Source organism: Juglans regia, chromosome 7 (genome assembly GCF_001411555.2).
Source record: "Juglans regia cultivar Chandler chromosome 7, Walnut 2.0, whole genome shotgun sequence".
Lineage (NCBI taxonomy): Eukaryota > Viridiplantae > Streptophyta > Magnoliopsida > Fagales > Juglandaceae > Juglans > Juglans regia.
The window spans coordinates 51,157,532-51,226,957 of NC_049907.1; the positions used below are offsets into that span (position 1 = coordinate 51,157,532).

Consider the following 69,426-nt stretch of genomic DNA (forward strand, 5'->3'; position numbering starts at 1 on the left):
TATATATCATCAGAGGGATCCAAATATATATGGAGACAAGTGGCCAAGTGGAATTCTATCACTCTTATATATATATTTTGACCCGCACGTAGATTTTTCTCGACATTTTGGGCAAATGACATCCTTAATTATAAGATTGTAATTACATACAGAAAATATCTAATTTAATGCTAATAAAATAAGAAATGGATGCGTATAATCTCATGATGGTATGTACACTTTAGTGGGATACTCTGAGATTCGAAGAAAAAATCTTAAGAGATTCGATCTGTGTTAATCTCCATATATACTACTCATCATGTATATATGCATAGTACCGTCAAAAAATCTGAGTGCACTCTCACACTATTATAAATCTCTAGCTCGGTCTAATTAAATGATCAAGACCATGATTTCTATAAAATGGCCACTTGTTGCATGCCTGCACCCCCATCATTTTCGTATGAATGCCATTTTCCACGTGGATATATGAATGATGTTACAGGTGTCATTAAAATATAAATTAAGGAGGCAGATAAGACAAATTCCTGGTCTCATTTTTCCAGCTTGAGGATAACTGTCCCATTTTTCCACCCTTTACTTGGGCAATATTCTAATTATTAGATTCACACTCTCGTCTACCTTATCCATGCTTTCCGTGATTGTCAAAATAGATCTGTACGTTTTTTCATGCTAACTGCAGCTAGGCCTTTGTAAAAAAACCAGTACTGTGCCTAAATAAAAAATGATTTCAAGAACTAATTAATTATTAAAAATGTCAAGTGGATCGGGCAAATCTATTTGATTTTGGCCTAGGCTAGGCCTTCTTGATAAAGGACCACATATGTCTTATAATATTATATTTAGGGGGGCCAACTTGATCCATCATATGTAGAAAATGAGATACGTTTGTGGATATATATATACATATTTATGAATTAATCTTCTTATCAATTACTATTCACTATCTCACACCCTATATCTTATAAAAAAGAAAGAAAAAATTATTAGGTGTAGAGTATGGGATGAATAGTACTAGCTGATGTATAGTGTATATATATATATATATATATATATATATATATATAATCGTGAGATACTTGCTAGCTAGCTAGCCAATATGATAACATTTGTCTCCCTTAATCCTCGACTTCTTGTATTCTACTCCTCTTATTATAAAAAGAAAGAAGATCTAAATATTACTATCTTATTTTACATAGATTTTAAATCTTAGATAATACGTATATATATAATTAATTAGAAATATTAATAGCACGAGCACACACACACACACACACACATATATATATATAACTATGATTTCTTTTTATCATTTTATAACCTGCATATTCCTCATCCATTCGTTATTTATCTTTATAATCAATAATATCTTACAAATATGAGTTCTTGCCATTTGGAGACAAAATATCCATGCATCTTCTGGTGTTAATGTGTAGCAATTTCCACATAATGATCATGGCTTTCGTAAGTAATATACATGAATTGAAGTAAGTGATCAGCTAATTTGCAGAGCATTTTATTCACAGCTATTTATACTTCACGTTATTTTATATGTATAGTCCCATGCATGCACAAAAGAAATAATTAACTTCCGGCCAATTTTAAACAATGTGTATATATATACGCACACACAAAATAACAAAATAAATTAATGCGATACATAAATAAAAAGCATACCGTTGCGTATAGAAGCACAGGGTCACGTGGTGCCAATTATCGTAGCCTACGAATAGCGACCATCAAGAAAAATTCAGAATCGAAGTACCGGATTACAACCCAACACCAAATAAATCATAAAAGAATATTATAAGGAAAACAAAGGCAATCAATAAAATAGAATAAAGGAAAATAGTATACCATTACCCCCCCTCGATCGGTAAAGTGCATGAACCCAACCTCACCTTCGCCCCTATATATACCACTCCCGACTCCTCCCTCCTTCCTCACTCGCAATTACACCCAGCGAGCGAGGGCCAGAGAAAGCCGCATTCTTCTCGATCTATTAATCATAAATACCCACATTCTTAGAAAAACTCCCCAAAAAACTTACGTAGTACTCCATTCTGAAAATCATGCCTTGCTCTACAGGTTTCTCTTCTCCTACTCTACTATCCAAATGCACTGTGTCTCCGGACCAAAAGTCCACGCTCGGAGACCTCATGCTCTCCGTCTCAGACCTCCCCATGCTCTCCGTCCACTACATCCAGAAGGGTGGCCTCTTCACCCGCCCTCCTATCCCCATTGATTCCCTTATCTCTCTCCTCAAACTGAGTCTCTCTCAAACTCTCTCTCACTTCCCGCCTCTCGCTGGTCGATTGAGGACAGACTCCGATGGCTACGTCTATATCACGTGCAACGACGCCGGGGTCGACTTTATCCATGCCACCGCTACTAGTTTGTCCGTTCGTGACCTCTTGGCTCCGACCCATGTGCCTGACTGCATTAAGGAGTTCTTCGCTTTTGACCGAACCGTGAGCTACGAAGGCCATTTCAAACCCCTATTGGCTGTGCAGGTCACGGAGCTCGCTGATGGCGTTTTCATTGGTTGCGCTGTGAACCACACGGTCACTGATGGCACGTCGTTTTGGAATTTCTTCAACACCTTCGCTGAGTTGTCTCGTGGGGTCAGGAGGATCTCGAAGCAAGCGGACTTCAGCCGTAGCTCGCCATTGATTTCGTCGGCAGTGCTGAGATTACCAGAGGGTGGTCCAAAGGTCACCTTCTCCACCAACGAGCTGTTACGTGAAAGAATTTTTAGCTTCAGCAGAGAAACACTTCTGAAGCTGAAAGCAAGGACCAACAATCGGAAATGCATCGATAACGTCGATGTCGACGCAGTAGAGCTGTTGGGAAAACAGAGCAACGACCCTTTCCTAAATAACAACAACGGCAAGGTGACGAAGATTCTTGAAAACTGGTTCAAGAACACCGTGTCTAAATCGAAAAACGACACGGAGTCGAACAAAAACAAAACCATGGAAATTTCATCGTTTCAGTCACTCTCTGCACTTCTCTGGCGTGCGGTGACCCGTGCGAGGAAATTGCCCTCTAACAAGGCGACGACTTTCAGAATGGCAGTGAATTGCCGTCACAGGCTGGAGCCGAAGATGGATCCGTACTACTTCGGGAATGCAATTCAAAGCAGTCCGACTATTGCGTCAGCAGGTGACGTGTTATCTCGGGATCTGCGCTGGTGCGCAGAGCAACTCAACAAAAATGTGATAGCCCACGACGACACTATGGTGCGCCGCTACGTAGAGAATTGGGAGAGCGATCCGAAGTGTTTCCCGCTAGGAAACTTTGATGGTGCATCAATCACGATGGGTAGCTCCGCGAGATTTCCGATGTACGACATCAACTTCGGGTGGGGAAGGCCTTTGGCGGTTCGGAGTGGTAGGGCCAACAAATTTGACGGGAAGATATCGGCGTTTCCGGGGAGAGAAGGTGGTGGAAGCGTTGATCTTGAGGTGGTTTTGGCGGCGGATACGATGGCGGCGCTCGAGTCGGATTCAGAGTTCATGCAATATGTGTCCTATTAATCTAAAAAGGAAAAAAACCAAAGATAGTTTTGGCTTGGCATGCTTAATGGTATATGCTCTGGATATGACAAAATCATGTCAACTTTGAAAAATGCAATATGTGGGTCTCGTCTCATGTTGTTTGGGGGAAAAGAGTTATGTTGGGGTACTAAACGATCAAATGCGTAAAAAATGTGACTGATGGGTCAAGTAGAGTACTGTGGGAGGATGAGGTGTGGAGACTACTGGCCTGTAGCGTTTCGTTTGCTTGTTTATTTTGTGACATAAATTTAGTTTCTAATTAATGTTCTGTACTTTCTTGCCTTTTTCTGTTTTTTGTCTCAAAACTGAATTTATAAGAATCGGTCCGGTCCTCTTTAATTACTCTAAAAATTGAAGAAAACCTATCCTCCGAGTGATAATCTTGCTTGGAATTCTTATCCCATGACATGATTTGTTTTTGAAAATTTTTTTTATGTAATTATTTGAGGCTTTCATTAATTAAAAATATATTTATTTAAAATTATTTTTAAAATATATTATTTGTTCAAATACATAAAAAAAACCATAGGAAAGTTTAAGATTTTGTACGACTTCGGTTTTGGTAAGACATGCTACCCCAAAATTTATTCTAAAAAAATCCAATTTTCACAACAAGGCCTAAAACGAATACGTACACAATAGACAGCCCAACCATATTTAGCTTGGGCCAACTGACCCCAATTTAAAGCCGTCCTAAATCTTATAAATCCAAAGGGATTTTTACGGTGAGAGGGTCGACGACGACGAAGACGACTCAGATCTATGCCGGGAAAATACGAAGTTACGGATCTCCCCTCCACCCTCTCATCAGTCAACACAATATCTCCCCTGGTAACAGTCCGTTTCGTCTTACTTTGATCTTTAAATTATTTTGACCATTGATTTAGTCCTAAGTTTTGGATTCGTTTTGGTTTCTTATGATATGGGTAGTTGTGATGTTTAGCTGACAATCAACAATTTGAAATCGTTGAGGTAAGCTGTTTCTATTTTGGTAGGGGGGTTTTGCATGCTGTTAATGGTTGGAGTTTGATCAAGAATGCGATGCCTCTTCAAACTAACTGCAAGTTATGGAACTGTCAAAGAAGATGAAGAGGGGGTATCTTTTGAAGAATTCAATCGCTTTTGTGTGCGTTGTTGTGTCTGTCTGTTGCCTTTTGGTTGTTATCATTTCGATGCTTCGGGTTCCTGAAGTACCTGTTGAAAGTAGGGCAGTTGGGTTGTACCGAGCTAAGAAATTGGGAAAACTTCCCGAGAGTGAGAAGATTATAGGGAGGTTTGGGGAGATGATGATGGAGATGTTGCCTGAGGATCTTGCTTTTACTGTCTTTGTCCCTTCCCAGAAAGCTTTCGAGCGTGATTTGAGGCTACGGGTGAATGATAGTATGGTGGGGGAGAAGATGAATGATACGTATGCTATAGTTTCTCGGATATTGGGTTTCTCAGCTGTTCCTCGGACTCTTTCATCGGTTACGGTACCATTTGACAGGGAGGTCTCTTACGATTCAATTTCTGGGTTTACGTTGTACATTTCAAAAGATACAGATGGGATGCTAGTAGTTAACAGGATTCGGTCAGAAAGGGTTGATCTTAGAAAGGGAGAGATTGTTGTCCATCTTATGGATGGAGTCGTCATGGATGCTGAGTTCGAGCAATCGGTTCGAGCTGATTACAATGAAGAAGAATGACTGGAAATGACCCATCAGAGCTTAAAAATTTGAGAGCTGCTGCGTTAACAAAGAAATTACATAAAAGTAAATTTACAAATTAATGTAATTTCATAAAATCTATTAGATCTACTTTACAATAAAAATAACGTTATAATTTGATGCATCATATCAAATCATATTAGTTTGTGATTTATTTTTGTGTAATTTTTTATGACTAAAAGTATTTCCCTAAAAATTTTATGTCAACGATTAGGTGATTCTAGGTTCACCTGAATGGAAAATGATCAAGCAAATAGGTTTCTAACTCAGAGAGATAAGTATTAGCCGGACGAGGATAAAACATGAGAATTTAGAATCACCAAATGTCATTCCGTTTATTTTCTTGTCAAAAAAGAAAGAATAGGTTCAGTTTTTTGGGACAAGTGTTATTTTTTAAAACTATTGAGATACATGTTTTATCTTTTGCAAGTAAAAAATAATGTATGATGCATCTTATGTTATATTTATCTTGCTGATTGATAATAGTTTCAATTTTAGGCGGAGCTTCTGGGCATGGATAAGAAAGTTCTCTTCTTTTTCTTTTTCTTTTTTTTTTCAAAAAAAATTATTATTAGTTATTATTATTAAAGTGGTAACATCCGTTGAGAATTTCTAGCATCAATTAATATTCACTGTCCAATGGCCATCTCACTCTGTTGGGGATATACAGGAGTGAATCCTACAGAGAAAAATGAATTAGTTCTAGTTTCTTGGTAGGGAAAGCTTCCCGTCGAGTGGGATCAGAACGATCTTCTGTTGGCTGCTTAGTAACTCTTGGATCAAACTTTGCCAACAGTAAAATGAGATGGTAGTAAGATAGTGATTTAGATTCTAACCTTATCCAATGTAATAGGTATGATAACTGGCATCATGGCATGACCTTGAAAGCTATGCGGGCTTTCTAATCCAACGGAAAATATATACTACGTGCGAGCTTTTGATTATGGGCGACATAACACCATCAAACAAAAATTATATGGATTGAATTTAAACAAGTCTCAAATAAAATAGTCATATTTTGAATTTATTTAAATTTGATTTGATTTTGGTGGACTTCAGTTTAAAAAATAATAATATTTTATTTTTGAGTCGTGTAAAAATCCTAATGAAATGCAATCTACATACCAAGTAGGCAACAAGGTCCAATTGCCTTAGATCATTAGTAATGGACTAGCCAAATGTCAATGCAAATCTAAACTTTAGTTAGATGTGAGAAAAAACATTCATTTTAGACTAGCCAATGGTCCAAAACTTAAGACTTGATGAATAGTAAATCTTAAGTCCTCTCCAAATATGGCTAGTTACTATTCACAATAGAAAGCAATATTTAATTATTTCATCACTTTTCTCTCTTTGAATGGTAAAACATGCATGACATGCACATTATTTCTACTGATTGATAGAGTAAACATATTATTCCTACAAAGTATGAAAATCTAAAAAATATATAAATTATATTTGTAAATAAAAAAATAAAAAATAAAATATTATATTATTATTTTAATTTTATAATAGCTAGTTCAACGTAGACTCATCTAGTCAAAAATTGATATTATAGCTAAAAATTAAGATTCTAGCTAAATTTTAAACTTGGTAATAACTAGACCATTACCAATACTCTAACAGGTTACCAACTCGCAATAAAAGCAATTGAGTCCCTGAAAGATAGTGCAAGGCAAGTAACAACGTTAAGAGGGCTTTTACTTGTAAACCGGTGTATGAAACATTCCCTCAATGTTGTTTCAGTCTTGGGATTCTTAGTGTGTGTTTAGATATAGAAGTGAGTTGAATTGAATTGAATTAAGATGATAAAATATTATTATTATTTTAAAAATTGAAAAAATTAAATTATTTATTATATTTTGTATTCAAATTTAAAAAAATTATAATAATAAATTGAGATAAATTTGACAACCAAACTCACCCTGGTAAGTGATTTCCCTAATGCTTTTACTCGGTGGATCATCATGAGATGACAAGACTTTATTTGTAAAATATTTGAATTTTGAATTTTTTTTTTATAAGTCAAATCTTGTCATGTCAACGACACACAGAATGTGTGCTTTACGTATAAATAGATTTTTTCTTAATTCAGGACGTCTATTTGCTAAAAGATAAGATTTATGTCATAATTGCAAAAATGACAATTTCTCTAATGACATGAGAGTCGAGGACGAATGAAATGGAAGGAGAAGCACTTTAAACGAAATAGCATTCGAATGACCAATCAATGAACATCTTTGTCATCAACCTGCGAATTAAGACGGCATTGAAGTACACAGGAAACACTGGCTCATCAGGACCCTAGTAAACCCAAGGACCGACCAAAGTAGATAAATGTCCATGTGTACCCCAAGCTGGCCAGCTAAAGTCACCAAGATTCGGATTTTAAAATTCATTCAGTACTCAGAAATAAACAATGAATCCCCCTCAAAAATCCAAGCATGATGAGATCTATATATCTAGCTTCCAGCTGTAGCTGGTACAGCAACTGGCTTTGAGTCTTCTGCTTTCTCGTGTTCTTTATTGAGGATCTGAAATCATACAAGATAAGTTTAAGCCATTAGGGCAAGATTTTGGGACAAGAGATGCTAATATTAAAATAATGTTTTAAATTCTAATATTAGACTTGAGAAGTGTATCTTGCCTTGTTGTTGATCAGGTTGTGAAGAGCGATCACGCTTCGGATAAGGGAAGAGAGATATATAACCAACATCATATCATTCGTTTTCACTGCACAATAAGGGCATCACTCAACAATCTAAAGATAAAAATGAAAACCGCAGCACTCCAGCAAACAGTTAATCGAGAAAACATGGGATCGGACCAAATATTTGCTCTTGTTCCCCTTTTATTTTATTTTTCTTTGATACATTGATCCCCTCCTTTTGTATCTTTAATTCTCATTAAGGCAAATCTTGATTAAAAAAAGCACCCAGCGAATTAAACAGGAGAGTGTAAGTTAACCTGAAAAACCCTTGATCAACTCAGCCACATTGAGATTTGGCAGTAGATTGAACACATCCTACAAGTATTTTGAAAAGATACAGACAAAAGATCATCATTCACTGCAACAGAAAATCATAAAATATGCAAACGATCAAAATAATTTCATCAGTAAAATTGATTGGTGGCGACCAGTAAAAATGTAGGGCGAATAACTAATTGCGGTAAGGGCAGAGACAAATTCAGAGTATCAAACTTAGAAGCAGCCGGCCACAAATTCCTAAATAATTATACGGGATTAGTTTGAGTACTCAAGATGAACATATGTTGCCAATATATAGCATAAAGCACACGAGAACCATAAGCAAATGTGAAATGGTAAGTGGTAACTAAAAAAAACACAATATATGGCATTGAATTCTGGATAAAGATCATTGAACTAAAAATCATGATTATTCACCCAAAAATCAATGCATCGGCAACAGAAGAAAAGTGGACAAAGCAAATATGTCAAGAAAATAGCAAGAACCCCAGGTTCATGGTTTATTGCTTTTGAAAAAATCAATATCATATTGTAAAAGGTAAATATTCAAAAAGCACAATCAATAGACACAGGCAGTTATGGCCCTGAATGAACGTAACATATACAGTTCATATACAGTTTTGACAAGTGAAGTCTTCTATCTGGTTTACTCTCTAGTGGGGGGGTCCAAAGGGCCAGGGCCCTGCCTTGTGAGGTTTCATGTCATTAAAAATAAATAAAAAGTTTCACCATGACTTTATAACCTCCATCCTGCACTAACAGAAGGGGAAGGAGCCATTTGGCTTACCCATTTTTATGCTGAACGATTTTGCTAATATATTCAAACACTATTTAGAGTATGTGTTGATCAAACGAGTCCAAGATCAGGCCTATCTGTCAGGAAACTAGGAACGAACCTGTAAATGGTAAAGAATCTCGTGGTTTAATGGGATCTTTCCATCAATAACAAGGTCAAGATAACCCTGTATCTCTCTAAGCCTGGCATCCAAACCCTTCAGTGCTGCTAGCTTCCCAGTCACCTGCACAAAACAAAAGATGCTAAGATTTTGTCCCCTGCCCACCCCGCCCCCACGGGGTTGAAAAAACAAGAAATGGTAAAAAAACACAAACACAGACATAAAAAGTGTGCACGCACGCACGCACACAACAGAGAGAAAGAGAGTCGAGATAAACCTCTGTCGCAAGGGTGCTAATGGTGGTATCTTTCACATCCCTAAGCAGGTGTTCCACTCCTATGATAGGGACAGGTAGAATGTGTGTTAATAAACTTAAAAAAGAAGAAGAAGAAGAAGAAGGAAAAAAAAAAACTTTTTTTCGTCATAATATACTTAATAAAATCAAAGCAGCAAAAATAAATGCAGCTCGGCTTTATGTTTAATGACCATACCAATTTCCTCAACTTCATGGGCAGCAATTTCTGAAGGCACATGAACAAACACCTTCTGGCTTTTCTGTGTGGCGTTCTGTAAACATATAAAACTCTCAGATAATTTTCATAGAACATACGAATCGAGTCTTAAACAAAAGTTGCTTTGGCCATTAAAGGAAACGGATATACTAGAGCTGTGCTGATAGCAGCTTAATATGAGAAGACATTTTTTTACAAGTAATATAATAATATGACAAGACCTAAAAAAAATAAGTTGTGGTCTACCTCTTTAACTTCTTCAACAGCATAGTAGGCTTTTGTTGGTATTCCCAGTTCCTTGGGTTGGACATCAATTATGACCAGGACAGGATTCGGAACATAGCTGCAATACAAGAAATTGTTATTAATGCTGGGTGGAGGAAGAAAACCTATGGAAAAATATAACTATTTACATAGAGAAGAAAGGCAAACGCTCATGCTCGAATGCATAACTGCGGGGCACCTATCTCCCCAGCATGGCACTATCAAATGCATGTTAGGAGGAAAAAGGGGGATATAGAAGCTCAATTTTCTAAGATACAGATGCTACATGGAGAAAATCTGAGGAAGAAAGAGTACAGAAACTCATATCCAAGATTGAAACGATACAATTATCAAGCAAAGAAAATATCAACTAGTGATCTACATGCAAATTAAGGGTAATAAATCCTTCTAACTAGTTGTGAACCATATTAATTTGTTTTTTTTAATAAGAAGATTTATTGATCCTGATAATTAGGCATAGCCCAAGCACACAAGTGGTATACAAAAGATAAATACCTAACTACAGACTACGAACAAAAAAAAGCATACAAGTCATTAAAATTAGCCCCCTCTAATACAATTGCCTTAGCCCAAAGTAACAAAGAGTCAAAAATAAGTCTCTAATCCCCCCAATGAGCGTCCTCTATATTAATTTGTGCACGAACCATAACCAGAAGAATTACAAGTCAAAAAGAAAATCGATAATTAGTAGCTCCGCAACCTTCTAGGAAGATCAAATGATAAGGCGCATTCAAAATAGGTAAGGGCATAGAAGGTAAAGGGGAAAGAAAATGAAGAAAAAGCAAAAGTTAGGGCACAAAAACGTAAAGGTGAAGACGAACAAAATGCAAATAAAAATGTGAGAAACACGAACAAAAATGTAAAATTACTCGGGAAATTACAATTTGGTAATCTTACTTATTAAACAATCCATGAATATCCAGGTCATTTTCCCGCAGCTTTGGACCAGTGCTATACCATCCTACAACATGCTCCTTGGCTGAAAAAATAAATTAATAAACTTTTAACAACTACCTGGGGTATGCCTATTCCTCATCAATAAGATCCTTAATTACTGATTAAAAAAACTACTGGTTATCTGAAATAACGGGACCAAAAATTTAGATTAGAAGCAATACCATTTATTCTCTTGAACATGGAAAACATTGATTCATGGTAGTTGTGGTCAAGAAACCAGATGCTTGGATCCTTTTCATCTTCTTCAAATGGTACTGTGGATAAAAATTTACATTAGCAAAAGGTTCAGAAAAGAAGACAATCTAAGCAGCAGTAATTATAGCCATTATTTTCCATAGACTTAAATATACGAATTTGAAAATCTCCAGATCCAAGGAAATTGAATAAGAAGCAGGTATTATAGAGAAACCTGCCTGCATAGCTGTTAGAGACATCGACGGTGCCTTTGAAGGTGGAACCGAGCAAAACCCCTACTACGCGTTTACGAGTGTCCTTGGCGACCCTGTTGTAGTTGTCGACGATGCTGAGCAGTACCAGAGGATGTACTATCACCTTCTCTATGGGTCTCGCCGCTATTTGCTGCGTCTTTATCACATCCATTCCGCTTCGATTTCGAGTTTCACAGATTGCTTCTTCCCCAGGAAACCCCTGCAGCACTCGCCGTATAAATTGCTTTTGATTGCCTTGTCGGTCGCTCTTTCTCCCTCAAAGAAGACTTCAAACATAAAGAACTCCGATCGGGTTATTGGTTGGGCCTAATACATGGGCTGGTCTTTTATAAGCCCGAGGCGTGGATTAGAGCCCTAATCTGGCTTTTAGCATGGGCCTTATAGAGAAAAAGTTGGGTGGGATCTTTTCTTTTTTTGAGAAAAGTCTGTCTGACTCGAATAGAAAGCTTGAGATTAAACTTAAATCACTTTGAGATATCAGCCGGGACAAATAAAAATTTGGGCATGAAGAAAAGGGATTTCTTCTTATTTTATTCAAAATCTTATATAATCGCCATATTATTTTTAGTAATTACAGTTGTGAGTGTATAAACATCATGTAATTATTTTTAAAAAAATAAATAAATATAAAATTTATATAAAAAAAAATTAATTTTTTATTAATAGATCTTACTCTTTTTTAAAATGATTATACAGTACTTTACGTACTCTACGATTACATGTAACCTTAGTCTTATTAATAACGTGAGAATAATGTTATTAATTTTAATCATCAAGTCTAGTCGAGACCACGTGGTTAAAAGTCAAATTCACATGATGATATATATATATAGTACGCTGTACATCGTCGGTGGTGCATCCTGATATGTGTTCTCTGATCTGCGAATTAAAATTAAAATCGAACTGGGCGCATGATCACGTACGTGTATCTAATTATCTGACATTACCGAAGCTCAATAGCAGACGTAGTAGTTCGTACAATGCAAAGCCACGTTTCAAGTATTGTCTATGAAACTAATGAGAAACAGTACTGTCCTTAATTATAATTAAGATTGATCAAGGAATTTAATAACGTCGTCTAAGAGGGAGATAGACATCTAATTATAACAGATTCGAAGTTCAAACATTAACGTTGGTGCAGATCTCAATGTTGACCTACGGTTGGCAAACGCATAATAAAAATTCGAACTTTATTAATTGGTAGCAGCCCCGCTAGCTCAACGACCCGTTTCTACCATTATATATGTTTATGGAGTACCCCGACGTACAACACTTTTCTAATGACGAGAGGAAAACTCCAATTTCCGAGCGTACAAATATCCAACAGAGTAAACACAGAGAGATAAAACAATGTTTTTACGAGCATGCAGAGAAGAATGTCGAAGCATTTTCAATAATTTAAAAAAGAGAAGAATCTATTGCTACGTAAAACTTTCATGAGCTACAACTTTTGACCGTTTATCCATTTCTTTCCCCCAGCTTCTTTCTAAACCTAAATATTTCCCCCGGAAATACACGACCAATGATTCCAAGAGAACATTTTCCTTTCCCCCCCACATGCAAAGATTCGAAGCTTGTAATTTACAGAAAACTTAAACGCAGATCCAATGGTGAGTGCTCCATTTCTGTCCCAATCTTGTATGAAAAGCCTGTAATCTCCTTGTAATCATTTGCATGTAGTCTCAGCTTCTCGGACTCAGGATCGAAAGAATTTAATGGGAAAAGTTGGAGGGTCTCAATCACTGATCTTTCGGGCTCGGAATACCGATTCATGTCGGTGAAATCTGCGAAATATAGTGTAACAAGATGAGTAAATTAAACATAAGCACAAGTTAGACAGTCCTGGTGCATATATACAATAGTAGGATCATATAGACCTAAAAGGAGTAATTAATGCTGAGTTTGTTTCTTCAAAACAATGAGTACTGAAGAAAAGAATTGCTTATTTTGACAGAAAGACAAATAATTACTTCGTATTCCTAGATGCTTAAACGTACGTTTTACAGATGAAATCTTCTCGTCCTGGAGGATCAAATCCTTTTCATCAATGCAGGATACTCTACGCCGCTTCTGTCTTTCCCTAGCCTTATGGTTCTGGAACCAGTAAAAGACGTTCTTACTCTCAATCTTACCATAAAAGCTAAGCTGAGTGGATATCTTCTGAATTTGATCAGTGCTCGGGGTTCGAAGTCCGGACCTGAACAGATCAGTCAGAACTTTAACCTGTTCAGAGGTCGGATTCCAACGCCCACACTTAGTTCCAGTAGTACTTCCATTACCACCACCACCACCACCACCACGAACACTTCCTGCTTTAAGGCAAAAGGCTGACATTCCGGCCTCCTCCATCTCTCAGCTTCAAATGCTTTTAAGCACTTCTGTCTGATATAAACTTTCGCTCTGAGCTTCTGAACTGAAAAGAAGCGAGTACTTCGTGTGCATATATAATACCATGTATGAATAATTTATTTGAAACTTCCTTTGTGTGGTTTGTTTTCTTTTGTTATTCATGTATCAGAGATCAATGAATAGCTGAATTTACCCATTTTTTATTCCAGTTTGCTTTGATTTTAGGGAATATGAGATTGTATTGTTCGGATCTTTTCCGTGTCTTTTCCCGGATTTTTGTGCTGAGTGATAGAAATAGAGAGACAAGCGTAAAAGCTGCCACTGTTGAACGTTTCGGTCTGCGAGCAGACAATATGTAAGTTTCACTAGTTATAATTAAATTATTTGTCGTATATTAAAATCTGTGAACTCCTTGAGTTCATACATATAAATTTGTGTATATATAGATAGGGTTGTTTGTGTTTTTCAGTAAAGTTTGCACTTGCTTCTATTATATATGACTCAATATGTATAAAAAAATATGGTCATGAGTAGACTAATCTAGTTAGTCCAACCCCACCAAGACATCCGAGTAATCCAAGCTTTGTTTTTAAACAAGTGTGTGTCTGCTAAAGATCATATAGAATTGTTCAAATTTCATATAATATCTTAAGTGGGTGTTAGCCTAAAAGAGATTGATGCAAGTGAAAGTCAAAGTTCCACACTGTCCGATTAGGTTTGGACGGTTCTGATCACGACAGACTGACAGAGATACTCATTTTGGTTGACCATGCAATGGGTACAGCTCAGTCAAAAATTTAAAGGTTGGGTTAAACCTTCTTTTAAGAATATGGGAACATAAACTAATAGACAACAAAGCCACCAAATAGAGATTTGGGATAGACAACTCATGACCAACCAAAGGGGGAGCAACTCGGCTTTTCTCATGTCATGTGGCTCCTGTCTTAGGCCAACCACATGCATTTTTTTAAGTCATCCATCTTTTGGTTCGAAAATTAGGCAACTTCTTTAATTTGTTTAGATAAAATTTTGGGAACCTAAAATATTTAAGGATATATATATATTTTTTATTTTGATTATAGGTCATGACTAGCTAGGTGAAGTGATCTTTTATCTTTTTTCTTCTTTTTTTTTTTTTTTTTTTGAAATAAGCTAGGTGAAGTGATCTGATTGTAAGTGGCAAGTATATTCTATTTTAACCAGCTTGTCCTTAATTAAGGAAGAATTAGTTTTAAATAAAGTTTTTGAGAATGGTGAGGTAGAGACACTCTTTTTTTTTTTTTTTTTTTAGAAATTGTCATCATTCATTCATTAAGAAACTTATATCTATAAGTGGATACATTTTGGGATGTCCTCATATTAAATATGACACCATAAATTATTAAAATAATGTATTTAAAACTCTACAGTACATTATTTCTTTTTATAATTGATATGGTCTTTATTACTGCTGATACTCTCTACAGACAAACGTCCAAGAAATAACTTAACCTCACCCTTCATAAAAGGAGATGACTTAACTTCTATAGACAAAAATTCGAAAGACAAACTCTGCAAACTCATCGCACTTGCAATAGCTTATGCGGGATGTGAAATAAGAACATTCGGAAACTTTGATCTTTTCATATGAAATTAGGCTAGTTTGATATGTCAGTACTCAAAACTATCATAGAGTTAAATAAATAAAGTCGTGTAGAAGGTTTTTTGTTTTATTAAGTGTCGTTAAAGAAAATGTTTTATTTGGAAACATGTGCATGCATGGGATATACCGATCGACATATCTTTTACATACGTGGTTGATATGTTAGATTAAGAAAATTATAATTTTATAATATGTAAGATGTAAATTAGAACATGAGAAAATTTATAATATGAGAAAATTATATTTTACTAAAAAAACATTGCTTGTTTTATCAATTGTTATAAAACTTCGTCGACCCATGTAACTATTAGGAGAAATTGCACGTATTAGTACAAGTAATATTGAAAAGTGATAACAGCAATTATTTTTATTTTTTAGAGGGATTTATATATCGAAAAAATAACTATCATAAAGAATATAAAGTACAGCGGGAAATTTGTTGTGCGCACAATTTCTACAATTCCCGAGGGGTTCTTATTCACGGGCGTGAAATTTGTCTGCTTGTACTTTGGCACGACGCTTTGCCATTGATCTAACGCCTAGCAAGGACTTTGTCTCAATAAAATAAGAGAACCCATTCTAAAATTATTTTATTTTGCAGGTGGCCGTATACCCATTTCAACAACGCAGCATCTGTTTGTGAATTTCCTTATTATCCGTATCGCTTTATAATAATATAATAATTTGTCCGTCTATTCACACTCATTTGGTGCTACCAGCTCATAGAGGACGCTCCGGAAACTGAGCTTCCTGTGTTCTTTTATTTAAACCTAAACCGATTATTTATCATATTGCTTAATTCACATCTGATTGTTTTTACAAATTATGATAATCTGAAAATAATTATCAATTAAAACTCCATCCGTGAAGTATTTTCTTGGTGATATTTTAAATAAATTCAAAGAAATCAATTAAATATCAAAATTTCATAGGGAAAAAAAAAATCAATCGCAGATTGCCTGGTCGAGAGTGAGAAAAGAAAAAAATTAAGCTATTTTAATTTATGAATTTTTTTGTGATTAGAATATTGTCGTGTTTGCCTGTCCTTACTGCTTGTCCACGTATCATCTCACTGCAACTATACATTTTCTTAACGTCGAGAGAGAGAGTGAGTAAGGTGGGGGGTTCCAACTTCCGACAGGGAAGAAGGAGGAAAATGTTATTCAGTGAGATTCGAGAAGTCTAGGCTACAACCGGGCACGCGTGAAATCTAGGCCGCCCCATATTTCTTGTCTTCTGCAACTTTTCTTCGGTCTCCACCACGTTTGTCTACTTGTACATTAACAGGAGTTAAAGTTTCCACTTCCTCCGTCCGGACAAAAAGGCAAAAGCACTTATCATCGTCCCTCCCATTCATTCATCCAATGACAGCATGATCATGGGAAATTTCTGAAGCACCAATGCTAACGAACTCCCAATCAGAATAAGTGGAAAGACCCCAAGAGTGGGCAAAACATGCAAGTATTCAGTTAAATGTAAATAAATTTTTGAATTTCCGCACATGTTATATCATTATGTTAATAGTACGTTTAAAAAGTAAAAACTACGTAGATGAGTGTATTTTATTCCCTTATTAGGCCCCGCCCCAACCTGAAAGTGCATCATTTGTGTAATATATATATATATATATATATATAGACAGTTTATAGTTGTGTGATAATGAGTAGTTTCTATCAGTTTCATAAGTGATGACACTTCTTTTCTATTCAATCCGGTCCCATTATCGTCCGATGACAACCATTTTCTTCAATTTCTGGTCGATCCTCACCAAAAATAATTAGTCAGATAGATAATTACCAAATTTTACTCATCATTTTCAATACCAATGCCACACGTCAAAATGTAATTTATCATTTTTATCTTTCTATTTGAATACATATATTAATATGTAAATATATGTATTTAAATAAAAAAAACAAATTACATATAAATGTATAATTTAAAAATGATAAATAAGATTTCTCTTTCGCAAAATCATTTGGACGATCTGTATCATACGGGCCGTCCATACCAGCTACAATGCCAGGCATCCAAAGAGCACTTACTACAGCAGTAGCTGTCACTTGACATAAGCACACCCATCAATAGAGCTGTGCAAAAAAGTACATAATCCAGTCTGTCCGTAAGACCTGATCTGAATTTATCCAAATAAGCGGTTTGAAATAGCTTGTAGGTCGAACCCGCTAAAACCGACTACACATTTTCACAATTGATCTCAAACCCTATCTGCCATCCCTCCCAATTTCTCTTTGTCGTCATAACCACTTGCAGTCGATTTAAAGCACAAGTTGGAGCATGTTAAACATATTATTGATCCATTGTTCAACCACAAGAAAAATCCTCAATTTTATGCCGATTTGGAAAAACAAAAACAACAAAACAGAGCATTTCATCATGGAAAAAAACCAAACCTTATAAACTACACGAACGAACGAACGATTAAATTGAAGAAGAAAAACAGAGCTTGTTTGCATCAACCTTGAGGAGCTCGGTCCAAGCACCATTCAGGAATCCCCATAAAACCCATATCGAAGGCTCTGCAAAAAATGTTCATTTCATTGCGGGTTCGATGAAAAGCAATATGAAAGCGATGAACGCAGCACCTAAGAGGAGAACCCATTTCATCGCAAGGCCACCATTGTTACTGTCACTCGCGAGTGCCATGGCTAGAGCCAGCAAGATCCACACAACAATGACTCCAGGAACACAACTACAGCCATGGCGAGCTCTCCCACTTCAGAAACGCAGCTACAATGATGACTCAACGGTTAGGTTTCATTTCGACTTCCTCCTCACACTCTCGCTTTCTCTCTGCGTTTATCTTTTTACAAAATTTCTCTATAAAAGGGACAAATAATTTCACTAGTTAAAATTATAATCGACGCCCACAGAATGAAAGTATTCTCGTCGGATCAGATAGAATCGGGCCGTCTTGTTTATTCTGGATACCGGTTTGGATCGGGTCGGTCCTAAACACTAAGCGGATAGTCGGTGCTCACCCCTACCCATCGATCAGGCTATAAGCTAAAAATTACATGAATAAAGTTCAGGTTTAAAGTTTTAATGATACATGACCCTTTTTACAACCCATTTACCCTTGAATACAAGTTTTGATGTTATTTTTATAAATTATTTTATAAAAATATCCATCATTTAAAACATGATTATATAAAAACTTCTGAAAAAAAAATTATGTCTCATTTTCCTAACCCAGAATTGCCAAGCAACTACGAAAACATATCAATTAAACACGACGTCAAATACGTGACTAGGTTTCTCGTTAACTGCAGGAAAGCAATTGTACATGTACTATAGAATCATAGATTTGAGCGGTTTTGTGGAAATAGTCCCATCCACATTTGACATTCTAAGAAACCTACTAATATTAAAAAACCCAGTGAAAAATAAAATTAAAGAAAATCTCGGGAGCATTCTTATACCAGAAGAGAAACAATAGTACTTGATCTCGACCACAAAAATTTGCTCCAGAAATAATTCAACCGCCACAAAAGCACTCTTCTAACTTCTTTCCTCAAATCAATGATACCCCCCCGCCCATTCAAAATCATGCAACATATCATATGACTCTCTCCGAATAAAAAGTCAGCATCTTCAAAGTTGCCATAGATCACGGACGGAACACTTGGTAAATTAAATTTTCTTGGCACATGGGCTCCTTCCAACAGATTCGCATTACAAAATCTGAGCAGCTGTGTTCAACTTTTCGGCTAAGCTGAGCTGCGTCCTGGTGATGCTTGACAAATAGAGCAAGAGCAAATTGTCCTGCAAGGGAAAAGAAAAGGATTAAATTCACCATCAGAATAACAGCCACATTGGATAATCAGTTGAATAGTCAGTTAGTACATGTACTTCAATTCTAACTTTAATGAAGGCATTAACCTAATAAATTTAATTACCTGTAGACTGTTATTTACAAGTTTATCCAAAGCTGATGGTGACAGGTTGGGAAGGGACGATACAGTTTCTGATAGAAATCTTCCTATACTGTTATCTGGAGCTACATGCCCATCCTGTGAAGAAAAACATTTATAATCTTAAACAAAAAGAAGGAGGTGATCAGTAACCTCAAGGGGTGGTGTTGTGAGCCTGAGGCGAGCTAAACAAAACAAACTCTGCATTCACACTCTTGAGAGCCATTGGGCTGGGAAGATTTTTCATTGAATTACCCAAGCTGCACTTGTTGAAAACTCCCAATATTATTTAGGACTTTGTCCTGGGCACCCGGTGCCAAAATAAATAAAAAAAGACACACGATCAATAATTGAAAAGATATTGCAACCTTACCATAACATTGTCAACATATTTGTAGACATCATCAATTAGAGCTAATAACCTTTCCATTGAAGCTTCCATCCCTTCTAAATCATTTGGGAGTTTGTCAACCGTTCTTGACTTTACGATATCAACTGCCATCATGAAATTTATTCTTGATCAAAGTTGCATCAAGATTATAAGTCCAATCAATCACACATAGATATGCATCAGACTACAACACATCATCACTCAGATGATCGATGAGCCCAGAAAAATTCAACTGAATCCCTTCGTTTTTTTTTCATGCCTACTACGTACTCTGATAATGGTGTGCCTTTTAAAAGGAAGAAAGAGACTTTTTCATCAACTATGAGAACTTTTTCAGCACATGTAGACATTATGTTAAGGGCTTGTTTGGAAAAAGTTTTCATATCAAAATTTTCATCTCATCTCATCTCATCTCCTTCCCAAACATCACTCAAACACAAATACTTTCAAACTAATCAATAAGATTTTTTCAAACTTTCAAATAAAAAATAAAAAATAATTCAACATTTTCAAATTTTCAAACAAAAATAATATTAAAAAACTATATTCTAACAATATTTTAATTTTATAATATTTTTTATTCAACTTCTTCTCTCTCCTTTCCCAAAACCCCATAAAACATTAATTCAAACTATCTCATTACTATTCCCAAACTATCTTACTACTATTCACAAAATTTGCATCTCATCTCACTCCCCAAACTTATCCTAAATCTTCTGTCATGAATCGTTTCAAAAGGAATGAGGAACTAAAAGTGAATTCTTACATCCAACTCGTTCAGCTTCAACCATACGAAGATCAAGAGGAATTTCCTGAAATTGCGCAGCAAGATGCCGGTCTCCAAGAGACAAAATGAAAGAAACATACGCTTTGATTGTTCCCTGTCCATTCCTGAATCCTGTGTCAACAGTCAGATGAACAGGATTGGGAACTTCTCTAGAATAAAACTCGTGTATGAGTGCACTACCACCAGTGACACCAAGACCAGTTGAATACCTGCATACATTCATTGTTTTTATAAGGTATCAAAGAAAGATTGCAACCAGCTCATACAAATCAAAACTCCTTTGACATAAACCCCAAATTAATCCAAAAAGCAGCCAAGCAGGAGTCGGTTCCTGTCCATTTTCAAAACACGAGAAACCTAAAGCTCAAAAGTAGCTACATTTTAGTTGATATTTTGATATTAAGAGGATTTCCCAAGCTTGGGGGTGGACAACTTTTTTTTATTCTTTTTCTTTCTAACAAGTTGTTAAGACATGAACTTCATTTTGACCTTTGATAACGGTTCAGATCGATCTGATACCAAGTAAATTTCCCCGTATAAAATCCTCCTCCTCTCGCACCCCTTTTGTTAATCTGTATTTTGCAGTTTTGAAATAGTACCTAGTATTATCAACAACTAAATATTAAAAGAGTAAAAACGTAACGTGCCATTTACCATCCAACAATGACTTCCTTCGGATTCACTTTTTGGTGCGATGCTAGGATATTGTGATGGTACTCGATATCCAAAGCAACCTGCAATTTATTTTTTTTTTTTAAAAAAAAAAAAAAAAAAAAAGAAGAGGAAGATGCGAAAGAGCATGAGAAAACATGACTATTGTTGATGTGTGGGAGCATTATCAGTGACTATCACAAGCATAGATAGACTGTACAAGGTCTTTAAAACCAAATACTGAATCGGCACTTCTAATTTGACAGTTAGGACACGCTAAGTTGGCATAAAATCAAAGCCAAGACGAGACACAATTAAATTTCCCAAAATTAAAACCTTCAACTGATAAAATACGGCAAATCCATTCATCATCCTAAGTCAGGTCCCAAATAATCAATTTTACCTTTCTGATTATCTTTTTCTTACAGACCAAACAGTAATTATATAAATATTAAAATCCAAGATAAATATTATAATAACGCAAATTCGATGTAAATCTCATGGGGAGGGAGGGAAACCTGGTCGGAGGACTCGCTGTGTGGAACGGCATAGGAGTTGCGGATTTCAACCGTGCCGTCGGAAGAGACCGAGCCAAGGAGGGTACCGATTACGCGCTCGGCTTGGTCAGGACGCCTCACGTAGCAATCGCAGATGCTGAAGATAACCAGAGGGTGAACCCTCGCGGAAAAACTCGCCGAAGACGGTGTGAACTGCAGCACTGTGTGCTTGCTCGCCGCCATTCTCAGCGCTCGGATTGTCTGGGTTCGGGACGGGCACGCGAACTGTGCACAGCGGGAGCTAGGGTTTGCGGAGAGTGCTGAGACGTTGAGAGTAGAAGAGATTGGAATTTGGAGAACACTGTTCGGTTATTATTGGGCCACGAGAGGTGCTACAATTGGTTTCAGCCCATTACACATGATGTGATGCCCTGAGATAAACTCGCAAAAATATGTCCTGAATGCATGAAATTATGGTACCCGAAGTTTTAGTGAAAGACGAATTAAAAAAGATTTTCTGCCCATAAGTTTTATGGGATTTCTCTGAGTGGGGAGTGGAAAATCAAATCTAAATGCTTTGTTTAATATTAGGTTAAAGGGGAATATCGTTCTTCATTACAAAACAATGGCTCAATAAACTGAGGGAAAGAATCTTTCCATACACGCATCTCTTCAACATGCCATGCATATCAGTTAATGTTATAGTTATAAAAAAAAAAATCAGTTAATGTAATAAGCGTTGATTATTGTCCCAATAAACCAACTTTCAAATAAAATTGTGATACAATAATTGTCGCTTCCTATTTTGAATTGCGATATAATAATGAGCGGTGCTACTCTATACTCAGAGTAGCCTGTTGTAACTTATTGTAAGGTTAAAATTACTTTTTTTTAATAATTTTAAAACATTTTTAAAAAAATATAAAAATATATCAATATATTATTAGTCAGTTTCTTAACTATTAAGTAAAAAAAAATTAAAAAATTAAAATATATGAAGTATTAAAATGAAGAGATAAGTTCAATGAACAAAATAATATTTTTCTATAATAATATCAATATTCTCGCGTCACTATGCTCAAGACTTGTAACCATCCCGTCTTATTTTTTTAATACAGTGGCAATTATTAAATAGTCAAAAACAAAATGGGCTATCTATATCACCACAGTAGGTGGGTGCAGGTAAATGCCCTTTCCGACTATAAGACAATCGAATGGGCAGTGGCCTAAAGAAAAGTAATATAACTCATCACCCGCGAGCTAAAATGTACATTAATTACCCAACAGTGATGAGTTATATTACTTTTACGAATACTAATTTATGAGCTTATTTTTGCCTTTTCTTTTTGTTGTACCAATCATGTTATTATTTGACTCCATTTCATGGTTAAATATCAAATTATCTATAAATAATAACGAAATAATTTTTAAATAATAATAAATAGTTTGTAAATAATAATAAATTATTTATTGAATAATAACCAAATAGTCTGAAAATATCTTCCAGATTTCCAAACAGACCTTAGAATGAGGCCGATGAATACCACCCAACAGTCAAGATGAAAATGGTGCATGAACGAGCATGAATTCAGTTCTGGTAAGAAGTACACTGATCTGATTTATATAGTTTGGAACATGATGAGCTTTGAAGCAGTTTGGTCTTTGTTATTCTGCATTGAAAATACATAAGTTCACGGCCAAACAAACAAAGCCCGCCTACTAGAAATGGGGCGCATCAACAACCTATTCCCCTTTGAAGAAGAAAGACACGAAAGAAGGGAGTTTGAAAGAAGCATGCCACTATTACATATCTTATCTTTACCCACACATACACGCAGAAATCTGGACAGACTTGGCTAGAGTGGTCTTTTAACTTGCAACATCAATGGCCACAAAATATAAAGCATCATGGATTGTGCGCGGAGAAAGCGTCACTAGCTTCACTTTGACTTGAAGGGAATGGCTCTGATCACAACCTGGTGGTATAGAGCTGCGAGTGCTGCCCCAATGAATGGTCCCACCCAGAAAATCCACTGCTCAAGGAAAACGGGAATAGGTTATAGATTATTTATATATATATATATATAGATATCAAGAGACGGGAGAAATCAGATGGTTTACGTGGTCATCCCAGGCGCGGTCCTTGTTGTAGATGATTGCAGCACCAAGACTCCGAGCTGGGTTGATACCGGTTCCAGTAATGGGTATGGTAGCCAAGTGTACCAAGAATACCGCGAACCCAATAGGTAGAGGTGCTAAAATCTGATCAAGACAAAAATATATCAACCAATCATCATATTGAAAGAAGGAAAAAGAGAGAGAGATCAGAGCCAGAGGGGAGACTGCTTACAGGAACGTGGGAGTCCCTGGCGCTACGCTTGGCATCAGTGGCGGAGAAAACAGTGTATACAAGAACGAAGGTACCAACAATTTCAGCGCCTAGGCCATCACCTTTGGTGTAACCAGGGGCCACAAAGTTGGCCCCACCATTCAACCTTACGTACTCGCCCTTCAAGAACCCCCTCACAACACCAGCACCACAGATGGCACCTAGGCACTGCATCACCATGTAGAACAACGCCCTCGTCAGCGACAGCTTCCTCGCCAGAAAAAGCCCGAACGTTACGGCTGGATTTATGTGACCTCCTGCCGCAATTAAAAACCACAATAAAATCAAATAATTTATGCAGCCAAAATAAGAATATGAGCCCGTCTAGCTCAGTTGGTAGAGCGCAAGGCTCTTAACCTTGTGGTCGTGGGTTCGAGCCCCACGGTGGGCGCTGTTTTTGTTTTCCAGCACCGGGATCCGGATCTCAGTCCCATTTAGATTTTATAAGGCAAAGAAAAATAACTGTAAAAATACAGCCGCATAATGTCGAACCTGAGATGCCAGCGGTGCAGTAGACGAGGGCGAAGATCATGCCGCCGAAGGCCCAAGCGATCCCTTGGATACCGACATTTGCGCACTTATTTTTACCTAGGTCGACTGGCTTAACAACGCCCATCACCGTCAAAATCGTGATGTACAGAAACAGGAAGGTCGCGACGAACTCGGCAATCCCAGCCCTGTAAAAAGACCAAGAGCTCAGCTCCCCAGGCTCAAACAGTGGAGCCGGTGGCGGCTCCGTGTAGTCCTTGCCATCGTCCTGGCTCTGAGCAGCAGTCCCGATAGGTTGCCTCTCCGGGAACTTGTTGGCTCCCAATCTAACATCCTCTTCTTTACCCTCCATTTCAGCCCCGACTCCAAAGCTTTAGCAACAAACAAGTTGATTAGTGAGTGATCGTTTGATCTTCTGCGCCCAACGAGAGTGGTAAGTGGGTTGTGGAATTATATAAAGCAAAACGGGACCAGAGTTGCTGAAGTGAGCAGGAGAGGTGGTGGGACCATGTGGATGTTTTAGAATGAATTTATTTTCTTATCTAGAGGCCGACCAATCATTTTCACTACCTTTCATGTAAAAGTCTATTTTACCCTTTATTTATTTATTTCTTGTTTTTGAAGGTGGGTCTAATACATTATGTGTTTTTTTTTAATATGATTTTTTTAATTTTTTAAAATATTTTTTTAAAAAAAATTATAATATTATTAAATAATAATTACATAATTACGAAATAAAAAAATAAAAATAAAAATAAAAAAATTACTAGCGGTAGCCCCAACGGTAAGCATACCTTTTTCCTTTTTAAAAATGACATTACATTATTTTGCACAAGCTCGTCCATACACGTGCCGAGGTTGTACGAATAACTCCACCGTCCATGCTCTTAAAAATGGAGAAAAATTGTAAGGTTGATTTTTCCCACTTTTCATGGACTACCAGTTAATCCCTCCTCCCTGTGACTGTATTATCTTATCGGCTGCATCTTCACATTCGCCTCGAGGAGTCATAAAAAGTTCAAATATAAATATTAAATGTGAATACACATTTCTATATTAATAATATTTATTTGTTAATATAGAAATAAATATTGTTGTAAGATGAGTTATTTATATGACATTAAATATTTGATAAATATTATAGAATTTACCGTATTTCACATTCAATTTTAATCCGGATCTGTTTTATTATTATTATTATTATTAACCTAAATCTTAGGTTCAACTCTCTTTCATTGGCCTCAAGCTATACGTTAGAGCTTAATATTTTTTTTGAGTTTCATTGTAATATGGAAAAGGGAATAAAATGCCAAGGTGAGGTGATGAACAAGGGGATAATCATCACAAACATTAATTATTTTCAAGCTTATCCAATTGTTATGGGCCAAAAGATAGTGATGACAAATAGGTTATCGTTCTTTCTTTCAACATGGCTCGTAATAATTAATTCATCATTTGCCTGTTAAATGATCATTGGGCTTCTAATAGCCCTATTAATATTGTTTTTTTTATACATATGATCAGAGGAGCTAATGATTACTTGTTCACGGTGCAGAGGCCAGTGGCAGACATTCATGCTGGAAGTTTTGTTTGTATGAGAAGATTAATCTCTCATCCAGTAACGTGTCTTTTTTATTACGGATGACATGTCCGGATAAGAAACAAAAAAAAAAAATTGATGTTATTGTCGCATGCCAATGTCTTCGAATCTTCTTTCAAATTACAGTCGAGACTCGCACCACAATTCGCATCTGAGTTAGAATCTGGATGGCAAAGCCGCCCCCACATTGGTGTGGCTCAAAGACAAGATGCACTTGTGCGAATTAGTACAACCAGTATAGGGCCAGGGCTCTTTTCTGGACCACAGCACTACAGCAGCACTTCGATGGTTCGCTTCATTCGGGGACTGCCCCAGCCCCAGCCCCTACTGCTCAAGTGCTCCACCAGATTTTGTTTTCACTTGTCTGTAAGTGGAGTAGCTTATATTGATGCATTGATCATATTTCATAATAAAATAAATTTATTTTTTATTCTTTTAATATCTATTATTTCATCATTTATAGATATACAAAATTATTAATAGCACTATTTTGTTAAAAATTGTAAATGACACTTCTATTAGATTACCCAATTTTTAATAACATTATTATTCAGTTGTATGGCAATTTAATAGTCTGTAATGGTCTCGGTTTGTCGGTTTTCTTCAGAACCTAATTGCATATTTATAAATACTGAATTTATTTGGTAGCATATGAATTGAATACTAAATTAAGTTAGGCAAGAAATAGGTGGATGACATTCACAGGACGGACAAGTATTCCCGAATAAACAAAGAGAAAATTCTCGATCATTATCACATGGTGACGAAACACATCATAAAATATATAGCAATTATATATTTATTATTCTACGAAACAACCGCCTATTTAAGCTAGACCATAGCTTCTATCTGATACGGTCAAATAGCGTTTGGTTTGGGCGTTCTGGTGTGCGAATCCAAATGATTATCGATACTTTATTTTGAATGCAAACGACGTACATGACAAATAGATTGAGGCACATTTAATATATCACAATAAATAAATAGCCCTCTTTAAAAAACTAAAAAAGCAAAATGTCTCTATACATTACCACCGCCCATGACGCACAGATTAAGAAATATATATATATTTTTTTTGTACTCTAAATCCTATATCACAATAAGGATGATTTTCTTTGAATTATTTTCTGAGATTGAAGATTAGTGTTATAATCTTCACAATAAGTGTTATAATTGAAGATTAGAATTATCACAATAAGGATGTTTTTTTTAGAGATTAGTTTATATTGAGTTTTGTAAATGATAAGTGTTATAATTACGAAGAGATAACATAAAAGTAAATTTATAAATTTAAATGATTTCATATAATACGTTAGATCGTAAAGTAAATGTAATATATTATATTAAGTCATGTTAATTTATAAACTTATTTTTATAAAAAAAATGTTGTGGTTAAAGTGTTTTTCTTTTTAAAATTTATACTCATATCGTTGTCAAGGTAATTCAATTAGAGAAATGATACTTACAATCGTGGCTGTGCAAGTGCCGTACAGTCACTTTGAAAAAAGTAAATAAATATGAGATCCACATGAAAATAAATTAATTTTTTTAATAGTAAACCCCAGTCTTTTTTAAAATAATTATACGATATTTACGCATTCAACGACTGTATATATTATTACTCATTCAATTATTACCGGAAACTCCACCCCCGTGACAGCAATGTCACCTTGCACGAGGCCCACTCGACATACTACTACATAGTACATACACTCCGTGCCAGATGGGTTTGTAGTGCAGGCAGCCCAGTTGGTCCAAGGAGCCCACAAAATTATTAGTGGTGGAAGTCCCAGCACTGGACTTTCAGAGCCGAACATAATTTAAGTTCAAAGTTCTGACCCTTATTAAACTGATCGTTGAGTTTGGTGTAATTCTGAAACTGAGTTGCATTCATCTGTCCACGCTATTAATTTAATTCACTCGTGTCCTTGTATCCACTAACCAGTTATTGTCGTGAAATTCCTCCGAATTATTTTGTCCTGGTCAAACGGTAGTGGTTTTTGATATGTTCTGTAGATTTATGCTATTCTTGTGGGCTAGAGTAGAGACCAGTTGGAACGGCCCAACGACTAAATATACATCAAAATGAGGAGGGAGGTTTCAATCTAATTGTGGGCTCCTGACTGCTAATCTGTTTCTGGGCTAGACCCCGTTAAATATAAGATCTTTGAACAGTCTAATCCCACATAAATATTTAATAGGATGCTGCTACCGAGCCCAACTGTTACGTAACAGCTGGGCGTACAGTTAGTTGAAATTTTGTGTTTTTTTTTTTTTTTGTGATTTTTTTAATATCGTTGATTCATTAATATGTATAAAAAAATATATATAATTTTATTAATAGTCAATTTCTTAATTATTAAGTAAATAAAAATAAATTAAAATGTATGAACAGTAAAATTGAGGGGGCAAACTCATGAGACCATTTAGTATTTTCCTATTTAATATTGTTTTTTTATCTCTTTATAATTATAATAGTCTAATTTGATCTCTTTTACTCTTTATATTGTGATCCTTGTCAATGTTAATCATATTACCGTACTTGTTATTGATTATAGTATTTTGACAATCTCTAGTACAATCTCTAGTATAACGGTAACATGTATAAAACAGACTACCAACTAGATTGAAAGAAGAGTACATACCAAATTGGATAATGGATAATTCCAGCTTTTATCAGATCGACCATATCTGTACCTCACTACCAACAGAAAGAGTCGAAAGACTTGCGAGATGATTCTATAATGCTAGATATAAATTTATAATAGACAAGTTTAGTACAAAAATTTTATTAAAATTTGGATTTTATTAATAAAAAAATATAAATTTTACAGTTTCTAAAAATAAAATTTACCTTTTTACAAAAATTTATCTATTTAAAATTTATACAAATTATTATTTCTCCTATGTAAATATCAAGCGGACTCTGAAAAACAAAACAAATCGAAAAAGGAAAGAAAGATGAAGCTATAAATATCTGAGATTGGGATGGGAAGAGATGGGTGCCAAGCCCAAATGATGCCCAGGCGGAGTGTGCGAGTGATCCAACCGCATATGATGATATATATTCAATGGACGCTAACACCGTTTTCACGTCCACTTACCACACCCTAAATAATCTCCGTTCCTCTCAATCAGCGGAAGTGTGGAACCTTAATCCCAGTTGAACTTAAGAAGAAGAAGAAGACGTGAGATTAGGCTGTGTCCTTCGACGTGAACGAGTTTTTAGCCCTACGCTTCACCATATTATTCCCTTTTCTCTCTCCAATCACCGGACGGCACCGGCGGGTATAAGAACGGGCCGGTTGTAACCGTATGCATGGATCTTTGTTTTTCTAAAAGAGCAGTGACGAGGGAGGCCGAGTCGACTCGTCCCTGAAACCGCCTCGGACGAGGAGGGATCGCGGTGATGAGAGGAAGCTTTTTGAGCCGTCGCACAGTACAGAGACTCCGGCAACTGGCGATCGCCACCGTCGGATCGGTCAAGATCGAGCTCGTCCTCTGCTGCTGCATCGCCTTCACGCTGATCGCGCTTCTGAGTCGTGCTTCGGGCTTTACGGGATGGACCAGTCCCGGTGTTGCTTTGGAACGGTTTTCTGCTCCACGGTTCGTACAACTAGATACACAAAATACTCTCTGATTAGTAACTTATAATTAATTGACACTGCTATTGATTACAATTATATATCTGGTGCGTAGGTATATATATATATATATATATATATATATATATATATATATATATAAGTTTATCGTGCATAAAATTTTTGTTTGTATCCATGTTTAATGAATATCTTAAAGAAACAATTCAGTTTTGACCATGTCTTGGTATTTAGATTGGGGATTCATATGGATTGTTGCAGTTCATTTAGCTTAAGCAGACAAATTGATTCAGTTTTTGTAATAAACTCTAAGACTGTCACCCAAAACGGAAGAAAAGAAGAAGAGAAGAACATCTTTGAACATTTCATGTAAAATAAATACGAAAGTTCTAGTTTGCTTTAAAGCAGCTGGTGCTGGTGTAAAAAATCTAAAGCATTCTTTATGTAAAAGAAAGTAGGAATTTTCTAATTTGGCTGTAAAGCAGTTGGTGCTGGTGTAAAAAAAAAAAAAGGCTCAATTTTTTTCCATGATTTTTTATCATGTAGCCATGGAGTGGGTGGGGGATTGACAGCTGAAAAGAGAAAAGAAGAGGAAAGGCTTTTTATGCATTTTATTTTGGAATGGTATAATATTTTCCGAGGGAGCGATTCTAAATAGTGGTGAAAAGTAAAATATTTCTGATAGGATATACACATCATTAACCTTGCCTTTATTTTTAGTCTTTTAGATCTCTGTCAAGCACTTACTTTTAATTTGCTCCTCAAAGAAGCATAAAGTTGAGAGAGAAGTATTCACACTTCACAGTTCACACACTTCATACCCGCTACTGAGAGGACTCGTTGTATTATGAATCAAGAAATCTTTGTAGAAGAATATATTTGTGTAAGAAAATGGAAAGATTGGAGCTTAATGCATGATCACAAAGTTGTGTTGGGGGACAATGTATTAATAGGTGGGTTTAACATGCATATTTGTTTTTCTGGAAATTGTTGGCCATTATATCATTCCTTAAACAGAATACCAGTTCGTATTATGTATTAATGTTGGATGTATATTTTCCTCAACAGGAAAGGATATGCTATTGTAATGAACACATGGAAAAGATATGATCTTTTGAAGCAGTCCATTTCTCACTACTCATCATGTCCTGGACTTGAATCTGTTCACATTGTCTGGAGTGAGCCCAATCCTCCATCAGATTCTCTTAAGAAATTTCTAGACCACATTGTACAGTCTAATTCTGGAAACGCACAACATGTTGAACTAAAGTTTGATGTCAACAAGGAAGACAGTTTGAACAATAGATTTAAAGAGATTAAGGATTTGAAGACAGATGCCGTTTTTTCAATTGATGATGACGTGATATTTCCTTGCTCCTCTGTGGAATTTGCATTTAGTGTATGGCAAAGTGCACCTGATACAATGGTGGGATTTGTACCACGTATACATTGGGTTGATCAATCGGTATGCCTTTATCGTGTATCTATTTCCTCTCTTTCTTGAAACCCCTTATTTCAAATAATTCCTTACCCTCAAGCTAGTAAATCTAAGTTCTTGCCTTTCTATTTATTTGATGTTCATGTTCAATAAAAAAAATATGTATTCTGGTAGAAATATACCTGATTCTGGTCACTTCCGATTTCACCACCTGTTTCACCACCACCCCTCCCTCTCTTTGGCAAAGCCATTTATTGTCCAAAGTACGGAAGAATGTATGTGCAACATATGCCTTATTTGTCACCATTGTTTCTGCCCTACCAAATGCGAAAAAGTACATTTTTTCATATAGCACACAGAACAATAAGGAAAAGAAATTTGACAAGTTGTCATAACTTAACTTGTGGATCAATCTGCAGAAGCAAACTTTTCATGAAGCTGTTAATATGGCAGTCTATGACTTATGACTCAAGTGTCAAATCCTGAGTTAAGCCTGGGATTTGAATTTCTGTATCAAATGCATTTATATTGCCCCCATTTATTTTCTGTTGGCATTACCTAGAAGGAATCAAGAAGCTACCTGCATGTTGAATATCTGGATCTGTCAAAACTTGCCATTTTAGTAATTCCATCTCTGTGCAGAAAGGTAGCAGTCATTACTACGTATATGGTGGGTGGTGGTCAGTTTGGTGGACGGGTACATACAGTATGGTACTTTCAAAGGCGGCCTTCTTCCACAAAAAGTATTTGAGTCTGTACACAAATGAAATGTCAGCATCAGTTAGAGAATTCATAACAAAGAACAGGTTCTTCTCCATCTGCTTAATGCATTACTTGGAATTTGTTTCCCCTGCTTTTGTTGATACTATATTCATACCAAATCTTGGAATGGATATTCCAGGAATTGTGAAGATATTGCAATGTCTTTTCTTGTTGCAAATGCCTCAGGTGCTCCCCCTATATGGGCGAAAGGTAAATGCCATACCTGATGCAAATTTGGTTATTGTCATTGGGTTATGTCTCTCTTGCCATTTTTTTTTTTATAAGTAAGAAAAACTTTATTTAATGAAACTAGGTGAAGCCCCATGAAGTATACAGAAGGGAAAATGATAGGGTTACTACCCTCTTACTACTCATGTACTACTTTTTTTATATTTGATTTTTTTTATAATTTTTTATTTTACTTAATAGTTAAGGAAGTGATAATTAGTAAATTTATATATTTTTTTAATTTTTTCTTAATGATTAAGGATGTTAAAAAAATACTTAAAATAAAATGATAAAAAAATAAAAACACTACAAGTAGTAGATGGGTAGTAGATAGGTAGTAAGCCTATCACTACCCATACAGAAGAAGCACATAATTACATTCTTTTTCCATTTGGTTGATAAGTATTGAAATTCAAATTCTTATTATAAGCGTAGAGGAGTGAAGCCCAAGTTCAACGGACATAGACAAAATTACACACCCATAGGAGATATTCATATTATGATAATGAAATCTATTTAGGATGAGAATGTTAAATAATTTTTTTGATGAAAAACATATGCAGCAAACCTCAGAAAGATATTACTTGAAATCTCATGTGCCATGAGCAATATGTAGGGAGCAGTGGAATTTTGATTGTTATTACACAATGATTATTGCAGATTCAAATATGCTGATCATGTGATTACTGGTCCAAAGTCCCTAAGAAGGAAGCCAGTGTTAGAAAAATGATCATATGAAAATTTTCCATTATTATTTGATCTGTCCTCCATTGCCGTTGCCACTGGAAAATTTAGGTTAGCACTGGCGCCACTGAGCTCTGGCTCAAATGGCATTTTCTCAACCCATAAGAATGTATGGGAGGGATAAGTCATGAATTCAACATCCACCAGATACTAGTATACATTACCTTACCTTTTTCATTTTTTAAACCGAGGGTTAGAACCAGTATCTTGAAAAACAGAATTATTTCATCTTTTGAGGGATTATCATCTGTTTGGGGAGCAGGTGGGCTGGCCTGGGAAGAGAAAAAAGGGGGGGACAGGAATTTTTTGCCTCATATCTCTTTTTGCCCATAAAGAAAAAGAGGACTGACTCTGTGGTGCTCAACAGACTATCTTTGTCTTAACCAAATACCAAAACCTCTTTAGTACTTTGATTTGGTACAACACCACATTTCTTTTTTGTGCAATCTAGTGTGTCTATATTGAAGCTCAAAGTTTCGATTTTTTATTGCATTTTGAGAGCACGTGGATCTTTAATAGCGAATGCATCTACATAATGGTATCTAATTTTTTTTTTTTTATAAGTCTACATAATGGTATCTAATTGCCACTTTATAGTGGAAACTGAAAAATATAAGTCAGTTATTTTTTCCCCCCCTACGCATTGGGTTTTTCCAAGATATTCCTTTCTGCTTATTGTTGGTATTTCACTAGTTTTTTAACATATAATTTTTGTATAAATTATTTCAAATTTGTTGGTGGTGTCATTATTGAAGGTAATATATTTGAGATTGGTTCAACTGGAATCAGTAGCATGGGAGGCCATAGTGAAAGAAGAACCCAATGCGTCAATAGATTTGTTGCAGAGTTTGGGCGAATGCCTTTAGTGTCTACTTCTGTAAAGGCTGTTGATAGCCGCAATGTCTGGTTTTGGTGACACAGCAATGATCCTTCATTTCAATTGATGAATTTCCACACTGATTTAGAAAGCTGAGTTATTATTACCTATCAAAAAGAAAATTGAGTTATTCCAAGACAAAAAAGTTTTTTTTTTTTTTAGCCATTCCACTTCTTATGGGATCCTAAGTTGTAAAATATTGAACTTTCACTTGGTGTATGGGCAATAGAAGTCATCACATCCGTTGGATTGATTTCATGTATTTAGATTTTGTAACGTGTGGCAGTTGCTGCCATGTAATGAGATACCTACTAAGATCAACCTTCTGAGCAGAATGAAAGACACTACATGGTTGTCTTATGTTTGATTAAATTCCGCAGTCAACTTTGATATTATTAAGACCGACATAATCCCAAAGGCGTGATTTAGTAGGAATCTATCGATATGGGCATATCTTTTCTTTCTTTCTGCCACCTAGATTCAGCTTTCCTTAGTGATGTGAAAAATGATAGAAGATAAAAGTACAAAACTGCTACATGCAAACGGCATGCGCAATCGGGATGTAAGCGGCTGTACGTGGCAAAGTAGAAGTGAAAACAATAAAAAGAAAAAGTAAAGGCCAATGTAAAGAAAAATGCAAGTTTCTTCTTCTTCCGCCAGAGTTGAAACCCTATATGCAGCTTAGCTCCAACTATGGAGATCATCGATTCTTGTCTGAAAAGTAGATCCCTTTCTCGGTAAGAATACGTGGCTGAGCTCCAACTATGTTGCAAGAAACAGAAATCTAAGGGATGCGTGTAAGGGGAAAAGAGGATGCTACAGTAGTACTCTGTCGAGATCAAAGAAATTGGATAAAATGGAACACATTCAAAGAAATAAAATGCCTCATATTTTGCCCCCGGTCTTCTTCAATCGGCTCCTAAGTGCCCATTTCTCCAAACAATTCTTGGCAAAATAAAATCCTTACACAATCATCGACCTCGAACCCACATGACATTTGGATTGTTCTTATTCCTTATCAATAAAAAATCCCTTTCTCGATAAGAAAATCCTTACTCAAATATGATCTGGGTTGTTCTTATTCCTCATCAAGGCCTTATATCTGGTAGCTATTTCATTTTTGCAGTTTGTCTTTGTGGAGGGAACCAGATCTTATGAGGACGAAACAAGAAAGCGGAAAACAAATATTGTAAGGAAGAAGGGTGAGAAGGAGAAGGAATATCTGAGGAGGAAGGGGAACGACGAAGTGGAGAGGAGAAGGAGAAACGAACCGTTTGGGCTGCTTGTCTTCGTGGAATCCAAAAATATATGAAACGGACCGTTTCATTAACCACGTAGGACACGGTTGCAGGGCGCTTTCTCCAGCCGACTGCAAGCAGAATTTTTCATAAAAGTAACTACTGGATATGATTTGATGTCATTAATATATTTCAATTTCACATTTCTGAGTCCTGACTAAATTACGCATAAAAACTATGCTACTTGGTTGCAGCAACCAGTCTAAAAAATGACACGTACTTAAGAAGGGAACCCTTTAGAATACCACCAAAAAAATACTTAATGAGCCAAGGGCAATTCCATCTCTCTGTCCAACGGAATAAAGTCGCACAAAGAAATTTCCAAGTCTAAGTAAGGATCGATGCCTCTTATTTATTCCTTGGTTACACGAATCAGCCTGGCTATCAAATAGAAAGACTAACTAAATTAAGGAACCACAAAAGATCATATATATCAAACATTTGTCTAATAATAGAAAGCCATAAAAGATTCAGAGGTATGCTGGGGCTTTCTTTGGCTCTGCCTTTGGGAATTCCTTCATATCCAGAAATAATCTTTTCGAGGATGGAAAATTGAATACACCTCGATCTGTTCCGTTTGTTATATTTATGAATGAGACTGACAGTGATACTTTCACACGTAGGGTACCACGTTTGCAGCTGACTTAAAAGAAGCTAAGATGGTACCACTGTACCGGCTTCTTTGTTCAGCTTCATATTAATTTGTCGGCAACCAAAAAATAAGGTAATTGAACACGTGAGTGACAGGGGCTTATAGTCTAGACTCTACACGTGGCCATACCTACAAATTTTAGTATAATACACACCAAGTATTCATAAATTAACACTCCTTGTCTAAATTAAATACTTACCTTTTAAATTATAAAAAAATTACAATTTGTTTTTGTTTTTGTTTTTGTTTTTTCAATTGTTTTAGTTTTAATAAAGATATTTGTGTTAAACTAATTTTATTATAATAAGTGAAAGTAAGATAAGAACGTGATTTGTAATATTATTTTTTGTATAAATAAATATTAAGATAAGAATATAAGAACGTGGTTTGTTTTCAAGACTAAAATTTAAAATTTTGAAAATTTTGAAAACTTCACATCTCATCATTATAACTTTTCTAAATTTTCATACAAAACAAAATAAACAATTCAACTTTTTCAAATCTTAAAATAAACATAAAATTAAAAAATATATTATAACGATATTTTATTCAACTTTTTAACTTTAATCCCACATATTTTATTCTATGTAGTTCGCTTGCGGGTAGGACTGTAAATGAACCAATTTGTTCGATAGTCCGCTTGGTACTTGCTCAGTTAAACTCGAATCGAACTCCACTTGTAAAAAAAAAAAAAAACTCGTTTCATGAAAATAGATATCCACTCGAATTATAAATGATACATACCCGACAAAACTCAACTCAACTCGACTAATGCTTATTAAGGCCCGCTCGTTTATGCTCAAGTTGATTCGTTAGCTCGACTCGATTAAAACTCATTCATATATTAATAAATATATAAATATATATTAACTAATAATAACAACATACCACTTATAATTAAATATATAATATGTAATATAATTACTTATGTCTATATAGTGAATATACTTCATAAGTATATTTTATAATTTGTATAATAATTTTTTATACTAGTATGTGGGAACTATATATAAAATAGATATATGATATCATATTAAGTGTATGTTTTAATAATATATATATGCATATAATATATTATTATTTTAGATAAATATCAACTAGTTAGATATTAATTTTTTATAAATTTTTTAAAATTTTATAATTTAATAGATGTTGATCTATGTGTTAGTTATATAAATTTAATATTAGATTTTCTATTTTTTTAATTTATTAATTATTAAATCTTATTAAAAAAATAATAATTTGAGTTTGAGCTTGGCTCGACTCGAACTTATTTGTGGGACGAGCTTGAGCTCAAGTTGAAAGTTTAACTTATCAAGTCAAGCTCGAACAAAGAATAAAAAAAAAAATTCTTGAGTTCGGACTCGAGTATTTTGAGTCGAGCCGAGCTCGACATGCCAAAAAAAAACTCGACTCGGCTCGATTACAACCCTAATTGTGAGGGATATCTCTCCGTTTTTTGCCACCTTCTATTATTCAGCTCCTTTAGCATCTTCTGGACATCTATTCTAATTTCTATTGATAAGGTGGTATTCCTTGTTTCATACGACAAGGAACTATTTTTTTTTGTGTATTTACTAAATCACTCATAGAACTTGTTCTCTCAACAAATTCCAAGACAAAACTTTATATGATTCTTTATTAAGTTTGGGAGATGTTTGTTTTTCCTATGTATAACATTTTTATTAATACTAAAATATCTAATTCAAAATCGTTCAATTGTCATATTGAATTAATTCCTGCTCCATTCTGAACTCGACTTTGGTCTTTAAAATCAAACCTTGGTCCTTTGTCCATTTATAAAGACCAATGCACAATAAATTACAAGTTTTTAAGAGTATAATGGAAAAATTTTAGTCACCAAGGATTCAAATATTCAGAATTAAGCCAAAAACCGTACAAAGAATTAATTTAACTTTTCACTTCCCATGTGTGTCTAAACCTAACACTTCCCCCTTGATTTCTGAAAACCCGGGTTAGCAACACGACGAGTCAAACAATTTGACTCTCGAGTCAAGCCCAATAAGACTCGCTGGGTCTTCAGCCAGTGTCCATCTATCCAAGTCGCGCTCCACCGTGTTCATGGTTCCAAAAATCCCCCAAAAACGTCTTTGCCGCGTCCAAACTCGGGAAATATGTCGGCTCAAGGAAGATCCGACTCAGCGGGTCACACGAATCTGAGCTCACTACGACTCGGTTCGCGCTCGCCTCCAAGCTCCCCATCACAACCACGAGCAGTTGCTTGTACGCGTAGAAGAATCTCTTCATAGCCGACTCGATAGACTGCAAAGCCTGAAGCAGGTGAATCTGCTCCATCTTCTTTTCTCTGTAGATCTTCATCGCCGCCTCCTGGACCCTGGGCCCACCCATGGGGTCAACCTCAACGCCGAGAATGTACGGCACCTTGTGCTTCAGATCCTTGCAATGCCTCGCGATCTCCACTAGCCCCTTCGATCTGAAGCAAAACGGTCCCTCTTCGTTGGAGGACTTGATGCTCAATTGGTTCTTGAGCCTGAGAAAATCGTCCGGGTCCATCAAGAGGTTTAAATCCTCGATATCGGCCAGAAGCTTCCAGATCCGTTCGATCAGATAGCAATCGCTCGCGGCTCTTTCAAAATCTTTGTTTTCGATTCGCTCTGTGATTCGCTTCAAGAGCTGTTGCGACACGTAGATCCACGACTCCAGGATTTGGTGCGTGGTGTAGAGCGTCTGGTTCTCGTAGTTGTCGATGTGTTCGTACGGAGTCTTCTTTAGAGAGTGGAGTTCGCTCGGCTTGCAAATCAGATCGTACTCGAGGTTCGGCTTACTTGCGAGGTTTGGCTCTCCCAAACCGAGAGTGTAGGGACAATTGTGCATCTCGCACTCGATGGAGTAGAGAATCTTCTGCGCGATGCGCTCTGATTTATGCCACGTGGCAAGCCGAGGAAGCAAGCTGGCCTCGCTGGTACGGCTCACCACGGTCGTCTCACCTGGAATCTTCCACACCTCGGCGTAGCTCCCATCGCGAGCCAAGACGCCACTCGAAGACCTCAGATCGACGATTGGAGCTGTTCCACGTGTCGCACCGTCTTGTTCGTCATCCTCGCAGAGATTGGCAATGATCTCTATCTGAGACGTTGCGAGCGACTCGAGCCTCCGCCTCCACTCGCGCCGGTTCGTATACGGCCTCGGATCCGACAAAAACGTTGAGACGAACCGGAACGAAATCTCTAAAGCCTGCAAGGCCGGTTTCAAAACAGATTCGTTTTTCCAACTCGGAAACTCTTTAGAACTCCATAGCTTCCGAAGCTCCGGGAGGCGAAAATAGTTATCGTAAGAGGAGCAAACGCCAGCATTAGCGGCGGATATTTCGGCAGCACGAAAGGATGGCGGAACGGAGACTTGGAGTTTGTTGGAGAGGTTGGGGGATTTGGCGGATGAGACGGTCTTTGCCTTCCACTCTAAATCAACCATTTTTGAACTGCGAAATCGAAACCAAAGCGGAGTAGAAATTTGAATCGTAATATATGATTTTGTGGGTATTTGAGGAATTGAGAGACAGAAAGGGGTATTTATAGTGGATAAGAGGAAATTTGAAAAGCCAGCCAGCCAAAAGGCGTGTGGACTGAAGATATACGAATATGAATACAAACATTAAAAAACGAGGAATTTGAAAGACGCGGGTGGTCTACTACAAACATTAAAAAACGAAAAAAAAACAAAAAAACAAACGGCACATGTATGTACCCTATCCATTTCACCTAACGTAGAAGGTGCTCGAGCGCGTTGTACGCTTAAGAAGGAAGCTGCCCTTTGTTGTAATCAAGGAACAGTATCGTTGAAGATGGACCTGGGTCATTGTACGTTGTGGTTCGATTAAGATTAAAAGTCCGCGTAGGAGGCTAATGTTCTAGATCCCACAGCTTTGCATCTTCTTGTTTTAACATTTCCTCGTGGTGTAGAAATTTAGAATGCAGTCATGTTTAGCCACGTGTTATGATGGGATGGACCAAGTAACGTTGGGGGGGTTGGGTCTAAAGAGATGCATGTTATAGTAAGCAGCGCAGCCAAGGAACAACATTGGATCTTTTCCTAGGATGCTTCGTCAGTGTTCTTTACCGAGTCCATTGTTGAGAAAAATGTTTACGAATGTATTGTCGTCGGTTTACCAGGTATAGGAAACTCAGGAATTTGTCCCTGTTTCCAGGGGAAGAAAAAAATACTGCAGCGGTGCAGGTGCAGGTGCAGCCTAGCCAGCTGATTAATATATTAATTTCTGCCCTTTGGTATACGGAAGGTGCAAAGATTTTCTAAGATTTCATGCGCCCGCATCGGGAATAAAAGCTGAAACTAAATGGTCTTTTTTGTCGGAATTAAATTTATGGCAAATACTGATTAAAATCAAAAGAAGCGATAATGATAACATTGATAAGGCCGATATAATGGAGCTAGTCCATTTAGATTCCACCTTCTCGGATGGTGAAATGACAAAGCAGATTAATATATGCATCAGCAACTTGATCATGTTTAGGATAAGATAAGAGGTTAGAGCAGATGGATTTGATTGTACCTTTCTTCATTAAACTACTTTTGAGTCCAAAATATTGGCTCCATGTTAAAAACCAGAAAACAAAAAAAGAGTTTGTTTTTTTATTTCCCGTTGATTGTTAGGTTCGTTCCATCAATATTCTCCATCTTGTTAGCATGAAACTAAGGATTAAGACCCACCATTAGGAAATCATATGCAAAAACATATTCCTCAATCCAAAGTCGACGAACCTGCTCAAACAAACAAACCAAGCAACAAAACTACGAAACTCTTCCGATCCCTTTTTCTTTTGGGTTCTTTTTCCTTATACCCATTTATCATAAAGGGGTTCACATGACAATAATCGCCGTTCCTCTCTCAACCTTTTTTTTTAATTGATCCCATAGTGTTTGTCAAAATCATGTGTAACTTCATCCAGCTAACAATAATGAAGAGCGCCATTGTTCAAAATAAAGGGATCGATCAAATAATCGAATTCCCCTGAGAAGTTACTAGCATCTTGTTTTGGTGTCAATGCAAGGGATCGTTTTATTGATTTTTTTATTTATGGATGTCCTAGTATCTTGTTTTGGTGTCGATGCAAGGGATGGTGTTATTGATTTATTGATAATTTTTCTTGGATTTGAACTTGTTATTCTTCCGTCATAAGTAATGATTCTTAATAAATTTGGTGTGGTCACTCTTGGACAACACCCAACAAAAAAAATTGTAGAACGCCCCTCTCTCAACCACAAAAATAACCTTTTTCCTACAAAATTCACAGCCATGATTAACAGCGTCAGGTTAGTAAAACATAACGAGTAGCTAATGTCATGTTTATCGTATCGTATTCTCTCAATGGTTATGTTAACAAGAAAAATTAATAATTTTCAAAAGCCTCCATTTCTGATCATTGGAAGTGGAAGTGGTTCACGTTGGTTTTGGTCTTTTGGATAAAAGCCTAAAGCCTCCATTCCTTTTGTCCGTTTCTCACACTGCCCACAATTCAAAGGTTGGCGAAAGAAAGAAGTTTCACGTAGTTGGACTCGACCCCTCCGTGTTTACCGCTTCAACTCCGCCAATCCCACTGCCTTTGATTGGTACACGTGTCGGTCAATATATGTGCTTGCCTCCATTGAGGCGATGACTCCAGACGTAGTAGTTAGTGGCCTATGGCCTGGCTTGGCTCCAACTCGGCGATTCTTTTTTGGCCAACTAATCACGCGGGAAGACATGTGAGATGGCCCCCTTCCCAGACACGTGGCATGTAAATCACGTGCGCCACCCACTATCATCCACTCTACCTGTCTGACATAGGTGGACAGATCGAGTCCCATTGGCGGTGCCAAACCAGCGCTCCCGATCATGACGCGTGGCATGTACGGTTGGACATTGATCGGTTAGTTGGCTTGCACGTCTAGCAGGGGACATGCGTCGTTGAACAAGATGACCACTTATTTGTATACTAAATAAAACATTTATTTTTAATTTGTTCTTTGAACTTAGGAAGAATGGCAAACCGATCAATTATAAATGTTTGAGTTTCTTTTATTTGACTTTGAAGGGAGTCAAAGGTGATGTTGCAGAGGTTTCCTGGCAATGAAGCATGTTTTCGGGCCGATAATGGGCTATTACCTACATCATCCATCCAGAGTGCGGGATTGTCCCATTTGCACGTTTTCTCGTAGATAGGGATGAATCTGAGTTTCTGGCATATAGCTCGTGTTTCTCTACCTTATCCGGATTTTAAGTACATGTTTTTTTTAAAATATATATATATAGATTTAATATTTAATATTAATATTTTTTAATTATTTAACAAAAAGACTATAATTCAAATTCCAACCATCCTTGTCCAAAGTATATGGTCAAGGAAAAGAATTGATGATGCATTGAAGGAGAGAGAGACCGGTGCTAACAGACTGTGTTGTGCCATTGGATTGAACATCACGTCGTGTTAGGCTAACGGAAATTTCTATCCTTTTGATTTTGAACAATTTAAGTTCATATCCACAGTGCACAAATAACGATGATTATACAGATTTTGCTATGATTTTTGTGTCCTCTTTTTTAGTGGTTGAAAATACTTTGGCTGCCTTATAATTGTAGCATTAATTATATTTTGATGTGATCTACTACTATTTTGTTTCCATCCAATACATGATGTCGCAGAAAGGACTATCCTGTAAGGATAAATATGAAAAAAAAAAAAAAAATCTTGAAATTTAAGACTGAGATGTTATAAAATAATGAAAATAAAAGCATGAATCGGATAGAAATTAACACTAATAAAAATTAGAAGACTATAGATAAACTTCAAATGTCAATATATAGTACCATAGACTTGAGCCAAAGTTTGTTATTAAAGTAGATTGACTATATATATTATTTCTTGGTCATCGAAACATGATCAGGAGTCCACCTTATTTATGCATATATTAAGAACATCCTCAATCGATTAGTTAAGAGTTAAATTTATTAAAAATTTAGTTATTAGAACATAAAATAACATCATAATGATTAACATAATTGGAATTTAGTTACAGTTACTTTTAAAATAATTTTTAAATTTGAAAGTAACTATTCATACATCAAATACATTTTATATCAATTATTTCTCTTTTCCTTTTAAATAACAATTGAAAAAATATAATTAAAATATGATTACTAATTAATATATAATATTATGAATAGTAAAATATAATAAAATAAAATAAATTCATAATTAAAATATTAAAATATTTTTTAAATTATTAATTATTCATTACTATATAATAAATAAATAGATAATCTAATGTAGAGATTTGATATAAATAGTAAAAATTAAATTCATCTTATATTATTTTATTGTCATATAATAAAAAAAATAATTATTTCAATGTAGAGACTTATATGACTTGAACTTCCTAAAGTTTGTAGTCATGACACTTGAATTAGTTATGATTGGCCAATGTCCTACGTAGATTCTTTTTCAAGATGGCAAACTTATTTAATCGAGCTATTCTAGTATTCCGTACGTATCCCAATTAGCATCGTATATATACCGATCAGATGCGAATACAAAGATTCTCAAAGTTTTAAGAACAAAAATCCTACAAAATATATACATATACGATCGTGTCCCAGTTGAATTCATTTCGTTGGATTCTTCTAGTAGTCTCAATCCAATCAATCGATCGAGGTGCATTTATGAACAGGAAAAAACATAAAGTAATTAACCAAACATAAAGTAATGAGTAATTCTACATACAATCGTGAAATACATAACCGTCGCGTAATCGTTTTGAAAAAGAATGAAGTTCACTATTAAAAAATTAATTTTTTTTATATAGGTCCCATATTTTATTCATTTTTTTTAAAGTAATTACGTAATTCACGATTGTAAGTATATTTTCTCTAAATTAATTAACTTTGGTTTTGGACAGATATTTTAGAAAAGGAATTGGTCCTGCATGCGTACGTCATGCTTATTCCTCTTTAAGATAACTTCAAATTGTCACTTCCGGCACCGAAGTCAAAAGTAATATACGAATAACGGCATATGTCGGTGTTGCAGTAGCTATAATAATGATAGACAATTCAAGCTTAGGGAAATTAAATTAATAAAGAAGAAATATATAAATATATTAGATATATTAAATATTATATGCGAGTGATAAGACCAGTTTGCCTTGCCTCCTTATTGGAAGTCAAACATGGAAAAACACGGAAATAATTAATTTTGAATGGGTCGGTTCTTTAGAAGAGAGATCCACTCGGTAAGCTTCTCTCGAATGAAGATTATTCTTTAGCATTTCCGCACGTCATATTAGCTCGTGTCCGGTTCAAATTTAAAGACTACGTTGCTAGATATATATGCATATATATCTATAAATTTAAAGAATATCACATTCAAGATCAAGGACTTCATTCTCAACTCCAATTGAATCTTATCAAACATTTATAGTAAATATATAGTCAATCTTAAGTACTTGTATTTTATATTTCACTATATTTAGCCTAATATTACATTCTTGTTTTGTATAAGATGTAACATTAACTTCAAAAAATTATATATGCATATATGGTGATTATGCCTAAATAATAATGTGGTAGTTGTAGCACAACTTTGGGGTGTCGATTTTACAGAGAGAAAAATTAAAAGAAAAGTAGAAGAAACAAAAAAACTAAAGAAAAATATGAAATGATTAATGGAGAACAAAAATTAATTTTAAATGTAAATTAAAGTGAAGTAAAGTGACTAACGAAAAAAGTACTCAAATTTGATGAACAGTAAAGCGTCGAGAATCTTGTCCACTAATATGATATTTTAATTATTCTTAATTAATTGAATAACTCAATTGGGAACTCAATTCTCAAAATTCTCAATCGGAATGTATAGATTTATAAACCAAGATTAAACCAAATGTGCCCATTTGAAAATTATTCACCACTTTTAAGATACGTAAATTATTATCATTATTGAGAAAATATAACGATGAAAATATATTTAGGAAACGATATTGCAGCAAAGAATTAAATTAATATAGATAAATAATTGATCTAAACATAATCAAAGAGCTAATCCATTCAACAAAAAAACATGACTGAATCCATAAATAAAATAAATTCTATGATAAAATATCAACAATGAATTGAGAATGATAAAACAAAAGAGTTTTAGTAATTGAAAATCAAATCCAAAAATTAAAAATATCATCTAATGTGCAAGTTTATTCCTAACCATACTTAAAAATTTAGTTACCCATTAATATAATGAATAACAAAAATCTGAAGAGAAAAATAAAACAAACGACGGCCATAAAAATTAATTTCGTCTCTCCCTCTTCAGAATTGAGCCGTCTCCACCTTTATGAACTCCCAATTTAGTACTAATGAAATGCTTATATAGGGTAGGAAAAAAATCATAATGTTTTCATATTCTCGTATACAAAATCGCCTAAATTTTAAGATTCATTTTGGCAGCCATGTACGTGCTTCAAAAGTTCGAATTTGGAAATTCTTATTAGAGATAACTTTGTAACCCTTTAAGATAGTTTTCCAACGCATCAAGAATCACATCAATAAGATATTTGAGCAGAAAGTTATGATCAAAATACTAAAGTATGTACAGGTTGTCTTCTTGCGAATTTCGGACTCACTTTTTCTCTTTATCCGAATTACTCTCATACCCTATCATTATCCTTATTTGAAGAGTCCTATACTCGTTGAAAATTCATAGGTTGTTCCAACGTCTTGCCCACTTGGAAGTCATTTGAATTTGACTAGGTTTGGACTTGCTCTTTTATAGACTCTGAAATTAAATATAAAAATATGCTAAGGAGTATTCCAAAGTAAATAGAAACTCAATTCAAGAATACACATTAATTCATATTATCTCTATTCATATTTTAGCATTTTAGTCCAATAATAGTATATTTAGAGTGCACTTTCGTACACTCATCATATGGCCGTGTTATTTAATTTCTAATATGGCCCACTTGTCATAATATTAAATAAGTGATATGTTAGACTCAATTTTAATTTTGAACAGTTTATTACGTAGTACTTTCTACACCAACCTGCCTTTAGACTATTAAGACATGTATAATTGTGCAGTAGCATGATTAAGAATTTAAAGCACTTGGGTGGATCACATAAATATGGTCCTATTTTTCCCATCTACTAAATCACAAGTTTCAAAACAGGAGGATTGTATTCATTCTATGACATTTGCCTAGACAAGTAGAAACAGAAAAATGCTATACATTATGACATTATCCTATAAACTTGGGAACGGAGAAGCCTGCATTATCCTGGAAAAATGCTATACATTATGACATTTCTAATTGAGTAGAGACAGGACATATACTCTACACTTGAGTATATAAATAACTAAGCAAACTAAGACAAAGAATAAACATGCAAGTTAACCCCATAGAACAGGACATATACTCCAACATTCATCCAAATACTCCAACATATACTCCAACATTCATCCAAGAACTAAGTAAACTAAGACAAAGAAACATGACATAACTCCAACATTCATCCAAATAATATTCATTCCATGATCCACATAACACACGAAGCAACTTATTCATTTACATAATACTCATTCATGCTCATTCATTCACATAATACTCTCAAATCATTAGCAACAACACTTTAGTTCTCATAAGAAGTCATAGTTTAGTGTGCCACCATCATAATTTCCCTAAAAGAGAACATATTAGACTGTTGAAGCAGTTTAGTGTATGAATTGTGTTGTGTTCTATACAAAAAAAATATATATATCAAAATATAACTATCCACTGATTGCATTGTCGCTTCAGATTTGTGTTGTGCTTTATACAAAAAACTATCAAAGTAAAACTTCCAAAATGTGGCTGCATTGTTGCTTTAGGATTGTGCTGTGTTCTATACAAAAAACTATAAAAGTAGAACTTTAAAATGTGGCTACAATTGTGACTTCAGGTTTATGATGTGTTATATACAAAAAACTATCAAATGAGCATTTTCAAAAGTGGCTACATTGTTACATTTCAAAAACTGTTCATTTGCTGCCCATACCAAACCCAGTCATAGTTTTCTAGACTTTTGACTCTCGAGTATTTTCAATTGGAGGCTACGAAAATCAAGGTTTTGAATTTCGTTCCGTACCGGCCGGTATGGCCGAAATTTTTCGTACCGGCTGTCCGGCCGGTACAGGGACTATATTCATTTTGTACCGGCCAAAATACCGGACGTACCGGCCTAAATTTCGGCCTGTACCGCCCTCAATTTCGGCCAGTTTTTTTTTTTTTTTTTTCATTTTTTCAAACTACAAGTTTATTTTTTAACCCTCAATTCAGACTAAACTATTTATAATTTATATATATGTATTTATATATAATTTATTTATATATAGACTATTATTTTGAAATATAATTTTTACATATAATTTATTTATATATCGACTATTCCGAAATGTTATCCTGAAACGCTATCCCGAAACAGTACCGGTACCGAAATATTTCATTCCAGTGCCTTGACCTGTACAGCATCCGGTACGGTATTCAAAACATTGACGGAAATACTCTTGCTGCATTAGAGACAAACTTGAGGTGTTCATCCTCATAATTTCTTTATCTTATCTCCGTTGATTTAAATCAAGTCTCGCTTTTGTAAGGCAGATAATTTCTTTCCTATCTTCTCAATTCTCAACATTTACTACTCTTCTTCTCCTCTCCCATCTCAATCACCAAATCAGCAAGATTGGAAGATGTACTATCTTGTCTCTTTCGCTTTTTTTTAGCATTCTTTCCAATGTGTCTCTCCAGACCCATATTTATAGATGGAGATAGAGTGTCTTCATCTAGACATGTAAACTTTGTCACATGAGCATCTAGGGTACTAATCTTCTCTTAGTTTTCATTGTGCCCTTAGCCACAGTTTGTTTCCATTTTGGATGGTTCCTTAGAATAATCCAACAATGAAGAAAGTTAAATGTTGCGGACTAATTAATTCGATAGAGCTCATTTGTTTGCTCAATCTAAAAAAATCAGTAAATTAGATGTGAAATATATCTAATACAAGGTCATTTAAACGATGAAATTAAAGGATATTGGTTGTGTACCTTATCTTGCTCAATAACCCCACTTGGAGACCTTCATTCGATTTAAGCTAAGGCCCCACAAAACTTATTTGTAGCATGTTGGATGGTTGACCATCTATTTGTGAACGAGTTAGAACTATATTCACAACATGTGGATTTTTTATTTTTCTCGTAATATTCATGTACTCTATCCCAAAATGATTGTTTAGATTGATCAACCCCATTGATGAGGTCGAAACTAGTATTAAGCTAAGTTGACACTAGTAAGTTGTCATCTTCTGGACTAAAGTTTCATTTTCTAGATTTTTTTTTTTTTTTCTAACAGTCGCTTGTTTTGGGTTGGGAGGAGTAACTTGAGATTCTAAGTCATTCAAAGATGTGAGGAGGTAGTTATTGTAGCTTTATTTCTCCTTTTGTAAGAGGATAGTGAAAGAATGAACTTCATGGAGTCGTGAATTCATCATTCAAAGGAAAAAAAAAAACAAAAATGGGATCATAGAACTCAATGAAACTCAATTAAAAAGTTTGTGAAATTCTAAATTTTGATAAGCACCACTTGTTTTGATAAAAAATCAAACAAAGTCAGACATTATTTGTTACTCATCTTATCAAATAGGGATAGTAACACGACAAGATAATGGTGGACAAAAAAAAAATGAAGTTGATTAAACGAATGGTGTTAGTACTTGGATATATAAACCTTATTTCAGGAAAAACTTAGGCTTTAGTTTAGGCATATTTCCTTCTATGTTAGTAAATGGCGTCACCAAAATATAAATTGATTCAACAAATAATAAGAGAGTATATTGAGTTTTGTTAAGCATGGATATGTGTTATTTAAATTCAATAAATTTCACTAGGCCAACCATTTTTGTTAAGACAGTGCGGCATGCCTTGGATATATTCTATCCAGTTCTATTAAATAACATACAACCTTGTTGAACCAACCACTTCCATTGCCATAAAAGAGCAAAAATGATTAAATCACAAAAAAAGCTCTTTTATGACAAAAATAAAAATTATGCGATGCTAAAATTCTACGATGCTAAACTAGCTCTTTAACCACAAAAATAAAATGCCTTAAATTATCTCACCCCTTACATTACTTAAATTAGCTCTTTTACGACAAAATAATAAATTTTGGAAACTCCTTTATGATCTTTATTTATATGAAAAGATTAAAAATAAATTTGTTCAACACGCACCTATGCTTAATTTTACTGCCCTGAGCAACATAAATTATTCAATATAATCACACAATTTCTTGCAAGAGTGCTATCAATAAGAAATGAACCAATTTTGGGATGTATTCCAAAGATGCAATGTGAGAGTAGATATCACAATTTGAGGATAACCTGCACAGAATTTTGATAGATACCTGTTTTTGCTCACAAATGCTAACAACAATTGAGATCCAATGTTTTGAGCTTTTACATCATGCAGATGAAGTGCATACTTCAAAGTTAAATTTATCTAAATATTTAAGCAAAGTTTTTTGGAGTCACAAATGGTCAGCATTTAAGGCATACGAATACGTACCAGTACCTAGTGGAAGAAAGTGAGAAAAATTCATATTGTGTGGACCTTGTGGACAAGGCTCTTGTGAATGGGAAAGAACGATGGGTCTTGGAGATCACAAAATTTAGGAACATGCAAACAGGGGAGGTACAATGCCACACATTGAAATTGCATTTCGTCACACAAATACAACAAACAGAAGGGGGTTTTTAATTGAATGCAATCCGACCCAACAAGTGTTGCTAGTTTGAAGAGATACTAGAAGTTGTCGTCCCAAGCAAAATCTAACAAAAAATCCTAAACATGCGACCATCCCCAAATTTGAAGAAGAAAAAACTCCAAAAAATACCAACATGCTAAAAAATCCAAGATTTCATTCGCTGAAAATTATCACATTACTTATTGGAAGAAGAATAGAGAGATTGAGAGAGAAGAGGTTGAACTATACCCAAAACCTACTCGGAATAGGAGTTGCGACATGGATAATTTTTTCAGAAGCTTTGCCTTAGGCGTCCAACAGGATGCTTGAACCAGAATTGTAGCGATTTGAAGCAGCAATCTATGATTGATGGAAGACAAGCAGACCCCAACTGTGAGGAAGGGAAAACACGTGAGATAAACATGTGGGCTAAAATAGGATAAAATGAAATAAAGTGAATTCCGATAGTGGTAAAGAAAGTACACATACGAGAGAGATGATTTTAAAACAAGATACAATGGTGAACAATGCAAGCTAAATGTAGCGGTAATACTGTAGTAAATTGAAAATTACAGATGAAATACATCATCCGTTGGACGGCACTTAGACTAATTTCTTCAAATTTTACAGAAATATAAGTTTGTGAACATGGATGACGAGAGATGATAAAACATAATTGGAGTTTGTTTTGTGGACCACTGAAAAATCGAAATTGTCAAACATTATATTCAAAATAAGAGTATTTTGATATAGTAATTTATAAAATAATTATAAAGATATCTTTATTTTAAAACATAATTGTGAAAATAGTTATATAAAAATTATTAAAATACCCAAATTCTAGTGGGGGATACCAAATAACATAATTGGATTTTGCATTCCAAATTGTAAGGAATGAATATTTGAATCGAACGGAGCTCGTTAAACCGGCCCAACACTTATCGTATAGGCTTGCCCATGATGAATAATACATTTTCGTTTCTTTTTTCGGATGGGACACAAAGGCTCCAAAAAGCCTTTAGGAAAACAAAGTCCTATCAGGCACCAACATTGGGTTTATTCCACTTTAGAAAACAACCACTGTCGACAATACATTATAAGACTGTGCATCCAGATCCGTCTTTTTAAAACAGGGCGGATATCCGCCCGGATAAATCCAGCCAAAACCTGGGCGGGTATCTAATTTGGAGCCAAAACCTGGGCGGGTATCTAATTTGGATCCGGATATCTGAATTGTAATCGGATATCTGGTTTAACACTTTTTTGTTTTTGCCTTTTTCTTCTAAATTATTTTTTTTAACACTTTGTAAACGGTTTTTTTTTTGTTATCACCTTCTACAAAAAAAATCTTTTTAACACTTTTTAAAGGGCTTTTTTTAATAGAAAATTTTGTTTATTATTTTTTATAGGCATTTTTTATAAAATGAATACTTTATAGACATTTTAAACTTTTCATTGACTATTCAAATTTTCATAAAACAAACTAATTAATGATAAATATCAACACACACAATACACTGCATATTACATTGTTGTTTACATCACAATACAAAACATCAATTTACAAACAAAATAAATAATAATACATCACAACAATATCAAAATGTAACATTCAATGATATGACTATCTGCCTCCAAAATAAGCAAAGATAAGAAATATTTCTATCTCTTAATATTTCTAAAGAATCATACTGCTGCTGCTTGCTCATTTTCTTTATTGTCTCCATCCAAATTGGTCAATGGTGCCAAAACTATTCTGAAAACAGATTTAGTAAATGATAAAGTACTAAAAATTGATAAAGTACTAAAAACAGATTTAGAAACAAATGCTTGACCCAATTGTGGAGATAGAGATCTGGGGAAACAGTGGCAGCACAATAAGTTTGGCTATTCTGTCCTTTTTAATCTATCAAAGATAAAGCACTTCAGCACATTCATACAAATTAGTTTATGGGAAAAGAATACACTGATGCTCAATTTATGATCAGCAACTTGACAAATAATTACCAGCATGCAGATATATTAATAGAACATATGTTTTAGTAGCTTGACAAAACTACTAAAACTCTCAGCAACAAGCTAGATATATATACTGCTCATTAAACAAAAATACAAGAAGAAACATAAAGAACAGAGAATTTTAAATAGTTACAAAATGCATGTTAAAAAGCAAGATAACATCTTGTACTTTAGTCTTTAAACAAAGCAAAACATTTAGTAATACATCTTCTACTTCAAACAAAACATTATTCAAATACAAGCTCATGGACACAACATCCATTCCACAAAATCGGTTCATGACCATTTTCTGACATCAAGCTGCTAGGGTAAAAAGTTTATGCCCTTTTTCGATAAAAAGCATATATATAGTTTATTTACACACAAACACAAAAATCCAAATCTAGGCAAACTAGATTTAAACACAAAAACTCAAATTTGGGCAAATTGTATCTTGATTTAAACACAAACACAAAAACCCATATTCACATTTAGAACTCAAAAAGATTATTTAGGAATAGAGAAGATAGAACAAACATAGATACAGATCCAAAACCCAAAGGAAGGGGAACAAAAAGAAAAGAAAAGAAAAACATAGATAAGCCAACAGATTTGAGATTGAACAAATATGGGTACCATACCAACAGAAACTCAGATCTACAAGCACATGAACTCAGATCTACAAACACAAAAACTTAGATCTATAAGCACACAAATTCAAATCTAAAAACACAGAAATGGATCTAGCCAAAGTCGTAAACAACCAACGAGAGAGGAAAGTGATATATAAACCGATAAAACATCTGAACATTATGTTTTAGAAGCAAAAAAGTAAACAGATTTACAAAATTTATAGTGTTACGAGCATGTAGATCTACAAACACATTTTTGCTAGAAGATTTTAAAAAGAAAGAAACCCAAAGAGCAGATCTACAAACACAGAATCTCAGAACTACAAACACAAACTTAGATCTATAAACTTAGAGAGAGAGAGAGAGAGAGAGAGAGAGAGAGAGAGAGAGAGAGCTACCGAGTAGATAGAAGAAAGTGACGTTAACAAACGACGGCCACAACTAGTCACCGGCAGCGATGGATTTGATGAAAGATGCTTGGGTTTCCTGGGGGGAGAGAGAGAGAGCTAGAGAGAGAGAGAGAGAGGAAATGGAGTAGCGAGACGGGGCTGAGAAGGAATGAAATTTGAAAAAGTAAGTTTTACTTTTTAACCTTTAGCTTTGGGAAGAAGAAACCTAGAGTTGGAAACGTTTGGATTCGAATGTGACTTGAGATGAGTTGAGATGAGTTGAAATGGATTGTGAATAGTAATAATATGAGTTGTGAATAGTAATGAGATTTGTGAGTTAAAGTTATTGAATAGTAATAAATAGTAATGAGATGAGTTGAGATGAGCTGAGATGAGCTTAGATGACTTGCGAATCTAAACGTCTCCCGTCTTTTAGCTTTTCGAGAAGGGAGAAATGACCCAGGCTCTATCCTTTTAAGTTTTGTTAAAGCCGGTTACGGTAACACCGATTAAATACCGGATCCGTAATCGAGGATATAATTATTTTGTATCCACCCGAATCATTCGAATTTCCAGATTTTTAACCGGACTGGAAAAAAGTCATGTTCAGATGCACACCCTTAGTACCGTAAGGGATACCCATTTCATTAGCCCGAGGCTTTGCATTGAAATAAATCAATTGGGTTAGCTAATCATCTTCCCATTATAGATTGGTATTTCCGAATGTCATTGGGCCTTTTATATTACAGCCATCATATATTTGGGCCATCGCCTGTTTTCTGTTAAGGGCCCGCTTTTGATTTTCTAATGGAATCTTATTTTACTTTACTTTATTTGCTTCGAAGACCAAAAAAAATACATCCATGAGTCAATTAGTCAACGAATGTACAGGGCAGCATGAAACTCATACGACACGTTCCGAAGATTCAGGTTTTGTCGAGATTTTGGTTAAACAATAAAAATCACATTGGAATTTAAATTGTGAGTAACCATAAAAGATACAACAAATGAATTTGGTGAGACTCTTCAATTATATAAACATGAAAAAATCTATTCACCACACTCACGTTCTACTGTAATGAAATGACATTGCCCATCAATCATACTGAGATGAAAGTGAGAAATGAGTGTTGTGTACAACATTGCTCTATAAACATAAACCGGGATTACTAGTACATGGCAAGGTATGGAGTTAAGTCAACATGGAACCGTCGAAATAGAGAAAGATGAACACGCACATGAACCAACAAATTGCAAAATGTAATCTAAACTAAGAACTGAGATGGTAGAAAATAACTAGCTAGCAAAAAAATTGAGTAATAGTAACTGGCTGCCAAGTAATATGGCCATTTACACTTGATAGTTGATACTTCTCCAAAAGAACAACTCATCAATAGCAAAAATGCATATTGAAGTGCTAAGCAAAAGGGCATACTAAACTTGGTGATTTCCCGGGAGAACAAGGTCAACAAAAGAACATAAAACATAAAGTCCAGCACTTAAAAATCCAAAAAAAGGGTAAATGAAAGTATCTCCATCCTAAACTAAAAACATAACCAACACAAACTTAATCGAACAAACTAAAACCCATGTCATCATCGGACTCCTCAGCCGGCTCCTCCTTCTTCTCTTCCACCTTAGAAACAGCAGCCGGGCCAGCACTCGAATGAGCTGCTGCAACGGGGGCCACAGCAACAGCAAACTTGCTAGGATCCTGGATTAATAACAAAAATAATTAATTGAATGGGAAACTTAAGGATGTAAACAATTGTCAGAGCAAAAGAGCCAGTCCATTATAACTGAAGAAATAGAAAACAAGAGTCAACAATAGTTTGGGGGATGAAATACCTCCAGGTACTCCTTAACTTTCTCTGCCTGGGGGAAGGAATACTCAGTAGCGACAGCAATTGCTAGAACATTCTTGTAGGCATTGATGAACATATGTGGTGCAGAAGCTAGGGTTGGGTATGAGAGAGCCAGTGACAATGAGGTGACCATGGATACACCAATGGCAAACTTCTCAATAAGGTCATCCTCGGTAAGATCAAGCACCTCAGGGCTGAAGACTGAGCCATTATCATAAACAGATAGGACAATAAGACCATAAGAGAATGGCCTTATTCCAAGCTTTGCAAGCAGAGCAGCCTCAGAGGAGCCGACCTTGTCACCCTTCTTAATAAGCTCCACAGGGGTGATAATTTCAACAGTACCCTTGTTAATCTTCGTTGGGATGTTAAGAACCTGAAAGGCAATGGCATAAGACACTGATGTTTCAAGTAAGCGAAAATTGAAAAGAGTTCCTTTGGAGATCACAAACCTGGAAGAAAGAAGTCTGTGAAGGGTCGAGTCCAGTGTTGCCGGGAGGGACAACAACATCAATTGGAGCAACTAAACCAACACGAGCAGGTGCTCCAACCTGTTTAAGTATGAGAGTTATATGAACACCAATGAAACTACATAAAGAGAAAGCACATTATAGCCACAAAAAAATCACCAAATTTCAATAATAAGGAAAAATTTAGCAAACACATGCCAAAATTATGGGTGATTGCTTTAGAAAGCAATTACATGAAACCAGGGAAACCATACTTATTTCGGAGAATATTATTAATGTAACAAGTAAAAATTCAGGCACCACAAACACAATCAGTGTCAGTCAGGTAAATGGCCACACCCTGGAAAATATTCTGTCTAATACACCCTCAATTAGCCAAGAAATCTGTAATGCACATAGAGAGAGAAAAAACATGACTAGATGTCGTTTTTCAAAATTTATCCTAGTATGATTAGGATATGATCTTTACCACGAACTCAGTAGTAATACAATATACAAGAATTGACATAAATTTCTATCTTTTCATGAATGTTAAAAAAAAGGAAGCCCCGTAAAAAGTACTTCCTCTATTTCCTAGCTTTCCCCAGCAACCTACCACATTTACAGAGAAACGCATGGAAACAACCTGCATATATGTCAATGAGCGACCCTATGGTTCTATTATCAAAATACCACAGGAAAAAAAACTTCGGATTCTCAGACAGCCGTTTCAGCCATGCTACTAGTGTATAAGAACAATTAATTGAAGCAACGATTTCTCCACCAAGTGAACCGCATGGAAATCATAAACGTACTAAAATAAGTACCAAATCATATACACAAAAACCAACACCAGAGGGTGAAAATCTCGATGCGAATGAACTCAAAATGAGAGGTAAAGGGTTTAAACCACCGTACCTTGTACTTGGCAACCTCCTCGCTGACCTCCTTCAAATCACCCTTAGTGAAAATCAGCCCGACGTTGCCCTTTGCAAAAAAAAAAAAAAAAACTTTAAAAAAATTCATGTTTTTCCCGTGAGTTCAAATTGTTCCATTTTAAGATAGTCCGAGAAAATTTAAGAAACCAAAGAGCGTGACGTACCACAAGAAGGGGAATGAGGTTGAGGAAGGCTTGATTGCCGGTATTCTCAGCATGGATCCGGACCGAGCGCTTCATCATGGTGTTCTTACCCATGAGCACCACGGAATCGCCACGCAGACCCTTGCGAATGTTCTGTAGCTGGTTGGATCCGACATTGTCGGCCGCCACCACCAGGATTTGAGTGTACTCGTCAAGCAGCTGGCACAGCTTTGTGTCGTAAGCGACCTTCTTTTCCGACTTGGTGGGTTTCACCGCCATTTCTACGATGCTATGGGTTTCGAAGAAAACCTAGAAATCGAAATATAGAGGAGTGCGCTAAGAAATATAGCAAAATTGAGGGCCAAGAGGAAGCTGAGGGCTCAGTCAAGGCGGACAGCGAAACGTTGCCGTCTCTTTAACCTCTCCTGCCTGTACTAGGGGTCGAGGGTTTGTTTAGGACGACCTAGAGGCGGAGGAGGCGAATAGAAGAAGAAGAAAGACCATGGGCGGAGGCCATGTTTATATTGGTGGATGGGGGTAACAAAATCATTAGGGTTTTTCAAGGAATTCCTGTATCTGACGGCTCATGTTCAATCTCTCTCGTTAATCTGACGGTGAGCAGGCGTTTCCGTGGGGCTTTGTCTGGTTAATCTCTATGGCGGGCTTGTCAATCCTGTACCAAGATTTATTGCTTTTGAACATAACATTTAAATCCAACGCACTCTACATTTTTTTAAAATTTTTAAATTTTTAATATTTTTTTTAAATTCTTTTTTTTAAGTTTATTCTTTTTAAATTATTTTAAATTATTTATTTATTATTCATATAATAAATATTTAATAAAAAAAATAATAAAAATTAAAAATAATATAGAGTGTAGAGTATTAAGAGGTTGTGAAGATTTTTTGTTTTGAATAATCTCCCACATCAAACGATAAATATGAAAATATCAATAATAAATATTTTTTTAATCATTTTATAACATATTAAAATGATGAAATAATGTGAATTAAAAAATGAAAACTCTCATTAAAAAATATCAGTATCATCATCTATAGAAAGAAAAATCTAATAATGAAAGTTTTTTATCTCATTTTATAATTATATTTTTTTTAAATTTTTATATAAAATATAATAAAAAATATAATATTTTTAAATATTAAAATAATAATATTAAAAAATAATATTTTAATAATATTTTATTTAATTTTTAATTTTCGTAACTCATGTCAAAACGACACCTTATAGGTTGGACCAATAAGTGGGTCGAAAAGTGGTATTACGGAAGCCTGAACCGAGCCCATGGCAAATAAGTGAGACAGAAAAAGGGGTTGTTATAAACTATAAAGTGAAAATTTTCACGATTAATGTCGGTTAGGTTAGTTAGGAAAAGCCCAAATCCGAGTTCTCCGTAAGCGCAAAATATTCAGAGCCAAGTCAGGGTAGGTCGCGGATCTGATCCCAGCACAGCACCCGCCAAATCCCCAATTATCTCTCCGACAACGTTTCCTATCTGAGCCCCCCTCGATTCCCATATAATCACGGAATGTCGACCACCTACAGAGATCGGACGTCGGAGTTCCGTTCACTCTCGCAGACTCTGAAGAAGATCGGAGGAGTCACAGTCGTTAATCGATCAGAAAACGACCCATCTTCATCGGAACCATCGGTACCGGCCCCTTCTAGATCCGAATTCAACAAGAAGGCTTCGAGAATCGGGTTGGGGATCCACGAGACCTCTCAGAAGATCGCCAGACTCGCCCAGCGTAAGCCCGTCCCTACCCTCCCCCATTTTTTTAATCTCTACCATATTTTGGTGAAGCACACCGAGTTAATATATATATGCACTGAAACGCAGTGGCAAAAAGGTCATCCATGTTCGACGATCCGATCGTGGAAATACAGGAATTAACGGCTCTGATAAAGAATGATATAACGTCGCTGAACGTAGCTCTTTCAGATTTACAGACTATTCAAAACATCGAAATGGCAGACGGGAATTATTCCGACGACAGAGTCGTTCATTCCACAGCTGTTTGTGATGATTTGAAGAGCAAACTTATGGGGGCGACAAAACAGCTTCAAGATGTTTTAACCACAAGAACAGAGGTTCGTTTCAATAAGCAATACTTTAAATTTGATCCATTGTAACTCCTAACTATTTTTTCCCCTCACAGCATATTAAGGCTCATGAGAATAGGAAGCAAATGTTTTCAAAGAATGCATTAAGGGAGAACCCTTTTCAGCATAATTCGAAAACTGTGACCGAACCACTCCCTTGGTCCAGTTCATCAAATGGAGCTGCGAGTCCACAACCATCAGCGTGAGTATATCCTATTTAAGTTGATGGTATAGTAACCTCACTAAACACTATTTTTACGAGGCATTGGACATGACGGCATTCTTTAATGGGCTATAAATTGTTAATAAGTTTTACGAGTATATGCCTCTGTTTGTGTTAGTGGCGAAATGTTATTGGTTTCAAGCAGACTGGTTATCTAACTGTGTTGAACACCGATTGTTGATTGTCCAAGTAATTTTGTAACATAACAAACGGCACGTGAGCATATACTATTTTTTCCCCTCTTAAGCTAGATTGGACCTAAAGACTTTCTAGCCTTATCCCAGCCCACTCCTTTACCCCCTCAGTAAATTCCCTGGGCATTATATATGATCATTTTGTTATAGATTTATTATTTAAAAATGGTATGGGTAGGTTGCAAGAACATATTTGTTGGCTGGTACTTGAAACTGTGATAGCAGCTTAAGCCAGTACTGGGCCTCGTGTTTTTGCACCTTTTGAAGCGGTCATTACTATTGTTCAGAGATTCAGTACATGGTTTGCTCTGGGTCCTGGTTAAAAAGTAATTCAATTACGTGCTAGTGACATCATAAAGATTCAGTACATGCTAGTCTCTAAATTAAAAAATCTTTTAAACCTCTGATGGCTTGTACACATGAACATCAGTTGTTGTGTGGTTGAGATGGCTGGATCCAATTTAGAAAGGAGTCACAATGAAACCATCTGTAAAGTACTTTCGTCATTGTATTTTGGTTTAGGTTGAAGCTTGTAGAGTAGGTTTATTTACAGTAGTCCTGTATTTCACAATTCACAAACTACCTGTGCAGAAGCCTTCAAGTAATTTTTTTCTTATATATGGTATTTTAGTCATATATGAGATATTAATTGATGTCACATAAATTTAACGGACTTCAAGTAGTGATAGGCCTTCATGGTTCACTTACTGATAATGATTCTTCTCCCTCTCTCCCCAACCAGATTGCCTGCAAATGGAGTGCAAGTTGGCAACCAACTGAGGTGTGTTTCATGCAACCCTACCACACGATCAAGTTTGACTCTTTTTTTTTATAACTTTGTTACGCATGCAGACACAGAACACATTTGTTAGAGATAAAATCAAATCAAAGATTTGGTTTGATTAATATCTCTAACAACATTGATACACTTTTTTTTGTTTGTTAGCCTTTTTGAATATGTGGTGAACACGTTCTGTGTGGAAGAAATGTCCATCCCAGCTAACCTTCCTTTGGTGATCTGCGTTCTCACAAGTTTTTAGATTGTCTGATGGTGAATAACAACTTGAATTTTACCTTGCCAAGCCAGACGAAGGTTAGCTGTTGATAACACTCCATCCCAGCAGATGGAAATGTCCATGTTACAGCAGGTAGTTCCACGGCAGGAAAATTACACACAAAGTCGGGCAGTTGCTCTTCACAATGTGGAATCAACTATTTCGGAACTCAGTGGGATCTTTACACATTTGGCTACAATGGTTGCACAGCAAGGGGAACTCGCAATCAGGTTTGCTCGTTTTGCTCCAATTTGTGATGCTTGCATTTTTCATCTTACAATCTGGAAATTTTATTTTGTCTATCTAGCTTTAGATGGACTAGGTATTAAAATGAAAACCACGGAAACCGTAGAACTATTTCAATTTTGCTCTCATATATCAAGTTGGCTTTCACAAGTCATATTGTATCTGATCTCCCTAGTTGATATTAGCAGGATTGATGACAACATGGATGAGTCATTGGCAAATGTTGAAGGTGCCCGTGGTGCTCTATTGAGGCATCTTAACCAAATATCATCAAATAGGTGGCTCATGATAAAGATATTCGCCATTTTGATATTTTTCCTCGTGGTCTTCATTTTCTTTGTGGCATAAACGTAATTAGTGAAATCCAAAAATTTGACTTCTTGCTGGTTGGGGCATTCAGGCTTCTCCCTGCCTGTCCATCAGCTAACTCCTCGGGAATAGGTTATGCATGCGGGAGCAAGTAGCGCTTATTGTGTAGCTTTACTTGGCATTCCCACTTTACAATTTTTTGGCTGTATCTTGTAGAAGCTTGTAGCAGTGTCTAGAGAAGCAGATATACATCAGTATGTGTTTATGGATTGCGAGTGGTTGGGCTTGGAATTATATTTGGGACTCTGTAAAATTGATAAGAAGTTTTGCAATATTGTCTTGAGAGACGAGCATCACTTTTCTATTGCCTCCTTTATTAAGGATTCCGTCTCTGCAATACACTCTTGATAAAAAGGCGCATATGAGTTGAACTGTCTCCTTTCCATTCGGAGAATTGCGTCTGCAAATGCTAATAATGGTCTATGTAGGGCAGTTTAGATGTTAAATCTATCAATTTTGCTTAAGGTATTTGGGTTGGTGGCGGGTAGCGACTTGGCACCGCAAAGTGAAAGTTTTGCATCTCAGCTTTTGAAATAAAAGCAAGGATAGCAGGAAGAAACTCTTCCAATTCTTCAGTACATGGTTCCACGTGGATAAGTTTAGTGACCTATTTCAATTAAGGTTGCGTTTTGTTTTTCAGGTATTCTGTAAATAGTAATGAAAAAGTAATGATAAAATAATAAATAATTATAAAAAAATAAGTAAAAAATAATAATAAAATAATAAATAATAGAAATAAAAAATAATAATAAAATCTGAGAATAATTCACTCCCCAAACTAACCACTTCAAAATCGTGTTCTTCAGATGCAAAGATTCCCTACGCCAGCCCGATTATTTTGCTTCCTAAGCCCAAGTTGATCCAGGATTGCATGGCATGGTGGGCCGGACTGAAAACTTGGTAAAACATAGCGGGGCACCACTGCATGACATATATTCTAAAGGGAAGGACTGCGACCATGTTGGTGGAGCAGTTTTCACATATGATATCGGTCCATGAGATATATCCATAAACAGTAATTTTTAAATGTTTCAGGTATGTATGAATCAAACTTTTTTGAGGCGAGGCGATCTAATGCGATAAATTAACTTCTATTTTTTTTTTTCCCACAATTTCAGATAGTGGAGTGGTGTGATAGGATTGCTTCTGTGCCTTGTGTACGGGAAAGAACTTTCTTGGACGAACCTGAGTACTTCTGTTTCCCACCCAATACAAAGATGTTGGGCGACATCTTGTTGTGTTCTCCATGTGTTGTGGCTTAGGGATTGACATTACTTTCTGTGGGCTAGTGATATTTGAGTTGTGTTTTCATCGTCTGGGCACGTGAGCATAGGATCTGGCTAGCTACGGACCCTAAAGCTAGTGAACCCAAATAATAATAATAATAATAATTCAATCTTCCCATTCGAATTATGAGTTGCTTTAGTAAGAGCTTATTATATATAAAAATTAATTACTATATTTAGGATTAGAAAGAGATAGAGGAAGATTCGCATACATGTTGTATCCGTTTAAGCGTACTGCACTATTCCAAGTTTCTAAAAGATACAGTACATGAGATGGTGGAGGAATCCACTAACGTATTTGCTGCAGACTTTTTTGCTTGGATTATTCTTTTCAACGGAATGCCTTGTACATCACTTCTCTTGTTCCCCACAAAGTAATTAGTGGAGAAATGAGCTAGGAGGAAAGAAAAGGTACGTACGTGCTAGACAATTAAGCCTGCTAATTACTTTGTATCAAGTCTTTGATCACTGCATGGATCAATGTTTAACCAATGCATGATCTGTCCTAGTTGAACATGTATATATATAATAAATACACTTATCATCATCCGCTTTGACCCGTTAAACAGAATTCACCGGTCTGACCGACCCGGGTTTGATAAAGTTTGTGATTCTGAGCAACTGTCTGTTGCTCGCGCTAGGAAGGATATATAATCATGCTTTATCTACGAGGATATGAACTGAAAAGCTGGATATAAAGGAGAAAGTTGATTTCGTGAGTAGAGTGCAGAAAAGGTAAAAGAGCCGACTTTTCCTTCTTTTGCAATATACAAGATGAGACTTTCCATGTCACTGACAATCTTTATTTGTACTAAATTTCTGAAAGAGTTAAAAAGGTCAATACATTTTCTTGGGGGGGAATACATTCTCTTTCCTATTACATCTTTACATTCACTGATTACATCTCTTGGTTTTGTGGGTGTAGGTAAGGACCCTAATTCATTACAAATTTGGTGAGATGGAAGTAGTGTAGAAAAATGAACCTTAACAAATACTCCACTAATCTTGTCTCAAATACTTCTAAACCCCAACAGAAAACAGTGATTGAAAGACTTTTTTTTTTTTATATAATTTTATTTTAACAGCTGTATACTCCATTGGAAGCAAAGTTACCAATGGTAGAGGACTATATATATATATATAGAGAGAGAGAGAGAGAGAGAGAGAGAGAGACGTAAGAAGTCAAAAATTCCAAGTCTTGATCAAATCCATGATGATAGATTTGGCAGATGGTGCATGCATGGAAGATGCCCATTGAAAAGACTCATGGATACTGATACCATTATATAAATGTACTTTTTTCCCACTAAGCCTAAAGAACAATATATGGGCTTCTGCAGCGGCTGATAATGACGCATTAGATCCCCACTATCAAGCCAGACAAATGGGGGACAAACCCTTCATTTATTATGATAGTGCAGGAAAAGAGTAGTTGTAGTTGCAGCAAAGGAGGGTGGTGGTGTTCTTGCGGTAGGCAATTGAGCGGTGGGATATTGAGATTTTCTTATGACTTCTCATCATTTTGATGGACCTTGCCTGCCTTGATTTTTTCTCTGTGCGTATCAAATTTGATATAACATCTCCTTGATAATGATGCCACTGCCGAGAAAGAAAACAAATTAAAAAAAAATTAAAAATTAAAGAGGTTTCACATTATATGTATCTTCCCAAAGTTTGCCCAGTTCATGAATTTACACCTCATATGCTGTCACTGATATGGAATCATTTCCTTTTCTTTTCTTGACCTTTACCAAACTAAAGGTTTCATGACAATCATTTTCAAAGATATTTAACAGTTACCCAAATGATCAATTGCTTCAATATCGACAACACAGTAATTTATGAAATAGATCTTATCAGAAACATCAAACATGCATACAATAGTGCATCATATAAAATCATTCTGAAAGCTGATTAATTATGAGAACCGTTTTACAGGCGTGCATGGTTTGCAATTTCCTTTTTACTTTCTTTTTTTATTAGATTTCTGTTAGGCCTGAGGGTTAGATAACTATTTGATCTGAACCTTTGAGCTTATTAAAGTTTATTGTCAATTCAAATTTAAAATGATGCAAATATCCCTTTATACACTTTCAGAGATAAATGAATATCCCTTTTGTTAGGTATCCAATTCCTAATTAAGACGTCTTTGAGTTACTCAACCACAAGAATCATCGATTGCTTACTACGTAGCGTTCTAATTCTGTTAATATAGTGTCCCTTAAGTTAAGATTTCTCAAGAGTTTTTATCTCAACTTGATTTTTAAGGGTCTAAGTCATGGGAGCACGATTAGCATATAAAATGAGTCCTAGAGTATTTATTGTTGTCCATATAAATTCTTTGAGTTATATTAAATACGTAATAAATACTAGAAGAACCATTTCATAAATTTATCTCTTAAGTCTCGTTCATTTTCACAACTATTCTCATTTCATATCATCTAATCAGTACAGTTTTATGTAAATTTTCTTATAAAATAAAATAAACAATTTAATTTTTTTAAATTTTTAAATAAAATAATATTAAAAAAATATATTTTAATAATATTTTATTTAACTTTTAATTTTCATATACTCTTATCTTATTTACGAAAACGAACGACGCCTTAGTCGGTATTAACCTCGGTATTCCCGAGTGTTACTGTATTTAAATTTTCTAACGGGTTTAGCATATCTTAACTGGGCCCCAAGCCCAAAATTCGGATAAGGCATATTCTTGGCCCCATAGCAGTGATGGCTAGACAGTCATGCTGGTGGAAATTAATGATAGCCTGTGACCAGAAAAAAATAAAAAACAAAACAAAACAAAAAGAAAAACAAAAGAGTTGGACTAATCGTACGTATACCAACACCACATGAATGTAAAAATAGTCAATGCTTTAAATCCAACGTAGATTTTTTTTGGGCAACTTTAGCTTAGTTTATAGTGGTAGCTATGGAGTGAGGTCATAAGACGCATCACCATTATATATATATATATATATGTCAGTGATTAATGGTAATATTTAAATGTGTATTGAAGATTTGAAATTGAAAAAAAATGGTAAAGCGTTGGGCATGGCCAGCAATCAACATTTTTGGTCCTGTGTTCATAATTCTACCCCACTGCTGTTTTATTCATAAACCAAAATAATTTGGGGCATTTTGATCAAATGGTACATATATATATATATATATATAATGAATCCAATTATGACAGTACTACATAATGATCTGTTTCGTGTTAGATACAAATAATTGAACTTTTAGTAAATTAACACAATTGTGGGGACTTGAAGCTAAAGCATGTCCTAGGATGCTTGTTCAGTACTGACCCATAATCAAAACAGATTCCCAGTGGGGGGAAAGTGATATATTGAAAAATATACCAATTGGGTAAGCAATATATAAAGATCGTAGCTTCCAGCACACAATTTTTAATTAATGCGATCAAGTTCTAATAGATGCTTTTTGAAGTGTGGGGAAAGCGAAATAAATCCAATCTTTTATTTTATTTTTAATTTTTTTACCTTTCCAATGGTATTTCAAACAATATTCTTTTCACTTGTGGGCATCTAGAAATTCCTTCTAATCATGATTATACGTTTAGACCCCTTTTTCCTACGTATGGAAATGGAAAGCGCACCACTACCACCCTACCATGCATGCCATCCAAATCCATCGTCATGCCGATATCATTCGGGAAATAGTGGTGGTTGCACAAAACCATCCGATCCCCAACAAATATTCAAATCGTTTTGAAATAAGCATATATGCTTATGTAGGTATGTGGTTGCATGTTTTGGGGGTAAAAAGAAAGGGGGAAAAATCGTCGATATCCGTCTCGGTGTAACTCTGATTGATTCGTTGGAGTCTTCGATGGTGACAGAGGTGGCTACGATTTGAGAGAGATGATGCCGTGATGTGCGATTTTTGTGTGTTTGTGTGTGTGTGTGAGAGAGAGAGAGTGAGAGTGAGAGAGAGAGAGAGAGAGAGAGAGAGGGGCGGCACTATGAGTGTGAATTGTGAAGTGAAATCAGAAAGGAGAAAAAAGAAACAAGGAATAAGAATGGTGTATTCGTGTGTTTAAACCCTAGAGTGAAAAAACGTTGTTTAAGTCAAACGGCACCGTTTCCTTTATATATTTTTTAAACATTTAGTCTCAAAACGACGCAAGTGAGTGAAACGATGTCGTTTTTTATATATATAATTTTTTAAAAAAAAAACTTTTAAAGCATTGATAGATTCAGCGGTTCCGTCTAGGCTCAAACCGGAACCAAATCACTGGACATCGGTTTTGGCCAAATTCAACCGCCTTCCGACCGATTCTATGCCGGTTTCAGCTGATTCCTAGCTTTGGCGGCTAGTCTGAGTTGGTCCCGTTCGGTTTTTCAATTTCTTGTACAGCCCTAGCATGCTTCATCATTTTGACACCACTGTTGCATGAGAATACTCAATTTAATTGTGTTACTATTAACATTAGGGGTGACAATTCATTTTTGCGGATCGTGTTCGTGTAATGTCAAGTTATGGATATTCGACTATATGACTCAACTCGAACCTAACTCATTAAGCTAAACGTGTCAAATCTTCAAATCCTAACACGATTCATTTAAATAACGGATCATGTCGTATCACCTATTTTAACTCGTTTAATTATTAATTAGAAATTAATTAATACAACATGACTTATTTCAATCTATTTCATGTAAATGAGTTGAACTAATATGCATAATCTATTTGACCTGATTAACATAATTTCACATAAAAATTAAAATATGTATTTATTAGTAGGCACAATATCTAAAAATAAATAAATAGTATATCTACTAATAAAAAATATCGATATTTTTTAGATTTGAACTTATAATAAAATTAATATTAAAATATTGATATTAACAAATATGAGTATATGTTCTAAATTATAATCCTAACAATAAAAATATAAACATATTAAAAAAATACCAACATTACAATCTAATAACAACAAAATTATGATTACAAATAAAAATCTAAACGGATCTTAATAGGTTGGTTTCATATTAAACAAGTTAACTCGTTAATAATTCGTTTTATAAATTATATTTTAACGGATCAATATGTTTAATCTAAATCTGTTAATATTAAATCTAAACCCATTAATTTTGCATCCAATTAGATTCACGAAGTGTATAAGATGTTTCGTCTTCTAATTATCACATATTATTCTCTCCTCAGGGTGAAAAAAAACGACCTTTAATTTTGAAAGAAGTGCTGGATCACCTACCTACCTATTGAGTCACTTTAATTTTGTTTTAAATGGTGTTTTTAAAATTGCATGGAAAAGCGTAATCGGTGATGAAATGGATTTGATGGGTGGAATTAGATTTAGGATAATGGTCCTGTAAAATCACCAGTATGGGGGGAGAGAACCTGCATGCAAATTAACATGGGATTATTATCATTAGTCAATAGTCAGAGAAAAAGGGAGACAGGAAGCATATATATTAAGGAAAAAGTAAAAAAATCAAAAAATCAAAATCAAGATCAAGAAACGAGTGAGAAGGCGGTGGTCCCTCCACTAATAAACGTGTTTATTAATCTCTCATGATAAGGGGAAACTGACGTTAATGGCGATATTTTTTTATAAAGATCATGAAAGACATCCAATAAAGGGCTAGCTGCACAACCATGCATGCATGCTTGCTTGCTTGCTTGCTAGCTGCATTTAACTTTTGACCGCTCTGACTCTTTCGTAATCCAGAGTGGTTCACGAAACTTTTATCGAACCCATGCCAACGTTTTAGTCAAAGTTCGATTCTACATTATCTGTTTATTTAAAGGTTTTTATCTCATCCATCATCTATATTAATATAATTTGATTTATCACCATCGACTTTTCTCGCACTCGGGGTTGGTGTTGGCCCGTTAAAATGCTGGGTTTGGGGTTGGGGGTCAGCAATCAGCATCTCTTTGAAGCCACATGGGTGGGGTGGGTGTCCCAACCCACAAGCAGCAAAGGAAAAAGGATCAGAATTACTTGTTTCTATTTTTTTAACTCCGTTTTTCTAAGTATTCGATTTCTTGAAGTATTATAACTTTTTTTTTTTTTTTTTCAAGAAAAAAAGCCTGGTTTGATTTCTTATATAAAAATATATTTTATAAATTAGTTTATTAACATGCAAATAATGTAGAAGCCTTCCATATCAATTAACAAAAAAATATTAGTATCTTGTTTTTTATATATATATATATATAATGATCTTACAATAAATAATTCGTCTATTTGTAAATAATATAATTTTTCTTTTTCGTTGTAATTCTATGATTTCTATCCGGGAAGTAATTATAATTTACACATAAACAATTACTCTAATTCCATAGTTTATTCCTGGTAATTATGGACTTCAATGGAAATGACTGTTCATAATTCAACTGTTTTTTTTTTTTTAACTTTATTCAGTAGGAGCTGTTGTTCAACATCACAATCCTGAATAATAGAGACGAATTACAATGACTGGAATTCGGAATTAGTTGGGAAATTGAATGATCAGAATTACTTTACTGAGAGTTGGATCCGCACTGGCGCGCAGACTGGTCCAATTATTTAAAAAGAATAATGTTATATATAGTCATAAAATATATAAATATTATATAATCAGTTTAAAAAAAATAAAATTTATTATTAAAAAATTAATTTATTTTATATAAATTTTATATTTATTTATTTTTTTTAAAATAATTAAACAGCACTTACACGCTCACGATTATAAATATCATTACTCATTTTAAAAATCTTCACAGCAGAAAGAGAGGAAGGAAAAGTACATTGACAGAAGCTAAGATCTCTGCAACCGTTAACAGAAAACAAAGTGGCAGTGGAAAAGAGAGAAAGAAATAAAAAGATTTCGTGCTGTGGCGTTCGTTTGGTATGGCTCTGGTTCTTAAACACTAACGACCAGTGCTCACTGTTCTGCAAAAGTTCCTCCTTAATTCCCCCTTACAGGAGGTGCTCCTTTTTTGTCAGATCTCGACTCTCAAAGCCCAGGAATCAAGCCCCAAGAAGCAACTACTGGGTCTTGTTCTTCTACGCGGAGTCCAACTCAAAGTTTCCCTTTCAAGAGAGTGCCCCTGCAGTGTTTATTGGTTTATTTTCTGTCTTGTTTTTTAAATCATGCCTGCTCTTCAGATAAAGCTACAATTGATAGGATATTAGGTGAGTGAGAGAGAGAGAAAACATTGTGTGTCAACTAAGGCACTGCCAATCTTGGAATTGGGTGAACTTTTTGAGAGTTTAATACATTGCAAAATTGTAACTTCCTTGGGCAAAGCTGTAACTGACGGCCTAGCCAATACGAGTGGCACCGTTGCCGTCCTTTGTTCGAAAGGGAAAACGAGACGAGCACTTAACTCTCTCTTTCTAGGGAGTTAAAGAAGGCAACGGATTGCGGACTGTAATACATTTGTCACGAAGTGTCTCTTGCTTACTCTGCTTGTGCTATTATAAATCCCCTCCTCAAGCCTCAAGTGCAGAGCCAAAGAGACCGAGATTTGGTATCTTTATTTGCATGGCAATAAATGATTTCTTTCAAGAATATTCTTGGGTTTTATTTTTGAGATTTTCCTGACTTATTTATAAGCTGTATGTTGCAGATCTACTTCGTCTGTAAGAAATGTTACCTCAGAAACATGCGGAGGAGGCCATGGTCTCGAGCTTCAACTTGACTGAACAACGTGATGACAGAGAGGAGGAGAAGGCAGACGAGTCGGGTTTGGGCCTCAAAAGCTTTCTCTGGCATGGTGGGTCTGTCTATGATGCATGGTTCAGCTGTGCATCCAACCAGGTAAAGGAAAAAAAAAATTCAAGTCATAAGCTGGATTCATAAAAATATTTTTTCAATCAGTTTTATCTGAGAAAGACTTTACTGATTTGGGTTTTTTGTTTTGGTTTTACAGGTGGCTCAGGTTCTGTTAACGCTGCCATACTCTTTCTCTCAAATGGGTATGCTTTCAGGGATTATACTGCAGGTCTTTTATGGTCTGCTTGGAAGCTGGACTGCTTATCTGATTAGTATTCT

General features: G+C 35.4%; 11 protein-coding genes and 1 non-coding gene across 16 annotated transcripts in view; 6 read left to right on the forward strand and 6 right to left on the reverse strand.

Annotated features, from left to right (window-relative positions):
* The first annotated feature begins 1,947 nt into the window (after window positions 1-1,947).
* Window positions 1,948-3,861, forward strand: LOC108991870 (uncharacterized acetyltransferase At3g50280-like). The gene has a single exon (XM_018966268.2). It carries the CDS (start codon window positions 2,073-2,075, stop codon window positions 3,537-3,539), a length of 1,467 nt encoding a protein of 488 aa, XP_018821813.1. The 5' UTR covers window positions 1,948-2,072; the 3' UTR covers window positions 3,540-3,861.
* A 407-nt stretch (window positions 3,862-4,268) lies between these two features.
* LOC108991769 lies at window positions 4,269-5,391 on the forward strand. Its single transcript, XM_035692016.1, has 2 exons — window positions 4,269-4,391; window positions 4,556-5,391. The coding sequence occupies exon 2, from the start codon at window positions 4,628-4,630 to the stop codon at window positions 5,243-5,245; it is 618 nt and encodes a 205-aa protein (XP_035547909.1). The 5' UTR covers window positions 4,269-4,391; window positions 4,556-4,627; the 3' UTR covers window positions 5,246-5,391.
* Window positions 5,392-7,444: 2,053 nt separating this feature from the next.
* On the reverse strand, window positions 7,445-11,649 carry LOC108991816 (26S proteasome non-ATPase regulatory subunit 7 homolog A). The gene is made up of 10 exons (XM_018966205.2): window positions 11,319-11,649; window positions 11,067-11,159; window positions 10,846-10,927; window positions 9,910-10,006; window positions 9,643-9,718; window positions 9,429-9,487; window positions 9,152-9,274; window positions 8,234-8,291; window positions 7,914-7,999; window positions 7,445-7,800 (listed from the first exon to the last, which is right to left on the reverse strand). Exons 1-10 carry the CDS (start codon window positions 11,503-11,505, stop codon window positions 7,729-7,731), a joined length of 933 nt encoding a protein of 310 aa, XP_018821750.1. The 5' UTR covers window positions 11,506-11,649; the 3' UTR covers window positions 7,445-7,728.
* A 1,130-nt stretch (window positions 11,650-12,779) lies between these two features.
* Window positions 12,780-13,712, reverse strand: LOC108991820 (WUSCHEL-related homeobox 5-like). Its single transcript, XM_018966208.2, has 2 exons — window positions 13,352-13,712; window positions 12,780-13,138 (listed from the first exon to the last, which is right to left on the reverse strand). The coding sequence occupies exons 1-2, from the start codon at window positions 13,701-13,703 to the stop codon at window positions 12,936-12,938; spliced, it is 555 nt and encodes a 184-aa protein (XP_018821753.1). The 5' UTR covers window positions 13,704-13,712; the 3' UTR covers window positions 12,780-12,935.
* A 4,894-nt stretch (window positions 13,713-18,606) lies between these two features.
* LOC108991819 (eukaryotic translation initiation factor 3 subunit F-like) lies at window positions 18,607-22,027 on the reverse strand. The gene is made up of 6 exons (XM_018966207.2): window positions 21,625-22,027; window positions 21,110-21,189; window positions 20,435-20,664; window positions 19,651-19,772; window positions 19,263-19,376; window positions 18,607-19,128 (listed from the first exon to the last, which is right to left on the reverse strand). The coding sequence occupies exons 1-6, from the start codon at window positions 21,844-21,846 to the stop codon at window positions 19,039-19,041; spliced, it is 858 nt and encodes a 285-aa protein (XP_018821752.1). The 5' UTR covers window positions 21,847-22,027; the 3' UTR covers window positions 18,607-19,038.
* A 1,151-nt stretch (window positions 22,028-23,178) lies between these two features.
* Window positions 23,179-24,932, reverse strand: LOC108991817 (aquaporin PIP1-2). Its single transcript, XM_018966206.2, has 4 exons — window positions 24,485-24,932; window positions 23,954-24,249; window positions 23,725-23,865; window positions 23,179-23,636 (listed from the first exon to the last, which is right to left on the reverse strand). Exons 1-4 carry the CDS (start codon window positions 24,831-24,833, stop codon window positions 23,544-23,546), a joined length of 879 nt encoding a protein of 292 aa, XP_018821751.1. The 5' UTR covers window positions 24,834-24,932; the 3' UTR covers window positions 23,179-23,543.
* On the forward strand, window positions 24,311-24,383 carry TRNAK-CUU. Its single transcript has one exon. It is a non-coding gene; the product is annotated as a tRNA-Lys (tRNA).
* A 4,107-nt stretch (window positions 24,933-29,039) lies between the features above and the next one.
* On the forward strand, window positions 29,040-33,994 carry LOC108991815 (glycosyltransferase family 64 protein C4). Its single transcript, XM_018966203.2, has 5 exons — window positions 29,040-29,687; window positions 30,752-31,148; window positions 31,764-31,927; window positions 32,023-32,093; window positions 33,611-33,994. Exons 1-5 carry the CDS (start codon window positions 29,491-29,493, stop codon window positions 33,769-33,771), a joined length of 990 nt encoding a protein of 329 aa, XP_018821748.1. The 5' UTR covers window positions 29,040-29,490; the 3' UTR covers window positions 33,772-33,994.
* Window positions 33,995-37,524: 3,530 nt separating this feature from the next.
* LOC108991886 (nematode resistance protein-like HSPRO2) lies at window positions 37,525-39,226 on the reverse strand. Its single transcript, XM_018966290.2, has one exon. It carries the CDS (start codon window positions 39,133-39,135, stop codon window positions 37,738-37,740), a length of 1,398 nt encoding a protein of 465 aa, XP_018821835.2. The 5' UTR covers window positions 39,136-39,226; the 3' UTR covers window positions 37,525-37,737.
* A 14,561-nt stretch (window positions 39,227-53,787) lies between these two features.
* LOC108991896 (60S acidic ribosomal protein P0-like) lies at window positions 53,788-56,576 on the reverse strand. The gene is made up of 5 exons (XM_018966309.2): window positions 55,918-56,576; window positions 55,734-55,802; window positions 54,819-54,917; window positions 54,350-54,742; window positions 53,788-54,215 (listed from the first exon to the last, which is right to left on the reverse strand). Exons 1-5 carry the CDS (start codon window positions 56,173-56,175, stop codon window positions 54,069-54,071), a joined length of 966 nt encoding a protein of 321 aa, XP_018821854.1. The 5' UTR covers window positions 56,176-56,576; the 3' UTR covers window positions 53,788-54,068.
* A 699-nt stretch (window positions 56,577-57,275) lies between these two features.
* Window positions 57,276-61,463, forward strand: LOC108991917 (syntaxin-31). 4 transcript variants are annotated; one of them, XR_004801959.1, is made up of 7 exons: window positions 57,276-57,662; window positions 57,755-58,005; window positions 58,074-58,219; window positions 59,177-59,215; window positions 59,522-59,719; window positions 60,911-61,139; window positions 61,223-61,463. XR_004801959.1 is itself a non-coding variant. In XM_035692008.1 (6 exons), the coding sequence occupies exons 1-6, from the start codon at window positions 57,443-57,445 to the stop codon at window positions 60,951-60,953; spliced, it is 897 nt and encodes a 298-aa protein (XP_035547901.1). In that variant the 5' UTR covers window positions 57,276-57,442; the 3' UTR covers window positions 60,954-61,176. The 4 variants fall into 4 exon arrangements, 3 of the variants coding, with proteins under 3 accessions (XP_035547901.1, XP_018821884.1, XP_018821885.1); XM_035692008.1 differs by lacking the exon at window positions 61,223-61,463 and having other exon boundaries at window positions 60,911-61,176; XM_018966339.2 differs by lacking the exons at window positions 60,911-61,139; window positions 61,223-61,463 and adding an exon at window positions 59,921-60,406.
* A 6,734-nt stretch (window positions 61,464-68,197) lies between these two features.
* Window positions 68,198-69,426, forward strand: part of LOC108991890 (auxin transporter-like protein 1) — a 5,824-nt gene continuing 4,595 nt past the window's right edge. The window contains exons 1-4 of one of the 2 annotated variants that reach the window (XM_018966294.2): window positions 68,198-68,277; window positions 68,376-68,902; window positions 69,002-69,192; window positions 69,305-69,426. The exon at window positions 69,305-69,426 is cut by the window's right edge and continues 64 nt beyond it. In XM_018966294.2, coding sequence (XP_018821839.1) covers window positions 69,022-69,192; window positions 69,305-69,426 — 293 coding nt within the window. In that variant the 5' untranslated portion in view covers window positions 68,198-68,277; window positions 68,376-68,902; window positions 69,002-69,021. Of the gene's footprint in view, window positions 68,903-69,001; window positions 69,193-69,304 lie in introns of both variants that reach the window. The other variant, XM_035692006.1, reaches the window with a different exon arrangement.

Excerpts from the sequence above, each read along its gene's own strand:
- LOC108991817 (XM_018966206.2), bottom strand. The coding sequence starts at position 24,833 with ATGGAGGGTAAAGAAGAGGATGTTAGATTGGGAGCCAACAAGTTCCCG. Across the intron at positions 24,250-24,484 it reads CTGCACCGCTGGCATCTCAG|GAGGTCACATAAATCCAGCC; the intron begins GTTCGACATTAT and ends TAATTGCGGCAG. Across the intron at positions 23,866-23,953 it reads CCAGGGACTCCCACGTTCCT|ATTTTAGCACCTCTACCTAT; the intron begins GTAAGCAGTCTC and ends TGTCTTGATCAG.
- LOC108991819 (XM_018966207.2), bottom strand. The coding sequence starts at position 21,846 with ATGGCGGCGAGCAAGCACACAGTGCTGCAGTTCACACCGTCTTCGGCG. Across the intron at positions 19,377-19,650 it reads AATATGTTGACAATGTTATG|GATGGGCATGTAGCTCCAGA; the intron begins GTAAGGTTGCAA and ends TTTTCTTCACAG. Across the intron at positions 19,129-19,262 it reads TTGTAAATAACAGTCTACAG|GACAATTTGCTCTTGCTCTA; the intron begins GTAATTAAATTT and ends TTTCCCTTGCAG.
- LOC108991815 (XM_018966203.2), top strand. The coding sequence starts at position 29,491 with ATGAGAGGAAGCTTTTTGAGCCGTCGCACAGTACAGAGACTCCGGCAA. Across the intron at positions 31,149-31,763 it reads TACATTGGGTTGATCAATCG|AAAGGTAGCAGTCATTACTA; the intron begins GTATGCCTTTAT and ends ATCTCTGTGCAG. Across the intron at positions 31,928-32,022 it reads GAATTCATAACAAAGAACAG|GAATTGTGAAGATATTGCAA; the intron begins GTTCTTCTCCAT and ends TGGATATTCCAG.
- LOC108991816 (XM_018966205.2), bottom strand. The coding sequence starts at position 11,505 with ATGGATGTGATAAAGACGCAGCAAATAGCGGCGAGACCCATAGAGAAG. Across the intron at positions 9,488-9,642 it reads CCATGAAGTTGAGGAAATTG|GAGTGGAACACCTGCTTAGG; the intron begins GTATGGTCATTA and ends TCCCTATCATAG. Across the intron at positions 8,292-9,151 it reads AGATTCTTTACCATTTACAG|GATGTGTTCAATCTACTGCC; the intron begins GTTCGTTCCTAG and ends AAATACTTGTAG.
- LOC108991769 (XM_035692016.1), top strand. The coding sequence starts at position 4,628 with ATGGAACTGTCAAAGAAGATGAAGAGGGGGTATCTTTTGAAGAATTCA.
- LOC108991886 (XM_018966290.2), bottom strand. The coding sequence starts at position 39,135 with ATGGTTGATTTAGAGTGGAAGGCAAAGACCGTCTCATCCGCCAAATCC.
- LOC108991917 (XM_018966339.2), top strand. The coding sequence starts at position 57,443 with ATGTCGACCACCTACAGAGATCGGACGTCGGAGTTCCGTTCACTCTCG. Across the intron at positions 58,220-59,176 it reads GCGAGTCCACAACCATCAGC|ATTGCCTGCAAATGGAGTGC; the intron begins GTGAGTATATCC and ends CTCCCCAACCAG. Across the intron at positions 59,720-59,920 it reads CAAGGGGAACTCGCAATCAG|CAGGATTGATGACAACATGG; the intron begins GTTTGCTCGTTT and ends AGTTGATATTAG.
- LOC108991896 (XM_018966309.2), bottom strand. The coding sequence starts at position 56,175 with ATGGCGGTGAAACCCACCAAGTCGGAAAAGAAGGTCGCTTACGACACA. Across the intron at positions 54,743-54,818 it reads CACAGACTTCTTTCTTCCAG|GTTCTTAACATCCCAACGAA; the intron begins GTTTGTGATCTC and ends ATTGCCTTTCAG. Across the intron at positions 54,216-54,349 it reads AAGTTAAGGAGTACCTGGAG|GATCCTAGCAAGTTTGCTGT; the intron begins GTATTTCATCCC and ends TTATTAATCCAG.
- LOC108991870 (XM_018966268.2), top strand. The coding sequence starts at position 2,073 with ATGCCTTGCTCTACAGGTTTCTCTTCTCCTACTCTACTATCCAAATGC.
- LOC108991820 (XM_018966208.2), bottom strand. The coding sequence starts at position 13,703 with ATGGAGGAGGCCGGAATGTCAGCCTTTTGCCTTAAAGCAGGAAGTGTT. Across the intron at positions 13,139-13,351 it reads GAAGATTTCATCTGTAAAAC|ATTTCACCGACATGAATCGG; the intron begins GTACGTTTAAGC and ends TATATTTCGCAG.